Raw genomic sequence first — 60,948 nt, forward strand, 5'->3', positions numbered from 1 at the left:
TTGAAAAAGAGATGCTTTGAAAACAGTATCATTTACAATTAATCTAAAATGAGACATGGCAATCTGCACAAAGGCCAACACGGCAATTTTTAAACAATGGATGAGCTTTTCTTAGTAATCTACTTGAGAACCATTTAGAGTTCAAGTCAAACTTTTGAATAGGTGAAGCTTTTAGAGGTTTAGTGCTTTTGTATTTAATAATCTCAACCCACCCAATTCCTATTCATCAGGAGTAGGCAGCTCCACAAGGAGGTGAGTAAACTGAGATTTGACTAAGGAGTTAATCAGGGCAATTTTTCCAATAATAGACAGGTATTTTTCCCTTTCATGGTTGCAGGATCTTTTCTATTTTAAGTTTTCTATTGAAATTCACTGTGGAAAGCTCTTTTATATCTTTAGTGATTTGAATACCAAGCATGTCAACTTCACCGTCAGCCCATTGTATAGGTAAACTGCAGGGTAATGTAAAAGTTGCTTTTTTAAAAGATCCTATACATAATATTGTACACATCATAATGAACTTTTCTGGATTCTGGACTAAAACCTATCTAGATTGTCAATGAGACATTGCAGAGATCTAGCTTGTGGACTTAATATAAAACTTGAGTCATCAATACATGGACACCTTTGTTTTTAAGCGTTGGATTTCTAATCCTCTGTTATTGGATCTGATTTTAATAGCTAGCATTTCGATAACGAATAGATATGGTGACAGTGGACAGACTTTACCTCCTGTTGATCATTTAAAACTCTCTGAGAAGTTGCCGCTATTTACTATTTTACACCTGGGGTTGCTGTACATTATTTTTACCCATTTTATAAGAGAATCACCGAAATTGAAAAAATCCAGGCATTTCTAAATAAAATCCAGTCTTTATCAAAGTCCTTTTCAAAATCCAATATAAATATCAGGCCTGGCTTTTTAGATGTTCTATTATTTCTAGTAGTTGTCGTATATTATCTCCAATGTATCGTCCATGTAAAAAACCTGTCTGATCAGGGTGAACAATACCTGGTAAAAATCTTTTTAATTCTTAGTGCTGAATGCATTTCGCTAGTATTTTTTGTATCACAACATTGAAGTGTAAGGGGCCTCTAGTGTTTTACATAGACGGGATCTTTATATTTGCCATCTGGGTCTTGATTTGTTAATATTGAAATCATACTTTACTGCTGAGTACCTGACAGACTACCATTTCTATAGGAGTAGTTAAAACAGTCTAACAATGGAGCTTTTAGTATATTAAAAAGGCTTGATATACCTCTACCGGTATGCCATCAAGCCCTGGGGTTTTTCCAGACGTAAAAGATTTAATAGCCTCAAAGTTCTTCCTCTGTAATTTCGCCCTCGCACTGATCTTTCTCTACATTTGTTAATTTTCCATTTTTGTATTATTTGGAAAGAATTCGTTCCCGTAATCTTCATTCTGCGGGAGAGGAAGAGATGGAAAAGAGAACATCTGCTTAAAATATTTAGTTTCCTCTTTTACAATTTAATTCAGAGAACCATAGATGGCTCCGTCTTCAGTAACGAGTTTCTGCAAATTATTTTTGTTAACATTCCTGGGTTGGAGATTCAGGAAGAATTTTGTGAATTTTTCTTCACATTCCATCCAGTTTGCTTTATATTTGTAATAGATTATATTAGATCGTTCTTGAATAAGTTCCTCAAGTTCTTTTTGTTTTTCCTCTGACTTATTTTGTATCTCTGTAGTATCATTTTTATTTGTACTACTGGTACATTGATTTCCCTTGTTAGTCTTCTCTTCAGCCTGAAACTGCTTTTTTATTATTGATGAATATTGAATTGAATGACCTCTGAAGGTAAAGTTGGAAGTTTACATACACCTTAGCCAAATACATTTAAACTCAGTTTTTCACAATTCCTGACATTTAATCCTAGTAAAACTCCCTGTTTTAGGTCAGTTAGGATCACCACTTTTTTTTAAGAAAGTGAAATGTCAGAATAATAGGAGAGAGAATTATTTATTTCAGCTTTTATTTCTTTCATCACATTCCCAGTGGGTCAGAAGTTTACATACACTCAATTAGTATTTGGTAGCATTGCCTTTAAATTGTTTAACTTGGGTCAAATGTTTCGGGTAGCCTTCCACAAGCTTCCCACAATAAATTAGGTGAATTTTGGCTCATTCCTCCTGACAGAGTTGGTGTAACTGAGTCAGGTTTGTAGACTTCCTTGCTCGCACACGCTTTTTCAGTTCTGCCCAAACATATTCCATAGGATTGAGGTCAGGGCTTTGTGATGGCCACTCCAATACCTTCACTTTGTTGTCCTCAAGCCATTTTGCCACAACTTTGGAAGTATGCTTGGGGTCATTGTCCATTTGGAAGACCCATTTGTGATCAAGCTTTAACTTCCTGACTGATGTTTTGAGATGTTTCTTCAATATATCCACATAATTTTCCCCCCTCATGATGCCATCTATTTTGTGAAGTGCACCAGTCCCTCCTGCAGCAAAGCACCCCCACAACATGATGCTGCCACCTCTGTGCTTCACGGTTGGGATGGTGTTCTTCAACTTGCAAGCTTCCCCTTTTTCCTCCAAACATAATGATGGTCATTATGGCCAAACAGTTCTATTTTTGTTTCATCAGATCAGAGGACATTTCTCCAAAAAGTATGATCTTTGTCCACATGTGCCATTGCAAACCGTAGTCTGGCTTTTTGGTAGCGGTGTTGGAGCAGTGGCTTCTTCCTTGCTGAGTGGACTTTCAGGTTATGTCGATATTGGACTCGTTTTTACTGTGGATATAGATGCTTTTGTTCCTGTTTCCTCCAGCATCTTCACAAGGTCCTTTGCTGTTGTTCTGGGATTGATTTGCACTTTTCGCACAAGTATGCTCATCTCTAGGAGACAGAATGCGTCTCCTTCCTGAGTGGTATGACGGCTGCGTGGTTCCATGGTGTTTATACTTGCGTACTATTGTTTGTACAGATGAACGTGGTACCTTCAGGCGTTTCGAAATTGCTCCCAAGGATGAACCAGACTTGTGGAGGTCTACAATTTTTGGGGACTGATTTTCCCATAATGTCAAGCAAAGACGTACTGAATTTGAAGGTAGGCCTTGAAATAGATCCAGGCACACCTCCAATTGGCACAGTCAACTTCGTGTATGTACGCTTCTGGCCCACTGGAATTGTAAACAATTATTGGAAAAATGACTTGTGTCATGCACAAAGTAGATGTCCTAACCGACTTGCCAAAACAATAGTTTGTTAACAAGAAATTTGTGGAGTGGTTGAAAAAAAAGAGTTTTAAAGACTCCAACCTAAGTGTATGTAACTTCCGACTTCAACTGTCGGTGGGATGGGCTGAGGGAAGCTGAGGGTTGGGATGTGGAATTGGAGACATATGGGAGTGGAGTTTCTGGGCGGGGATAGAATGATGGTCAAAGATAAAATTATAAAAAATAAAGTAAAAATAAAACATAATAAAAAGTGTTAGTGTTTCATACTGGAGAGGGAATGCAAATCAACGGCGCTGGACAGAGTGGAATCAGGTGTATCAAAAAGGCTGTTTATTGGTCAAAGATATCTTTTTCTACATCGTGCACGGATCTAGTTCATATAACCCGATGAGGGGTCAGGTGAAAAAGAGGACTTATACAAAGGTTACATTCATTTTTATACCTAGAATAAAGTAGGTATAGCCTTGTCGTGACGTCTTCTGAATGGTCCCGTAGGTTTGGAGGCGGACCCGCTCTAGCCAGAGTAGAAGCCCCCATTGGTGCACAGCAGTCTTCTGTTCTGGGCACCCGAACAGTAAAAGAGGAGAAGACTGTTTATGTTTGTGTCAGGGGTTCGTGAGGTAGAGGGGCAGTTTACTATGGCTGGGTGTATGTGTTCATGCGATGGAATGTCTTTGTTTCCTGGAGTCGTAAGACAGCAAAGCTGAGGAGATAGTATTAGGGGGGGGTTGTTTTATTGCTGGCTGTGTGAGCTAGTTCCTGTTTTAGCAGGGGTACATAGTCAGGCGGTTTGGCTTGAGGAAGTTTGAATGACACTGAGGGCCAGTGTTTTTACAGCTAATGCCTGTTTGCCTGAGGCTGATGCCGTGCAGGTGTTTGTACACATGCATATACACACACTCTCATTCAAATGCACACATACACGGACACACATACATATAAATAGTGCCAGACATGCACTCAAACATACAGTTGGCCTTGCCGTTATGCTTTTAGTTGTCTTTGATGTCCTTTGTTTTTTGCATTGTTGTTTTCTGTTTTTCTTTGCCTTTCTCTTTTTTCTCTTTAGTTCATCTTCTTGGTTGTTGGTGATTGGGGGGGGTTATTGGGGGTGGGGAATGGAATTATTTTAAAATGTCATTATTTCTTCTTGGGGGGGGAGGGGGACTGTGGGAGGGGTCTCAGATGGTTGACGGGCAGCTCTTGGGGAACTGTGGGGGGGGATCATGGAGGGTTCGGGTCCCTGTTTTTGGCCTTGTGGGAGATCAGTTGATGTGCCCTTGAGCAGGGCATTGACCCTGGATGCTTCTGTGTGTCGCTCTGAGTGGCAATCTGTTGCATGACTGGTGTGATGTAGTTGTTGAGCGGCTTCACTGCAAGTATATTGTATGTTTTGGATATTCAATCAAATAAAATCAAATAAGTTTCTCTGGTCTGATGAAACCAAGATTGAACTCTTTGGTCTAAATGCCAAGCGTCACATCTGGAGGAAATCTGGCACCATCCCTACGGTGAAGCATGGTGGTGGCAGCAGCATGTTGTGGGGATGTTTTTCAGTGGCAGAGACTGGGATACTAGTCAGGATGGAGGGAAAGACGAACGGAGCAAAGTATAGAGATCCTTCGTGAAAACCTGCTCCAGAGTGCTCAGCACCTCAGACTGAGGTGAAAGTTTACCTTGCAACAGGACAACGACCCTAAGCACACAGCCAAGACAACGCAGGAGTGGCTTCAGGACAAGTATCTGAATATCCTTGATTGGCCCAGCCAAAACCCGATCAAAAATATTTGGAGAGACCTGAAAATAGCTTTGCAGCGACACTCCCCATCCAACCTGACAGAGCTTGAAAGGGTCTGCAGAGAACAGGAGAAACTCTCCAAATACAGGTGTGTGAAGCTTGAAGCGTCATACCCAAGAAGACTGGAGGCTGTAATCGCTGCCAAAGGTGCTTCAACAAAGTACTGAGGGTCTGAACACTTATGTAAATGTGATATTTCTATGGTTTGTTTTCAAATAAATGTCCATAGGTAGTAGAAAGAGCAGGAAGGGAAGCGCTACTAAGGTACACAATAGTCATTTTTGGTAGATCGGTGCTCTTTGGTAAAAGGGGTAAATTGGTCATCAAAAAGAAAGGGGGACCAAGTGTTAGTGGAATTTTAAATTCCTATATGTTTTGTAGCCAAAACCAAATTCTCATTCTAATTCATTAATGAGTTGTAAGTTCATTAATTATGCATGAAGTAGATTGAGACCAGTCTTAAAAGCCAGGTAACAGCGTTTAATTCAAGAGAGTACTAACACATACACATTTTTCTACAGGTTATAAACTGAAAATGACGTCAGCGTTTTCTTAGAGGCCCTATAGTTTTTCGAGTTTTCGCTCCACGCCTGAAGTCAAGGTCAGACAATATAAATCAGCATTCTAGACAGTCTGGAGATAGTCTGTTCCTACCACCTGGAGATTGTACAAATGAATGAACTAAGGAACAGACCTTCATTGTTACTAAACTCCTGACTACACTATATACAATTGGGAAAGGGAGCAAGAGAGAAAATTCATATGCACAGTACATTATAGCATTTGGACTAGTCAGTTCTGATTAGAATGTATACATAGTCATTTCAACCATAATTTCCTCCAACACCAAGGCACTCTTCATATCATTAATATCCCTTTATTAGTATGGCATGTTCAATAGAAACAAGTTTTTTTCAAACCGACGAGTTTCGGCTGCATGGCCTTCGTCAGGGTGTACAAAATAAAAGGAATACAATGTCCTCTTTTGAACAGCTTTTCCAATTAGCCCTAATTGGAAGAGGGAATGGTAACAAAATTGATTGGACACACCTAGTAAGCAATACTATACACATTGAAAGGTGAAATACTATAGCTATGTTATCATAGAAATACAACTCCAAGCTAGAAGTATCAGAACACTAAAAGGTAGTTCTAACCTTAAATATGACAGGGAGAAGTGTCAAGAATAAGAAAGCAATATATTCCATAGTACACTAGAACACAGCAAAACATGAACAGTCGAACCATAGCTGAGGGCAATTGAGCAAAATGTCCACTAGATGACAGCAAATGGACCCATCACGACCCTACAGGAAGGGTGAGAAATCCATATCTTCATTTAAACCAGGGTATTTAGTGGCCTGTAGTTTGTAAATCCATATCTTCATTTAAACCAGGGTATTTAGTGGCCTGTAGTTTGTAAATCCATATCTTCATTTAAACCGGGGTATTTAGTGGCCTGTAGTTTGTAAATCCATATCTTCATTTAAACCAGGGTATTTAGTGGCCTGTAGTTTGTAAATCCATATCTTCATTTAAACCAGGGTTTTTAGTGGCCTGTAGTTTGTAAATCCATATCTTCATTTAAACCAGGGTTTTTAGTGGCCTGTAGTTTGTAAATCCATATCTTCATTTAAACCAGGGTATTTAGTGGCCTGTAGTTTGTAAATCCATATCTTCATTTAAACCAGGGTATTTAGTGGCCTGTAGTTTGTAAATCCATATCTTCATTTAAACCAGGGTATTTAGTGGCCTGTAGTTTGTAAATCCATATCTTCATTTAAACCAGGGTATTTAGTGGCCTGTAGTTTGTAAATCCATATCTTCATTTAAACCAGGGTTTTTAGTGGCCTGTAGTTTGTAAATCCATATCTTCATTTAAACCAGGGTATTTAGTGGCCTGTAGTTTGTAAATCCATATCTTCATTTAAACCAGGGTATTTAGTGGCCTGTAGTTTGTAAATCCATATCTTCATTTAAACCAGGGTATTTAGTGGCCTGTAGTTTGTAAATCCATATCTTCATTTAAACCAGGGTATTTAGTGGCCTGTAGTTTGTAAATCCATATCTTCATTTAAACCAGGGTATTTAGTGGCCTGTAGTTTGTAAATCCATATCTTCATTTAAACCAGGGTTTTTAGTGGCCTGTAGTTTGTAAATCAATATCTTCATTTAAACCAGGGTATTTAGTGGCCTGTAGTTTGTAAATCCATATCTTCATTTAAACCAGGGTATTTAGTGGCCTGTAGTTTGTAAATCCAAAAACGTTCCCTTTGGTTGAACTGTTTAAGACGGTCCCCTTTTCTAATAGAAGCCGGAATATGATCAATACCCATAGCTTGTAGGGAGGCAGGGTTGCCATGGTGTAAGGACTTGTAGTGCCTTGCCATGGGGTAGTCTTCATTACCTACCCGTATGGCATACTTGTGTTCCGCTAAGCGGTCTTGAAGGCGTGTCTTTGTCCGTCCAATGTAGAACACCTTGCACTGTGGACATTCCAATCTATAGATGACATGAGTGGTTTTACAGTTAATGAAATGCTTGACGTAATACTCCATTTTGGAAGCTGTGTCAACAAAATACTTCTTCTGTGCAATATTACTGCAATGGTTGCAATGGTTACATTTAAAAGAGACCTTGGGTTGGTGGTCAGGACATGTTTTTTGAGTCACCCAGAAGATAACTGTCCATAGGTGTCTTAAAACCGTTTTTTTGCTTTGTCATTATTGGGTATTGTGTGTAGAATGATGAGGGGGGAAAACGAGTTAATCCATTTTAGAATAAGACTGTAACGTAACAAAATGTGAAGGGGTCTGAATACTTTCCGAATGCACCGTATATAGGGTTGTCTGTGAATGGGTGTACAGCACCGCTCTCCATTCAGGCTACTTACTGTACTAGCTTGCTGGTTCCTATAATTCTTATTGGATGTCCTACTTCTGTGATTTAATAAAAAGGAGAATGAAATGAGGACCCAGGGACAGTTCCAGAGTGTAGTCTCTACTAGATGTGGTTTTTATTCAACTAACAGTACATTCTACAGATGCACACGTGTTACATCACCAAGATACAACATGGTCTTGTAATACCTCTTAAAAATTATATTGGTCCTAAAAATATAGAAAGGAACAAATGTAGTCACAAAAACTGTACATTATGAAAAATTCACTTAACACCAGATTTGGTTTTATTCATGTCTTTTAGTTTTTTTTATATAGAAAAAGGAATGTGCCTTTTGTGTAGAAAGAACACAAAAATGAATTTCCTATTGACCAGTTTGAGTTCAGTGTAAGAAACCACGCTTTAAATAAAGCCCGGATTGTGAAGTATCGTCATGCCGCCTTCATACCTTTCCCATAACACACCAACCATGCCACGCTAGAGTACCACAGTAGGAGTCATAATACCCAGAAAACCTAGCGGTCAAACAGGGAAATGGTTCCAATCATTTTCCCACCATTAATATTTTTCCCATAGGGGATTTTAGAAACTGTGTTTCTAAAACTGTGTTTCATTTAGGCTTACCCTGGGGTGACATTTCAATTACCTTCTAAAATCTCTCAGACAAGGTGACTTATCAATGTATTCGCTTGTATTTACCCACCCAAAATGAATTGCTAATTAGGCTATCAAAAATATCTACAAATGCCATGATGATCTGGACGAGACCGCCGAATTGAGGCAAAGGTAAGAAAACCTGGATTAACTCATGTTTTCTAAATGTGGTATTGTGTAAATTGGCTACATTAGATTAAAAATGGACAATTCTGTGAAGTCTCGTGCAAGTTTTAAATTAACAATACCTGTTACTAAAGGTGTCAGCTAGCGATGACATGCAGGAGCTTGCAGGGCTTTGTCGTTTTGTATGTCTACTCTGATGCGAATTAGCATTTTCAAATCAGAGTAAAAAGAGAAAAATATATTAATAAAAAAAAGTCACCTTGTCCAAGAGAGACTTACATGGTTATGAAAATGTCACACCTAGGTAAGCCTACACGAAACACAACGCTTACTTTAAGTGTTTTTCCCCATATTAGAACAATTTACGGTGGAAAAACAATTGGAACTATTTCCCTGTTTGACCGCTAGTATTTTATGGGTATTATGACTCCTCCACTTTGGGGCACAGTGGCCACTTAAAAAACAACAAAAATATTTATAAATGGAACATGAGCTTAGCAAAATGTGGACATACTTGTTTTGAAGGCTTTTAATCAGGTGTCTAGAACAAAATGTTTCTCTTAACACACAAGTGATATCTGTTCCTGCGCTTAACTGTCAAGATTCAGAAACCCACAAGCAGAAGAAACCTCTCAATGCATATTTACTGTTATTCTTCAGTATTCATAAGAGTTATAGCTTCTCCCCAATTTTAAACGGTTACATCAAGTTAACAAGCTTTTATTTTGGGGGGTGTTTCTACGTTCATTTGAAATTGATGAGACTGAACATTTCCAGTGTTGACCTTCATAGGAATTTGTTTCTTTAAATTTAGTGAGAAAACAAATGCATTGTAAGAAATATTGAGTGACAATTTCCTGTAAAATCAAAACAATTCTTCCCATGAACGGGTGTCGCTAAAAAAACGTGACATTTTGTTTGCGAACAGTCAACCAATAAGATTTCAGCAGCCTGCTAGCTTTCTGCACAATTTGACCAATATGGTAAAGAGCTGCAACACAAAGCAAACCTCATTTAATAATGGCGGTAGCGTCATTTCAGTTCTATTGACACCATCTATGAACACACCACACCTGACAATTCCCGTTGCTGTGACTACCGGTCTTAGTTGTCATTATGGAGCAGAAAAAAACAAAAACAGGACAGAAAAGAAAAGACACTAAAGCCTCCAGTTTCTGAAACCAGTGACCTTCACAAAGCAGCAGGAGTGTGGTTGTGTATGAGTTAGGTCAGGGGTTGTTACACAATGTAAGTCTTCAGGGGAAAAAACAAAAACAAACAAAAAAAACACTCCTTTCCATTTTGTTTTACTGGCCTTTTCATAAATCGTCTAGACATCTCAACTATATAGTCTGTACACATTCACTACAAGCTATTGCTATTAAATAATCCCAGCTATTGTACTCTATATATATATACACATATATAGAATATATAATAAAAATATAGTGAGAAAAATTGCTTCAGGCATAAGACCATACTACATTTCCATTGAACAGTTAAAAGAGGGTCCAATCCCAAAGTGTTTTGAGTTCAGAGAGGACCTTAGGGTTATGATCTATATGGTGGAAACGAGGTCAGAGCATGTCCGGTCTGCAGTGACACATTGGTCTGGCAGACCTCCTGTTGCGGTCAGAGGGCAGAGTTTGAGAACCCAATCCACTCAGGGCCTCAGACCCTCCTCCCGCCCCCAGAGGAAGGGATGGACGAATACCGTGGCCTTATGAGACAAGGGGTGTGGCTTAGGAGATAACATGACAACAGGAAAATTCCACACAGGTGTCTAGGTACAGAAGGGCAGGGTGCAGAGGGAAGAAGAGAGCTCAAACATCCCCCTCTGTCGTCGACAGAATTTCAAGCCAACGGTCGAGGTTTTAAAAAAGGTGAAGCAGAGAAAGGGAAAAACAAGAAGAGACAAATATCCAAATCTATACATAGATCTATACATATATACATATATGGGAGAGTAAGCATTAGCCAATGGGTGACCCTGCCCCCAGCACAAGAGTCCTATTGGTCTTTGCTCGCGTAGAACTCAGCCCAGCGGTTCTCGAAGAAGCGCTTCATGGAGTGTCCAGCCATGCCCACCTCGGACGTGTCCTCGTTGAACAGCTCGCAGTTGTTGAACACCAGATGGGCATCTGCTGCAAACTCCTCACAGCTGCAGTACCTGGAGAGCAGAGAAGAGATCAACCGGTCAAATATAAGCGTACACATTTTCCGTAACATTGTTGAAAATGAAAGGAACCGGCCTCATTATGGAAGTTTGGGTCATGTTGTAGATACAGTTTTACTATCCTTGTGGGGACCCAGTGTTGTAGTAGTCAAGACCACATAGAGTGTCTCGGTCTGGTCTCAGTGTTATTTGCATCTCTGTCTTGACTTGGTCTCGGGATAGTGAGGACTCGAGACCAGCCAAAACCAGTGGAGTAAAAAAACTCATTAACAGCTTCCATTCATTCAGCGCATAAAACTGCTTCCTGGGGCCAAATATATACACTCCTTTCTTGAAACAATATCTGAACAGCCTTGATATCTATTATAGTAAGTTTTAAGTTCCTCGGCGTACACATCACAGACAAACTGAATTGGTCCACCCACACAGATAGCATCGTGAAGAAGGCGCAGCAGCACCTCTTCAACCTCAGGAGGCTGAAGAAATTCGGCTTGTCACCAAAAGCACTCACAAACTTCTACAGATGCACAATCGAGAGCATCCTGTCGGGCTGTATCAGCGCCTGGTACGGCAACTGCTCTGCCCACAACCGTAAGGCTCTCCAGAGGGTAGTGAGGTCTGCACAACGCATCACTGGGGGCAAACTACCTGCCCTCCAGGACACCTACATCACCCAATGTCACAGGAAGGCCATAAAGATCATCAAGGACAACAACCACCTGAGCCACTGCCTGTTCACCCCGCTATCATCTAGAAGGCGAGGTCAGTACAGGTGCATCAAAGCTGGGACCGAGAGACTGAAAAACAGCTTCTATCTCAAGGCCATCAGACTGTTAAGCAGCCACCATTAACATTGAGTGGCTGCTGCCAACACACTGACTCAACTCCAGCCACTTTAATAATGGGAATTGATGGGAAATGATGTAAACTATATCACTAGCCACTTTAAACAATGCTACCTAATATAATGTTTACATACCCTACATCATTAATCTCATATGTATACGTATATACTGTACTCTATATCATCTACTGCATCTTTATGTAATACATGTATCACTAGCTACTTTAACTATGCCACTTTGTTTACATACTCATCTCATATGTATATACTGTACTCGATACCATCTACTATATCTTGCCTATGCCGTTCTGTACCATCACTCATTCATATATCTTTATGTACATATTCTTTATCCCCTTACACTTGTGTCTATAAGGTAGTAGTTTTGGAATCGTTAGCTAGATTACTTGTTGGTTATTACTGCATTGTCGGAACTAGAAGCACAAGCATTTTGCTATGCTCGCATTAACATCTGCTAACCATGTGTATGTGACAAATAAATTAGATTTGAGACAGGTTTGCGAAGTGGTGAAACTATAGGCCTCCAGTGTGTGACAGGTTAGTAGGGTGGTGAACCTATAGGTCCTCCGTGTGTGACAGGTTAGTAGAGTGGTGAACCTATAGGCCTCCAGTGTGTGACAGGTTAGTAGGGTGGTGAACCTATAGGTCCTCCGTGTGTGACAGGTTAGTAGAGTGGTGAACCTATAGGCCTCCAGTGTGTGACAGGTTAGTAGAGTGGTGAACCTATAGGTCCTCCGTGTGTGACAGGTTAGTAGAGTGGTGAACCTCTGCACAGACCATACAAACGCTCCTCACCGCGTGGCCGCGGCCACCCTACTCTGGTGGTCCCAGCGCGCACGACCCACGTGGAGTTCCAGGTCTCCGGTAGCCTCTGGAACTGCCAATCTGCGGTCAACAAGGCAGAGTTCATCTCAGCCTATGCCTCCCTCCAGTCCCTCGACTTCTTGGCACTGACGGAAACATGGATCACCACAGACAACACTGCTACTCCTACTGCTCTCTCTTCGTCCGCCCACGTGTTCTCGCACACCCCGAGAGCGTCTGGTCAGCGGGGTGGTGGCACCGGGATCCTCATCTCTCCCAAGTGGTCATTCTCTCTTTCTCCCCTTACCCATCTGTCTATCGCCTCCTTTGAATTCCATGCTGTCACAGTTACTAGCCCTTTCAAGCTTAACATCCTTATCATTTATCGCCCTCCAGGTTCCCTCGGAGAGTTCATCAATGAGCTTGATGCCTTGATAAGCTCCTTTCCTGAGGACGGCTCACCTCTCACAGTTCTGGGCGACTTTAACCTCCCCACGTCTACCTTTGACTCTTTCCTCTCTGCCTCCTTCTTTCCACTCCTCTCCTCTTTTGACCTCACCCTCTCACCTTCCCCCTACTCACAAGGCAGGCAATACGCTCGACCTCATCTTTACTAGATGCTGTTCTTCCACTAACCTCATTGCAACTCCCCTCCAAGTCTCCGACCACTGCCTTGTATCCTTTTCCCTCTCGCTCTCATCCAACACCTCCCACACTGCCCCTACTCGGATGGTATCGCGCCGTCCCAACCTTCGCTCTCTCTCCCCCCGCTACTCTCTCCTCTTCCATCCTATCATCTCTTCCCTCCGCTCAAACCTTCTCCCACCTATCTCCTGATTCTGCCTCCTCAACCCTCCTCTCCTCCCTCTCTGCATCCCTTGACTCTCTATGTCCCCTATCCTCCAGGCCGGCTCGGTCCTCCCCTCCCGCTCCGTGGCTCGATGACTCATTGCGAGCTCACAGAACAGGGCTCCGGGCAGCCGAGCGGAAATGGAGGAAAACTCGCCTCCCTGCGGACCTGGCATCCTTTCACTCCCTCCTCTCTACATTTTCCTCCTCTGTCTCTGCTGCTAAAGCCACTTTCTACCACGCTAAATTCCAAGCATCTGCCTCTAACCCTAGGAAGCTCTTTGCCACCTTCTCCTCCCTCCTGAATCCTCCGCCCCTCCCCCCTCCTCCCCTCTCTGCAGATGACTTCGTCAACCATTTTGAAAAGAAGGTCGACGACATCCGATCCTCGTTTGCTAAGTCAAACGACACCGCTGGTTCTGCTCACACTGCCCTACCCTGTGCTCTGACCTCTTTCTCCCCTCTCTCTCCAGATGAAATCTCGCGTCTTGTGACGGCCGGCCGCCCAACAACCTGCCCGCTTGACCCTATCCCCTCCTCTCTTCTCCAGACCATTTCCGGAGACCTTCTCCCTTACCTCACCTCGCTCATCAACTCATCCCTGACCGTTGGCTACGTCCCTTCCGTCTTCAAGAGAGCGAGAGTTGCACCCCTTCTGAAAAAACCTACACTCGATCCCTCCGATGTCAACAATTACAGACCAGTATCCCTTCTTTCTTTTCTCTCCAAAACTCTTGAACGTGCCGTCCTTGGCCAGCTCTCCCGCTATCTCTCTCTGAATGACCTTCTTGATCCAAATCAGTCAGGTTTCAAGACTAGTCATTCAACTGAGACTGCTCTCCTCTGTATCACGGAGGCGCTCCGCACTGCTAAAGCTAACTCTCTCTCCTCTGCTCTCATCCTTCTAGATCTATCGGCTGCCTTCGATACTGTGAACCATCAGATCCTCCTCTCCACCCTCTCCGAGTTGGGCATCTCCGGTGCGGCCCACGCTTGGATTGCGTCCTACCTGACAGGTCGCTCCTACCAGGTGGCGTGGCGAGAATCTGTCTCCTCACCACGCGCTCTCACCACTGGTGTCCCCCAGGGCTCTGTTCTTGGCCCTCTCCTATTCTCGCTATACACCAAGTCACTTGGCTCTGTCATAACCTCACATGGTCTCTCTTATCATTGCTATGCAGACGACACACAATTAATCTTCTCCTTTCCCCTTCTGATGACCAGGTGGCGAATCGCATCTCTGCATGTCTGGCAGACATATCAGTGTGGATGACGGATCACCACCTCAAGCTGAACCTCGGCAAGACGGAGCTGCTCTTCCTCCCGGGAAGGACTGCCCGTTCCATGATCTCGCCATCACGGTTGACAACTCCATTGTGTCCTCCTCCCAGAGCGCCAAGAACCTTGGCGTGATCCTGGACAACACCCTGTCGTTCTCAACTAACATCAAGGCGGTGGCCCGTTCCTGTAGGTTCATGCTCTACAACATCCGCAGAGTACGACCCTGCCTCACACAGGAAGCGGCGCAGGTCCTAATCCAGGCACTTGTCATCTCCCGTCTGGATTACTGCAACTCGCTGTTGGCTGGGCTCCCTGCCTGTGCCATTAAACCCCTTCAACTCATCCAGAACGCCGCAGCCTGTCTGGTGTTCAACCTTCCCAAGTTCTCTCACGTCACCCCGCTCCTCCGTTCTCTCCACTGGCTTCCAGTTGAAGCTCGCATCCGCTACAAGACCATGGTGCTTGCCTACAGAGCTGTGAGGGGAACGGCACCTCAGTACCTCCAGGCTCTGATCAGGCCCTACACCCAAACAAGGGCACTGCGTTCATCCACCTCTGGCCTGCTCGCCTCCCTACCACTGAGGAAGTACAGCTCCCGCTCAGCCCAGTCAAAACTGTTCGCTGCCCTGGCCCCCCAATGGTGGAACAAACTCCCTCACGACGCCAGGACAGCGGAGTCAATCACCACCTTCCGGAGACACCTGAAACCCCACCTCTTTAAGGAATACCTAGGATAGGTTAAGTAATCCCTCTCACCCCACCCCCCCTAAGTTTTAGATGCACTATTGTTAAGTGACTGTCCCACTGGATGTCATAAGGTGAATGCACCAATTTGTAAGTCGCTCTGGATAAGAGCGTCTGCTAAATGACTTAAATGTAATGTAAATGTACCTATAGGTCCTCCGTGTGTGACAGGTTAGTAGAGTGGTGAACCTATAGGCCTCCAGTGTGTGACAGGTTAGTAGGGTGGTGAACCTATAGGTCCTCCGTGTGTGACAGGTTAGTAGAGTGGTGAACCTATAGGTCCTCCGTGTGTGACAGGTTAGTAGAGTGGTGAACCTATAGGTCCTCCGTGTGTGACAGGTTAGTAGAGTGGTGAACCTATAGGCCTCCAGTGTGTGACAGGTTAGTAGAGTGGTGAACCTATAGGTCCTCCGTGTGTGACAGGTTAGTAGAGTGGTGAACCTATAGGTCCTCCGTGTGTGACAGGTTAGTAGAGTGGTGAACCTATAGGTCCTCCGTGTGTGACAGGTTAGTAGGGTGGTGAACCTATAGGTCCTCCGTGTGTGACAGGTTAGTAGAGTGGTGAACCTATAGGTCCTCCGTGTGTGACAGGTTAGTAGAGTGGTGAACCTATAGGTCCTCCGTGTGTGACAGGTTAGTATGGTGGTGAACCTATAGGTCCTCCGTGTGTGACAGGTTAGTAGAGTGGTGAACCTATAGGCCTCCAGTGTGTGACAGGTTAGTAGAGTGGTGAACCTATAGGTCCTCCGTGTGTGACAGGTTAGTAGGGTGGTGAACCTATAGGTCCTCCGTGTGTGTCAGGTTAGTAGAGTGGTGAACCTATAGGTCCTCCGTGTGTGACAGGTTAGTAGAGTGGTGAACCTATAGGTCCTCCGTGTGTGACAGGTTAGTAGGGTGGTGAACCTATAGGCCTCCAGTAAGACAGCAGTCACACACAGAAGGATGTTAAAGCACCACTACACCACTGCATAGGGCCGATGGAAAGACAGCAGTCACACACAGCATGATGTCAAAGGATAATCAGTCCATAAACTGACATAACCAGTAGGTCCCAATCAGAAGAATACAAAAACACAACCATTAAGAATTTCCCAATTGAAATGCAGTGCCATGGGAAACTATTCAGACCCCTTGACTTTTTCCACATTTTGTTACAGCCTCTAAAATGGATGATATATATTTTTTAAATCCTACACACAATACCCCATAATGACAAAGTGAAAACAGTTTAGAAATTTTAACAAATGTATTAAAAATACAAAACAGAAATAAGTTATTTACGTAAGTATTCAGACCCTTTGCTATGAGACTAAATTGAGCTCAGGTGCATCCTGTTTCCATTTATCATCCTTGAGATGTTTATTTAACTTGGAGTCCAACTGTGGTAAATTCAATTGATTGGACATGATTTGGAAAGGCACACAACTATCTATATAAGGTCACACGGTTGTTAGTACATGTCAGAAGAAAAAAAACAAGCCATGAGGTCGAAGGAATTGGCCGTAGATGCTCCGAGACAGGATTGTGTTGAAGCACAGATTTGGGGAGGGGTACCAAAACATTTCTGCAGCATTGAAGGTCCCCAAGAACACAGTGGCCTCAATCATTCTTAAAAGAAAGAAGTTTGGAACCACCAACTCTTCATAGAGCTGGCTGTCCGGCCAAACTGAGCAATCGGGGGAGATGGGCCTTGTTCAGGGAGGTGACCAAGAACCCGATGGTCACTGACAGAGCTCCTCTTTGGAGACGGAAGAATCATCCAGAAGGACAACCACCTCTGCAGCACTCCACTAACGTTTAAAGTGCAGATATGAAACGGACCCTGATTAAAAAAAATCACATTTTTAATTCCCAGTTTATGCTACAAACCCAACTTTATAAGAAGTTTTAAAAATAGATTCCATTTAACTCAACGTTCCATGACATACACCAAGGCATTGTTGTCAGAATAGATGGATCGGAGTGTGCCAGAGCGCAGAACAAACTATGAATTTACAAACGTGCAATACCAGCTGAATATGACTGGTGTCAGTAAACGTAGGCAAGAAATATAATATTTAGTCAACAGGCTACAAGAGTTTGCTACACTGAAAGTAAAGGGGCTGAATAATTTTGCACGCCCAATTTCAGTTTTTGATTTGTTAAAAAAGTTTGAAATATCCAATAAATGTTGTTCCACCTCATGATTGTGTCCCACTTTGTTGTTGATTCTACACAAAAAAATACAGTTTTATATCTTTATGTTTGAAGCCTGAAATGTGGCAAAAGGTCGCAAAGTTCAAGGGGGCCGAATACTTTCGCAAGGCACTGTACCTGACATGATGACTCCTTGCTGTCCCCAGTCCACCTGGCCGTGCTGCTGCACCAGTTTCAACTGTTCTGCCTTATCATTATTCGACCATGCTGGTCATTTATGAATATTTGAATATCTTGGCCATGTTCTGTTATAATCTCCACCCGGCACAGCCAGAAGAGGACTGGCCACCCCACATAGCCTGGTTCCTCTCTAGGTTTCTTCCTAGGTTTTGGCCTTTCTAGGGAGTTTTTCCTAGCCACCGTGCTTCTACACCTGCATTGCTTGCTGTTTGGGGTTTTAGGCTGGGTTTCTGTACAGCACTTTGAGATATCAGCTGATGTACGAAGGGCTATACAAATACATTTGACTTGAACACTGTGGGGACCTAAAATCATATTTTCTCTAACCCCTAAAGATAACCCCTAAGCTTAAAATAGCCTTTTTCTTTGTGGGGATGAAGGAAATGTCCCCACAAAGGAGAATTTTCGTTGTTTCACTATCCTTGAGGGCACTTCCGGTACCCACAAGCATAGTAATACAAACCCACACACAGACAGAATGAGTGGCCCCCATACCCTCCCTGCAGCAGCCTCTCCCTCATGGTGAGGAAGTCCATGGGGTTCTTGATGATGCGTCGGTAGCCGGGCACCATGCGGGGGTTGACGGGCTCCAGGAAGGGCCAGGCGTCAGAATGAGACTCCATTTCCATCAGAATGATTCTACACACCAAACAAACGTCAGTTAGAACTGGACTATCATCACAATAGTGAGAACATGAATCTAATGGTCTTCTAGAAACCACTGGAGCAACAGGACACGATAACTCATTTGAGGTCAGACTCACTCGCAGTAGGTGAGGTCGGGCTGGTTGCGGGTGGTCATGCGGCGGCGCTTGGCGGGTGAGAAGCCCGCTGTGCGACCTCCATCTCCAGAGTAACGGGAGGATAAGGCAGGGCCACCGTCCTTATGCCGTGTTGCTATATTAGCACCACCACCGCTGCGTTTGCTGGGCACCGCCTCTTCATCAGAACTGTCATCTTCGTACCTCCTCTTCTTCACCCGGGTCCTCTGCTTGGAGGAGCGATGGTTGCTACGTGGTGACTCACCGTCACTAGCCTTATAAACAACAAGACACAGTGAGACAGTGATGAAATGACAGCCCTGGGAGAAAGGTTAAGGAGACCACGGGGAGCAGAAATCAGAGGGTACTGCTGTGGCAGGTTTCTGAAGTAGGTTCAGACAATATTATGGTTTAATACACTGGGGACAAAAATATGTGTATGTGTTCATGTTGTTTCACCATATATTACTATTGTAACTATGTTGCACCATCGTGGCTTTTTGGTTGGATTTACAAAAAGAAAATCAGCGTATAGTTTCTTAATCTAAGCCAAGTTGAATGGTCTGAACAGTTCACCCTTCTGAACTCCCCCCTGGTTAGATGAGCAGTGACCCCTGTTGTGGTCCATAAGGGTAGCCAAGCAGAGTGCAGCCCCAGTCAGTCCTCACCTTGGAGACGCAGGTGGGGCAGAACCAGTCCCCCTCTGGCACCTGGGTGACCTTTGGCCTCAGGCAGTACATGTGGCAGCCACGGTCACAGCCGTCACACAACAGCAGGTACTCATCATTATCCCCCTTCCTGCACACCTGACACGTCTACAACACCACACAGACACAGTTGTCTTTAAGGGAAATGCTCGGTTGCCGTCTTTCAGACTACGGTGCAATACTACCTGTGTTTACTGTAAGTTGCTTTGGATCAAAGGGTCTTCTCAATGATCTCATCAGCATGTCACTACTATGATATTTGCCATAGGAATGTTCTATATTGCTTGTTTCACTTACATCCATAACATTATTCCCTTCATAATAATGGTTTCTATTCTCAGTGTACATATTGAGTATTGCTACTGGGCTTGTCCCCACCACTTTGACCACAGATCTCTCCCAGGCGATGGCCTTCTCCAGCTGCAGCAGACACAGACATAGCTGGGGGGCGCTCCGACAGCGGTCCAGGGCCTGGCGCCATGTCCGCAATCTGGGGGTGATCTCACTCTCCAGACTGTGGGAAAGAGATTATAAAAATAAGTCTCAACAAAATTAAAGGGTTGAAGTGAGACGAAGGTTTAAATCACTCTGAAGAGCTTTGAGCAATTTGACCAAATACCACACAAATCTAATCCATGATATTATTAAATCACACTCCACTCCACCCTTTCCAACCTCTGACCCCAACCCTGTCCCTCCCACCTCATGACGTCCATCTGGCCCATCTGGCTCTCCTCGGGGGTGAGGGGGGCGAGACGCACCACCTCGGCCAGGTTCCAGAGGGGCTCCTTCAGGTAGCGCCGGTCGATGTTTCTCTCCAGGTTGGCCAGGCGCAGGACGGCCAAGTCCAGCGGGTGGCTGGCCACACGGGGCAGGTCTGACCACTCCTTTTTGGTCCGCACGATCCAGTCGTCCCGGGGGTCCACGTCATGCTCGTAGTACTGCAGGTCGTCACGCGTGGAGTCCACCTCTGGAACTGTGTAGGGCTGAGGTGGGGAGGAGGGAGAATGACAGAAAATAGAATATTATAGTTCTCGACAATCAAAAAGCAGTGAAGCAAAGGACTTTGAAGCTAGAGCAAGACTTAAAAGGGTTGCGAGGTACGGCGGGCGAGGTAAGCAGTACGTGGGTAAAATCACTGGGGGAAAAAATTAATATTACAACCTGTGTTGTGATAATTGCATTGTTTGCTCTATAACCTGTTTGTTTAAATGCCTTTGTGACGGTGATATTGTCTCTGCCTTTAGGCCTATATAAGAATAAATCCAACCACACCTCTGTTTCATCACAAAACGGGAGAGCAAGTTAACTGTTAACTCTGTCCGGAGAAGTCTACAAAGCATATTGTATGTAACAAACAGTTAAGTGACCTACAGCACGGTTAAGCAAGTTAACGTTTCCAACATTTTCAGACCACTAAACAACTATTACATTTTGAACCAGAGAGTTACCGCAAGTCGCAAAGAAAACAGGAGCTGCTTCCACTATTCCAGAACCAATTCAACTTCAACATCAAATCACCTATGCTTAGTCTAATACAGGTGACAACTAAAAGATACCAAAAACTATTTAGTCAAACGTAAGCTAAATATGATGTGGCTGTCCATGGTACTGATTTATGTGAGTGCAAGTATACAAACATGTTGACTCACCCTACTTGTAGAGATACGCCAATGCCGCCATCCTCTCATGTCAACAAAATGGTCTATCATGGTCAGGCTACCTGGCTAAAATCCTTACGCGCAAGGCTAACTTCCTTTCATGGGCCTTCTACATCTAACTACATATTGAACTTCCATCATTTCAGGCCAGGGGCAGAATGTATGAATTAATAGTTGGATCAGAATCACAGTAATAATCATTGGCCAGTACAGAGAATTAAGTAAAACCACAAGTCCAAATCCCCAACTGCAGCCATGGCTAATTTAGGAAAGGGACAATTTAGGCAAGCTAGCCAGCCACTGGAGGACAACACAATGGGATGCAACAATTCAAGTTGTTTCGGTCAATGATATATGCTCTCAATGTGATGTGATACGAGTGACGCCAAATCCAAACTGGCTTCCCTTGACACTGTTTTTTGGTGTGCGCCAGGACCATTCACAGCTGAGCTCACTCAGTTTAGCTCAATGCTGATTGGCTATTATTTTAATCAAGGGAGGCTAAATGCTCGCTGGCTTCCCTTGCATTCAATGCTACGGGTGGCAAACATGTCATACTCTTTTGGACCAGACAGCATCAGATTGATGGCCTACACAGAGACAGATGGGGGCTGTTTCACTTGCTCGGATACTTTCTCTGATGAGATACATTCAGCCTCTTGCAAATTTAAAGAACATTATCGAACGGAGAGACAAAATAAATGTATGTTTGCTTTTTTTTTTTACTTTTTACATTTTTTTGAGAACCCTGGCTTCCTCTGGCATCCATGAATACACGCCACTGGAGGTAGGTAAGGTGGGTGAGGTAAGGTGGGCGAGGTGAGGTAAGGTGGGCGAGGTGAGGTAAGGTGGGCGAGGTGAGATAAGGTGGGCGAGGTGAGATAAGGTGGGCGAGGTGAGATAAGGTGGGCGAGGTGAGATAAGGTGGGCGAGGTGAGATAAGGTGGGCGAGGTGGGCAAGGTAAGGTGGGCGAGGTGAGATAAGGTGGGCGAGGTGAGGTAGGCGAGGTGAGATAAGGTGGGCGAGGTGAGGTAGGCGAGGTGAGATAAGGTGGGCGAGGTGAGGTAGGCGAGGTGAGATAAGGTGGGCGAGGTGAGATAAGGTGGGCGAGGTGAGATAAGGTGGGCGAGGTGAGATAAGGTGGGCGAGGTGAGATAAGGTGGGCGAGGTGAGGTAGGCGAGGTGAGATAAGGTGGGCGAGGTGAGGTAGGCGAGGTGAGATAAGGTGGGCGAGGTGAGGTAAGGTGGGCGAGGTGAGGTAAGGTGGGCGAGGTGAGGTAAGGTGGGCGAGGTGGGCAAGGTAAGGTGGGCGAGGTGGGCAAGGTAAGGTGGGCGAGGTGGGTAAGGTAAGGTGGGCGAGGTGGGTAAGGTAAGTTGGGCGAGGTGAGGTAAGGTGGGCGAGGTGAGGTGGGCGAGGTAAGGTGGGCGAGGTAAGGTGGGCGAGGTAAGGTGGGCGAGGTAAGGTGGGCGAGGTAAGGTGGGCGAGGTAAGGTGGGCGAGGTAAGGTGGGCGAGGTAAGGTAAGGCGGGTAAGGTAAGGCGGGTAAGGTAAGGCGGGTAAGGTAAGGCGGGTAAGGTAAGGCGGGTAAGGTAAGGCGGGTAAGGTAAGGCGGGTAAGGTAAGTTGGGTAAGGTAAGGTGAGGTAAGGTGGGCGAGGTGAGGTAAGGTGGGCGAGGTGAGGTAAGGTGGGCGAGGTAAGGTGGGCAAGGTAAGGTGGGTAAGGTAAGGTGGGTAAGGTAAGGTGGGTAAGGTAAGGTGGGTAAGGTAAGGTGGGTAAGGTGGGTAAGGCGGGTAAGGTGGGTAAGGCGGGTAAGGTAAGGCGGGTAAGGTAAGGCGGGTAAGGTAAGGCGGGTAAGGTAAGTTGAGGTAAGGTAAGGTGAGGTAAGGTAAGGTAAGGTGAGGTAAGGTAAGGTGGGCGAGGTGAGGTAAGGTGGGCGAGGTGAGGTAAGGTGGGCGAGGTGAGGTGGGCGAGGCGAGGTGAGGTGGGCGAGGCGAGGTAAGGTGGGCGAGGCGAGGTAAGGTGGGCGAGGCGAGGTAAGGTGGGCGAGGCGAGGTAAGGTGGGCGAGGCGAGGTAAGGTGGGCGAGGCAAGGTGGGCGAGGCGAGGTAAGGTGGGCGAGGCGAGGTAAGGTGGGCGAGGCGAGGTAAGGTGGGCGAGGCGAGGTAAGGTGGGCGAGGCGAGGTAAGGTGGGCGAGGCGAGGTAAGGTGGGCGAGGCGAGGTAAGGTGGGCGAGGCGAGGTAAGGTGGGCGAGGTGAGGTAAGGTGGGCGAGGTGAGGTGGGCGAGGTGAGGTAAGGTGGGCGAGGTGAGGTGGGCGAGGTGAGGTAAGGTGGGCGAGGTGAGGTGGGCGAGGTGAGGTAAGGTAAGTGAGTGCAGACATCAAATGATACATTTTTTAAGCCACAACTATTTTCAAAATATAAAAGCAGGCCCCTAAAAACCAGAGGTTGGGTGAATATAAGGAACACAGAGAGCGCTTATTTCAAACAGTGTTAGGAGCAGGAGTGTTGACTTAACAACTCTAGACACACTGGCTGTGTCCGAATACCTGTACTTGCAATCTAAATAGTAGGCATACAAATATTTTTTTTTAATAGTATGTGACATTTCAAAAAAATTGTATGCATTAAATGACAGGATGTCATACTCATTTTGGCTTTTCATTTAGTAGAATTCGCTGAAGAGTATCGTCTTTCCAGACACGTGTGTGACAACAGCTGATAATCGCGCTGTACCAAAATTAACAAATGGCAGAAATCAATATAATTGCACATTGATAACGTATTCTCAGTAGGATGAGCCTAGTCGTTGACTACTGTATCCACTTTTACTTAAAAGTATGTTCCAAATAGTATGTAGTACACAGTATGCAGTTTAAGTAGTAGACAAGACAGATTTCAGACACAGCGTCTCCTTTTAAATTTTAGGAGGTGACAAAAAATAATTCTTAAAAGGGAAACATGAAGACTTGTGAAAGAGTGTAGATCCAAAAGAAGGGTGAGGATGTGTGAATTGTAGATCGAAAACCTGGTTTGTACCTGGAATCCTGCGGCTGGCGTTTCCGTGTTATTGTCAGTGTCGCTCCTTCCATTCTGAGGAGCCATCTTGAAATATAAGTAATGGACATATGATGTGATGAGTGTGAAAAGTTTCCCTGTTTTTGTATGACAATGCCAGGAGGGGGACACGGTCACTGTACAAACTGCAGCAGCACATGCCACCTACGCCACCCTCTGGACATTCAATGCAACTGCAGCCATAGTAAAAAATAAACAGGAAAAAAAAAACGACAAAATATAAACTGACAAGTTCTAGACATTTCAAACCCAACTTACTTTACAAACTACCAGGCACCCACCCTACCCATGCATCCCAACAGTCTAAAGTGTCCTCCTTGCCTTGGTCTGCACAGATCTGAAAAGGCGGTAAATTTGGGGATGATATGACGGAAATGTATTTCAGGATCAACTCTCCACTATCTGTGTTTCCAGAGAGTGCAGATGAGGGATGTCAGTAGGGATAGAAATAAACTTTAGAGTATTGAGACAGGGCCCCTCTGTCCCCCTGGCATCTCACCTTGAGGTGCAGGTCGGCGGCAATGACCCTCTGCTCCAGGTCCTCCACCCAGCGGAGGGCTCCGACATCTGTCTCCAGGGCCCGCTCCTGGACCTGCCATGGCTGCTGCAGGGACTCGAGCAGGGCCTCCCCCTCCTTCACCTTCACCTGGAATATAGGGTCTGACGGGGGGACGGAGAGAAGGGAGATGCAAGGGGATAGAGAGAAATAGACAGAAGAGAAAAAAGGACAAGGAAAGTGTCATCATCCCGTTTCCATTCATTACAACAACATACTTTCTTTAAAGTCCCATTGATGTGCAAAGAAGCTTCACTATGAAACAACCAAATCTGACACACTATGACTTTTCATATCCCCATCTTTTCCTCACCAGTGTTCACTGACTCACCGTTGATTGGCCGTGTGCAGACCTCAGCCAGGTACTCCATGTGTTTGGCCAAGTGTTTGTGGAGCACCTTCTCCCGGATGCCTCGTGGGTGCAGGGCCTGCAGGGTGGCCGTCAGGTCCTCAGGCTCCTTTATCCACCACCAGCCACGCACCATTGCTAAAAAAACAACAGCAACACACGCACTTGACACCAGCATCACACCTATAGCATTGCACGTTAGCAAACCATGCTAGCCATAATCGGCTAACCACACATAAGCATATGATTAGATCTTGTATAAGAGTTTTGCTACTTCGGATAACCATACATAATCATGTAAGCCAAATCCCAAGCTCAAATTGCATTATGTTTACATTGCTGACAAGTGTCATCGTCAGACACTACAGATGATATTGGATAATCCGTAGGTAGTTTTCAATAGCATGTGTAAAAAAATAAATGTTTTAAAGGATTGAACTGAATGGCTTACATGCTGGAATGGGCTTGACCACGAGCTGAGTGAAGTACTGTTGCTCTATCTCCTGGAAGAGTGTGGAAGAAGGGCGGCCACGACGCTTAGCTGCAGCCGCTCTAGCGCCAGCCCTGCGGGCAGGACTGCCGCCCCTCCTCCGCCTGCGCCCTGGTTTGGCTGGGCTGGGGGTCACCTGAGGTGTGGGGTCTGATACAGACTGGAGAGAGGGAGAAAGATAGTTTAATAAGAGATAAAAATCATCTTTGATGAAGAAAACATGTTCAACAGTAGTAACTTATGTTGAGTGTTCTCTCCCATGAGGGTCCTGAAGTGTGTGCAGGGGGCTGAGGGGGGAATCACCTGCAGCAGTGGAGCAGCAAGGGCGGGCAGGGTGCTGGGGGTCAGAGGGAGGCGTTTGGGCGGCTTGCTGGGGGGGGTCTGAGGTTCTGTCAGAGAGGTTTTGTCACAAGGCTGTTTTGGCAGCAGGTTGAACCACTGCCCCTGTTTCTCCGCCATCTCTTTCACGCTATCCTCTTGTAGTCTGCCTTTAGGTGCCGTCCCTGTTATTGGCTCCGTCCCGTTGGTTAAGGCGCCCTGAAATTGGCTGAGACAGTTACTGAAAGTGGACTGAGTGAAGTCTTCTGTTCCATTGGTGGTGGTGGTGTCCGGGGGAAACGCCTGGCCCCGACTCCTCCCCGCCGGACTTGCTGCTACGGCGACGGCGGCGACACTTGGCGGTGCGGAGGTGTAGCTCCACCTCTGGTTTGATCTTGCGGGGGCGACCCCGGGCCCTGGGACTGCTCATAAGAGAGGCGGTGCCGGGGAGAGGGTCCTCTTTAGGGGGCAAGGAGGTCTTGGACTGGGGAGAGGAGGCGGGAGGGGCGGTGGTAGTGGGCTTCTCCTCCACTTTGGGTTCCCTCTTCAGAAGAGTGACGGGCACCTCCTTCACCAGGATATCTTCTGTCGCTAACAGACAGAAAGGATGGATATGTTTAGAGTCAATAAAAAGATGGCTAGCAGAGGGTTGAGGGCAGTTGCTCTGCAACTCACCTAGGATCTCCTCAGGCCCCTCCACCAGCACCCCTCCCAGGTGGGGCAGGAGCCAGTATCTCCGGCGGAACCGGTCCTGGCCCAGAGACACCGCCCGCAGGGAGTGGGAGGACTGGAGCAGCTTCTTACGGAAAAACACCTGTCGCTGTGGAGGAGAAAAAAATAATAATAAATAAATCACACACATACACCAAAACGTATGTGGACACCATTTCAAATTAGTGGATTTGTTTATTTCAGCCACACCGGTTACTGACAGGTGTATAAAAATCAAGCACATAGCCATGCAATCTCCATAGACAAACATTGGCAGTAGAATGGCCTTACTCAAGAGCGCAGTTCATTGTGGCACCAAATTTCTGCCCTGCTAGCTCTGCCCCGGTCAATTGTAAGTGCTGTTATTGTGAAGTGGAACCACCTAGGAGCAACAACGGCTCAACCGCAAAATGGTAGGTCACACAAGATCACAGAACGGGACCGCCGAGTGATGAAGCGCGTTTTCAATTTTCACCTAAAATGACATACCCAAATCTAACTGCCTGTAGAAAGGCTATGCATATTCTTGGTACCATTTGAAAGGAAACACTGAGGTTTGTGGAAATGTGAATTGAATGGAGGAGAATATAACACAATCGATCTGGTCGAATAAAATACAAAAGACAAAAACCAACACAATAGATCTGGTAGACTACAAAAAACAAAAACATTTTTTCTACCACCATCTTCGAAATGCAACAGGAAGGTCCCAAATTTGGCCATCACTCTGGATGTAATTTCCGATGGTGTCCACTAGATTGCAACAGTGCATGTGCAAAGTTTCAGACTCATAACTTGAAGTATGAGCAAACTACATGACATTTAGTGTGAAGTCACCCAGGTACATTTGGGCAAATCATGAAGGAGACATTTACATTTTTCTGCAAGAATATCGTCAAATCTGTATACTTGGACTTTGATTTAGCAGCCATATCGTAAATTCAACATTTGCAAACTCTCCATATTCTTGTAATTTCTGTCCAAAAGGAAAAGGCTTGCTGTCGCACAAGGTTAGCAGCAGAACTTGGCGACAGAGACGGAGTTTCCGCATACTCCCGCAAAGCCCAGCTCGTTGGCTATCTAGCTAGCGTTGTTGGACCCCGATTGCTGCTTATTTGACAAAGTTACAGTCAATCAAGTGAAGACCAACCACGTAACCGGCGCGCCATGAAGGCGTCGCTATCTGACCAAATTTGGTGTCCTATAGGATATAGTACACTCCTAATTATATAGTGAAGTCTGGTTACGTTCTAGGATATCGGAGGAATAAATACAAATGTGATTTGACTGGTTGAAACAACATTTCGGGTTAGATTTTCACAGATTCCTTTCTTTGCAAATTGAACGAGTGGAAATACAAAATCAAACGTGCAGGATATGAAAAAGTATTTTATCTAACCAAATGACACTTCATGTTATGTCTGGGAGCCTTCGGATGATACAATTCTGAAATCTAGTTCTGATTTAAGTATACATTTCACCTTCAGCGGTGAATTTATCAAACCTATCGCGGTGAAAAAAGGTGTTTTGTTGTTAGGAACTCTCAAACAAAAGCATGGCATTTATTCGCAGTAATAGCTACTGTAAATTGGACAGTGCAGTTATATTAACAAGAATTTAAGCTTTCAGCCGATATAAGACACATATGTACCGACATTTTTTGTTTCTCTAAAATCTGATTTATAACTGTCCTGTTGACGGGACGCCTATCCCTACGTTAAGTGTCTGCTGGAGTGGCGTAAAGCTCGCCGCCATTGGACTCTGGAGCAATGGAAAGGCGTTCTCTGGAGTGATGAATCAAGCTTCACCATATGGCAGTCTGACGGACAAATCTGGGTTTGGTGGATGCCAGGAGAAAGCTACCTACCCTAATGCACAATGCCAACTGTAAAGTTTGGTGGAGGAGAAATAATGGTCTGGGGCTGTTTTTTCATGATTCGCGCTAGGACCCTTAGTTAGAGTGAAGGGAAATATTAATGCTACAGCATACAATGACATTCCAGACGATTGTTGCAACATTTCGGGGAAGGCCCTTCCCAGTTACGGCATGACAATGTCCCCGTGCACAAAGCGAGGTCCAGATCTCGGTTTGTCGAGATCGTTGTGGAAGAACTTGACTGGCCTGCCATTCGACTTGCTTCCATTGCGGCTGAACATCCCCGCAGCAATGTTACACCGTGTAGTGGAAAGCCTTTCCAGAAGAGTGGAGACTGTTATAGGGTGGACCAACGATGTGCAGGTGTCCACATACTTTTGGTCATGTAGGGTGACATTTTCCTCAAACAAAACAACTCAGAACTGTGAACACAATGTAGTTACAATGATAGAAAAGACACTACAGAAGAACAAAATTAATGCCTTACCTTGGTTAGCTTATCGATCTGCCTCTCCAACTCTGGAATGCTGGCGTTGGTGGGGCTGTCAGTCTGTGGAAAGGACATTTGGTGAGTATAATACAGACACCCTCACCAACACATTGAGATTGACACAAACACACACACGCACTTCATTCAGTTTGGGCTCCTCCTTGGGTGTGCGGCGGCGGCTGCCCCTCTCCATGGGGCCGCCACTTTCTTCCAGACTGAGGTTCTCCTCCTCTGCCACCCTGACACTGCGCCTCCTCTCCTCTAGATAGAGCTCCTCCTCAGACCGCCCCGTACGCCGTGCTAGAGCTGCCTTCAGTCTGGGAGATCACACACATAAAGCCCCAGTGAAATAACACTCTCCTTCCGCAAACTAAAACAAATCTAAATTCAAGGAGCTGGGACTGGTCTTACTTGCGCAATTTCCCCTCGATGATCCACTTGTTCTTCCTGTAAGTAGCCCTGTTTTCCAGTGTGTTGTCAATCTCACTGCAATGCAAAACAATCCAAACAGGGTTTACTTTAAATGTGGGATATCCTTTCCAGAAGGGGTTTCTTTTGACACATTTTTGCTGTAAAATATATCTGCATCATACTTAGGATATGGTTGTTATTAACTGCTTAGTTTCTCTCTGTGTATTGTCATCCTGACCTTATGACAATGTTGCTGCCGTTGAGCTCCTCCACCAGGAAGCCCAGGATGGCAGCCTTGGTGTCGGGGTTGAGGGTGAGGAAGGTCTTGGTCCGCAGCACGTTGCACACCTCCATGTCAAAGCCATGGGACTCCAGGAAGATCCTCAGGCCCTCAGACACTGTGCTGCGAGTCAGCTCCAGGTCCACCAGCTTCTCCCCTAGGATCTTCACCGACTGGAGGGAGAGAAAGAGGGAGATTTAAGACATTGAACTAGGTAAATCTGATGAACTAGAGTTTACATGTAACATACAGCTAAATACATTTTTTAATTGGTAAACTATAGCTAACAGTAAAATGTCTACATGGAGACAGCGCTTTGTCAAACAAATATTCAGGAACAACCATTTCAAAACTCCATACAGTCAACAACACACACCTGGTAGTAGGGTGGCAGGCCTGGGTCGTGTAGTGCGGCCTCCACCAGCTTTATGAGCAGATCCTGGACCTCGCTTTGACTGTCTCCCAGGCCCAGGAGGCCCTCCTGCAGGGTGCTGAGGCTAGGCACATCAGTGGGGATGTGGAGGCCCAGCACCTTGCCATAGCAGTACAGGAACTCCACCACAGTCAGGCAGTGGGAGAAGGCCACACCAGAAAGAACCAAGCCAGGGATCCGAGACAGCTCCGGAAGGGGCTGGTGGTCTGTGAGACACATGTCCTCAATGGGCTTCTTCAGCTCCTCCAGGATCATCTGCTGTCTCCTCCTCTCCTCCAGCCGTCTCTGGGCCTGGGCCCTCCTCTCCACCTGCTTCTTAGCTGCCAGGGCTGCCTGGGCCGCAGCCTCCGCCTCTGCCTGGGCCGCAGCCAGGGCTTTGGCCTTACTCCTGGCCCCCAGCACCCTTTTCCCCTTGGCCAACCTCTCCTGGTCAGTCTCCACAACCGGTGGCGGCACCTCAACCTTCTTCCTAGGGCCGCGCTTCTTGGGCTCAGGGGCGGGTGGCTGTGGTGGGGCCGGCTGTGAGGCCTCCTGGTCGGCTGGTTCAGCCTTCACCTCCTTTGTCTCCTTGTCCAGCTGAACAGAGGGTAAGAGGGGTTTGTTAAATAGAGAGTGTGTCCGATTATTGCTTTGGTCAACAACAACAAAAATATATTTATAAATATGCCTTACCTTCGCTTGCTTTTTCTCCTGTCGGATCTTTTTATTCTTGTTATCCTCCTTTCTTTTCATCCTTGCCTAGAAGAGAGGAATGGAACCATTTGCCTTAAGTGTGTTGGATACACCACCAACATGTAATGTTACAACACGTCTTCAGATTGTGATGCTTTGTATACCGTACCTTTCTCTTCATTTTCTTCTTGATTTTGACAAGTTTCTCCTTGTCCTCCTCAGTCAGACCATCTAAAATTAGATAAACACGTTTACATTGGAGACTTCAAAATCCCCAACCTAATTGAAGCTTTTTGATGCAGACAGATTCTACAATAAAACATGGCTGATTATTTTGTGCCATTGAATAAGTCTGTACAGGAGCTTACTTTCCAACCAGTGAACACAGACTCATATCGCCAGGCTATGACCTCCACTCACCCTTGGCCTCTAGCCTCTTCAGCATTCTGGCGTCCACCTTGCTCAGCAGGTCCACCATCTTGGGTTTGGGCGGCCTCCCGGGCTTTCGGACTGGCCCACCCTTGGTACGACGAGCTCGGGGCCGGGGCATCTCTTTGTCAGGGTTTGGAGGTCGGCCACGTCGGCCTGTGATGGCCATGATCATGGAGGGCACCTCCTCATTGGCCAGTTGGCACCATTTCACTCCCTGGAAGAGATCATATGAAAAGGTTTATGGGAAATGTGTTTTATGATATTACACTGACAGTGTGCATCGAGTTATTACTGTAGGTATTTATGATGAAAGATGTCAGCAAATACAATAAATTCACACACACCTCAGTGGAGTCCCTCTCCTCGTAGAAGTCTCCTACAGGCATGCGGGGGCTGAAACTGAAGTGTTCCCTGGTCACAGCAGTGTCCTGGTGCCTGTTCAGATACTGAGGGAGAACAGGATCATCAGTCAGTGGCATCAGAGCAGAGGAACATGGAAAATTACAGGTCATAGGTCACCGAGTCATCCACCCACAGTATGAGCAAATGATGAGTTGATTAAATGGGATCAAATGCAGCTACAGTTATGCCTGTATGCTAAAAACATGGCCTCTCCATGGTCTCTTAATTTAGATGGTCACAGTCAATCTCTCACCCAAAATAAGTGTCTGTCTGATGTGGTAAATGCCCTGAGGTAAAGAAAACCCATTGTATCAAGGGCTATTTATAGCTGCTGAAGTTCTCTCGTGTCTCATACAATAAATTGACAGTAAGATTATGTTGTGCCAAAATGGCTCCTGTGGTGAGGTTTTACTGTAACTCAGGGCCATTTACCTTGATGACTTCAGGAAACTGCTTCATCCTCCTCCCACAGGGGCTGTAGTACCAGGTCTCGCCCTTGAGTCGGTCCTCATTCTTCTTGACCCGGATCTCCCTCCTCCAGCTAAAGCACAAATCAATAAAAAGTCAGTTAAGAACCACATTCAACAGAGTAAAAGCAGCACATAGTATCCATGCAGTGGGCCTAGAATAGAAGGATGAAACTGAGGGGTTTTGTATTTATGGGTGAACATAAACCTTCTGCACTTTCAACACACTAGAAGTATTTGGCACAGAGAAAGCCTAATTAAGGGGGACTTCTCGCTCCATAAACTGTATAAATCAGAGTGTATGTATCATTACCCGTGGAGCAGAGGGAAGTAGACCTGCTCCTCTGTTGCTATCCTCCTTCTAGGAGTGTCACCTGTACAAAGAACAAAGATAGTTGAATCAGATCAGTACCAAATGACTCATCCATCAACAATGCCATTGGTTTAGAGTTTATAATCATTGGGTTATAACTATATCTAGTTGAAAAATATGTAACCATTTTTCAATAATTTCCAGTATTAAAGTAGTTTGCTCATTCATTACCCGCAGTGGAACTGTCGTCGCCGTCGTTGACGTTATTGTCATCATCATTGGGTTTAGTGTCAATGTCGGTTTTTGCTATTTTGTGTGGCTTCGGCTCCAGAACACTTACTTTCTTGACTCTAACTTTCTTGGGTTTGATTACTGGTGGGGTCTCGCCACTGGTCAGACATGGTTTACCAATGGTAGTGACTGGTCCACTTTGACCAGGAAGTAGGCCTTCAGCAGAATGTTCAGGCTCTCCTGTGGCTGCTACTGGTTCAAACTTCTTCTTTCTCTTTCTAGGTCGTCCCTTTTCCTTGTTCTCTCCTACCTCAAGCTTCTTCCTCCTCTCTACCTTTATCTTCTCTACCTTTGGAGTTTTAATATCAGACTTCCGCTGGGCTTTCCCAGGGGCCTGCGGAACTGGAGAGTGACAGAAATTTCAGAAATCCTTGTTTGTACACTACCTTTTTCAAAATTAATTAGTTACACAGATAGAAAAAGGGATAAAGAGAAGTTGGTTTACCGGGAATGGAGGCTGCTTGAGTGCGTGGCTTCCTGGGTTTCCTTGGTGTTTTGGTCTTTTGGCCAGTCGTGGGCACGGCTGGGGCACCTAGGGGCAGGAGCGGGGCTCCAACCAGGCTTTCCACCAGGGCACTGAGTGCCGCTGTGTGCTTGCCTTTATCCACGATAACAGGTGGTGCCATGATGGTAGCAGCACTGGCCTTGGTGCTGGTGGTGCCAGTGGAGTCTGGTATATCGCAGACCTCTGCCTCACGGTCACCTTCAGACCGTGTCAAGAGGGCATAAGGTTAATGGTCAATGTGTAGCAACATCGAATTAACAGAGTTACTGTTTGTTGACAAAATATGCATTTCCATAGTTGGCTGTGAAAATTTCCAAGACCTAACCCACAACTCTTTCTTGCAAAGTTCTAGATTGCCACACATCTTACTTAACAAGAGATTCTGACTCATAAAAATCTATTTAATTACAAAAATATAGGTTGTCATACATCAACTATGGCAAGGATCTTACCTTCGTAGGCTGGGGTTGGTTTGGCAGGGCAATTTGAGCTTGACCGAGAGATGTCATTCTGGGACAAGTCAACACTGGAGTCCTGCATCTGAGAGGTGTTGTTCAGAGAGGACTCCAGCATGGACTCCTTGGTGCGCAGGCAGCTGTCCATGGTCTCCTCTGCCCGAGAAACGTTCTCTGTCTGGGTATCATCCAGAGTCAATTCCCTAGAGTCCTCCACAAAGGAGAAGCTGCTATCCATTGTAGTGTCTCCAACATGTGATGTTTCCTCCACGTGAGTGCTGTCATCCATGTGAGCGCTGTCATCCATGCGAGCGCTGTCATCCATGCGAGCGCTGTCATCCATGCGAGCGCTGTCATCCATGCGAGCGCTGTAGTCAAATAGAGATTTGTTGCCATCTACGCGAGAGCTGTCGTCAAAGCGGGAAGTGTCATCATCCGTGTGAGAGGTATCGTCAAACAGAGAGTTATCACCATCTACGCGGGAGATGTCATCCAATCGAGATGTGTCATTCATGCGAGAGGTATCGTCAAGTCTAGAAGTTTCGTCAAACCGAGAGGCATCGTCAAATGACGAGTTGTTACTGATGTCATCTTCCTCAGTGAGGCTGAGGTCTTCTATATGGGTGCTGTCGAGGCGTATGGACTCCGCCTGCAAGGACTCGTCAAAAGACTCATCAACTGTTGACTCATCCGTCACACAGATGTCATCCAGACTTCTCTTCTCCAGGGGAATGTCTGCACCGCTCATCGGGTTGGTGTCATTTTTCTCAGCACAAACTTGGTCCCCAGGGGAGTCCTCTTGGTTCTTGGGGTGCAGTGTCGTCCCAGGAATAACTGTGAGGGGTTTGATTGAGTGTTTTTCACATTGACGAGTCGGAGACCCTACGGAATCAATCTTTGATGATGTTTTGACTCTGTCTGCTTCTACAGAGGGATCCTTCATGTTCCCCATGTACTTCATGTTCCCCATGCATCGCTCCTCTGGCTCTGGGGGAACCATCCGTTTAGGAGCTTGTGGAGGAGCAGGGGCGGATAGTGGAGGTGCAGAAGGTACCTCAAGAGGAGCAGTCATCACTGCAAGAGGTACAGACATCAAGGCAGGTGACTCAGACAATGGAGGAGCTCTGGAGGTTTGGGATGTGAGAGGAGGAGGTCCAGACAAAGGTAGAGCTCTAGGGCCTTGGACTGTTAGAAGAGGCATAGACACCTCCTTTGGAAAGGAGGACATTACAGACACAGACACTGCGGGAGGGGCAGAAACTGCTAGGGGACAAGTAGACACTGATTGAGAAAGTGAGGACACTGATATAGAACGTGAACTGACTGCCGAATGCGGCCTGGACACTGCTGAGGGAGGTGCCATGACTGCCACCGAGGGAGTAGACACCGCTGGGGAAGGAGCAGGTGCAGACATTGATGACGAAGTCCAAAACGTTTCTCGAGGTGCTCCAAATAAAGCAGGGGGAGAAGAAGTCAGAGGAGGTAGTCTGGATCCTTGGACCATCTGTTGAAGAGCGGGGATAGGCACAGACATGGAGTGCGGGAGAGCAGACACCATGGTAGAAGTCGAGACCACTGCAGGAGGTGTAGATGTAGTGTGAGCAGTCTGATGTGCTACAGACACTGGGGGACGAGCACTGACTGGATTGGGAGCAGACACAGATGGAGGTCTAGAGGATTTGTCCAGTAAAGGAGAAAGAGCAGATGGCTTAGGAGGAGGTGCAGACAATGAGGAGGGAGGTGATACGACTGATGGAAGTGTTGACACAGTCACTGGAAAAGGTCTTAGGCCTTGTAACATCAGAGGAGGCGACGACAGCCTGGGAGGAGGCCCGAGCACAGGGGGAGAAGGAGCAGAGGACACGGGAGGAGCTGAGTTTCGGGGAGGCGTAGAAGTAACGGAGGAAGATGAAACAACAGGAGGCCCTGAGGCACTCATATGAGCCATAGACACTGCAGGAGGTGCAGAGACCCTAGGAGGGGTTGCTGCCTTAGCTGAAGGAGGTGTGGAAACCACAGGGGGAGGTGCCGACATCGAGTGTGGAGGCTCAGGCAGCGCAGACTCCCTCGCTAAGGTTGTCATTTCATGGTGCTGGGCCATTGGCTGCTTGGAGCGCTGGCAGTAGTCACTGGTGGGCCCCATGGGAGGTCCAGGGGGCTTGGGAGGGTAGCTGTCGCTTTTAGGCAGCCGCTGGGCGACAGACGCCCTCTCCATCCCATTGTAGCCTTTATCCACATCCTTAAACGCTTCACTCATCCGCCCTAGGGAAAACAAAACAGTCAGACCATTAGAAATGACAAGAACAAAACACAGCAGCGGCAAGGCAATTCAAAGGAGGGAATCTGAAGAGCAGATGGAGCTTTTATAAAACACCTTGTCGACAATCTTATCCATGCCAGCGTTCCACTCTCGTCAGAAAATGTCTCTTATCAAGCTGAGATGACAGAATATGCAAACATGGTTTCAGTTCTGTCATGGAAACAGTTGAGTGTTGACATTTTAAAAAATCTGCATATTGAATTCAATTACTGACAGCTGAGACACTGATTAGTAAATTAGCAGATAAGGCCTAATTGAAAGAGTTGAGTCATTGAAAAGAAAAATTGCTTTGAAACAGGAATTTCAAACACTTGTGATACATGGCGCTGTTTCTACAGATACTGTATTTAGCGACCACAGAAATATGAAAATGAAACACTTCTTCCGTGCTATAAAATAGAAGGGGTTAGGTTACTCAGAAGACTTGAAACTTGTGTAAATATGTGCATCTCACCTTGCATGACAGCTGGCATCGCTACAGAACCACCATGGGGACTCCTCTCCCTGGTCTGGCTCTGGGGCGATCCACTATCCGCCATTGTCGAGGGTGACATCATGGGGACAGAAGACACCGCCATGGGGAGGGGGCTGCCTGTGCCCCCCCGGCCCATCTGGTGGTGCTGGGGGCTTCCCCGTGGAGGGGTGAAATTCTGGGGGGTAGGGGGCATCATCTGAGCCTGAGGTTGTGGAGCAGGAAGAGGTGGGTGCTGGGGCTGGTGCTGGTAGTAGGGAATCCCGTTGGACACCATGCTGTAGTGCTGAGGTTGCTGCTGCTGCTGCTGCTGGTGGTGGTGTTGCTGTGTCTGTTGGTGAGGGGGTGGCTGTGGAGGCTGCTGCTGGTGATGGTGTGAGGGCGCAATCCCAGGGTGCACCTGGCTCTGGTAGGCCCCGTACACACTGTGCGAGTTATACCCCATTGCCATGGCTGTGCTGCTCTGCTGTTGCCCCGGGTTAACCCTGTTCCAATACTGGCCCCCTGTAAGAGTCATGTTTGGGGGTGGCACCACGGGGGGCTGACGGGACCCAGGCATGCCCCCGTTCAGTTGGTACTGTCCGTGACCCTGGAAATGCTGCTGGCTCTGTTGCTGCATCACCCCAGTGGGAGGCTGCTTCTGGTGCATGCCATGCCCAGGAGACAAGCTCATGGCTGGGCTGTACTGTGGCTGTCCTCCCCACAGATAGTCGTAGCCCATGCTACTCTGGTGGTGGTGGTTGCTCATATGAGGGTATGGGGCTGTTGGAGGTTGGGAGCCAGACACACTGGACCCAATTACAGTAGTGCTGCCATTCACATTCATTTCGCCGTTCATATCTGCAAAGGTGGTCAGGGACAAGAGTAAGAGAAGACGGGTCAGATAATTCATTTTTCAGTGTGTTCAATTTACACATCCTGCACAATCATAAATTCTCTAGAAAATGTGAGGTGTGAGGTTACATTAATTAATTGCTTATACACCAAAGACCTGCTCTAGAGTTAGATACAATCTCTTGCTCATTGTAAGGTGTGAAAAGACTGGGGCAGAGCGATATTAATTTAAATCAGTTATTGATATACACTTAAATATATAAAAACGCAACATGCAATAATTTAAACATTTTTACTGGGGTTACAGTTTATAGGAAATCACTCAATTGACAAATTCATTAGGCCCTAATCTGTGGATTTCACATGACTGGGCAGGGGCGCAGTCATGGGTGAGCGTGGTCCCACCCACTCGGGAGCCAGGCCCAGCCAATCAGAGTTAGTTTTTCCCTGCAAAATAGCTTTTTTTAACAGACAGAATTACGCCTCAGTTTCATCAGCTGTCTGTCCAGTGGGCCGGTCTCAGAAATCCTGCAGGTAAAGAAGCCAGATGTGGAGGCCCTAGGCTGGTGTGGTTACACATGGTCTGCGGTTGTGAAGCCAGTTGGACATACTGCCAAATTCTCTAAAATGACGTTGGAGGCGGCTTATGGTAGAGAAATTAACATGAAATTATCTTGCAACAGCTCTGGTGGACATTCCTGCAGTCAGCATGCCAATCGCTGGCTCCCTCAACTTCAGACATCTATCGCATTGTGTTTTGTTACAAAACTGCACATTTTCGAATGGCCTTTTATTGTCCCCAGCACAAGGTGCACCTGTGCAATGAACACACTGTTTAACCAGATTCTTGATATGCCACACCTGGCAGGTAGATTGATTATATTGGAAAAGGAGAAATGCTGCCTAACAGGCATGTAAACAAAAATAGTGCACAACATTTGAGAGAAATACAATTTTAGTGTGTATGGAACATATCTGGGATATTTTATTACAGCTCATGAAACATGGGACCAACACTTTACATACTGTTTATATTTTTGTTCACCATAGAAATAGAGGCAGAGTAACCACAGAAAATTGGGTCTGTACTCACTCTTCTCCTGCTGAGGGAAACTCATGGAGGACCCATTGGTATAGACAGAATCCCCTGAGGAGAGTTTCAGTCCTGAGTTAACAGACACAGAGGAGTGGGTGCCATAGTTGAAATGGTTGTTCGCCTCCATCTGAAAAACAGGTAGCAAAGACAACAAGTCATGAAGAAAAACAAATAAACTAGGAAAAAGTATTTGACCCTGCACATCAAATAAATAATATTTTTTTAAATAAATAATAAATCATCTATCTAGATCCATACACAAACATGCATTGTTACAACTGCAGGCGTTGGCAAGCCTGAAGATGGCTATGAATGATGACACGTTGAGGACGACACCACAAACGTTGCACTCCCACAACATGTCGCAGTTAGAGCAGCAGATGGGATGCTCTGGCCAGCACACTCATGGACAAAGCACAGCGAACCCGTTTTGACAGCGGGGGAACGACAGTATTTTAGTTTGCGAGACATGTTTTCAAGAAATCTAAGCTATACATTGAAAAGGGTATATCGTGGTTTTCAACAAGTAGCTACATATTGTACAGAACGTCTGCCTGTTCGTAAACCCAACGTTTAACTGCGTTTGTCAACATCCATCCCACCATAAACGCGTAATATTAGCATGAAGAGCTAACTAACACTAGCTAGCTGAAAACATTGGTTTCATTAAGCTATGCTAGCTCGATAGTTCACAAATCTTGGAAATGTCACAAATATATATTTAATTGCAATTTGAAAACAGACAACTTCCGTAGTTAATCATTTTTTAGCTAATTTCTAACGACAGAAAATTAGATTCGGTTGTCATTGCTTACTAGCAAGGCTTTCTGCTACACGTGACCATGCGCTGTTGCTGATATCGCCCCTCTGCATAGACCTGAATCTCTCCTCCAATACTCAACTTGTCAGCAAACTAGCTATAGCAGTCTCTCATGATAGCGTGTCATGGTTACACTAGCTCGCTATTCAACTTGTCCAGTTGAAGTTGATGAGCTAGCTAGAAAACAAACCATACCGCTATTCAGTTGTTTATTAAAACTCAACGAAAACAAAAGGGCTCCACGTTAGTGCTTGTAGTGGAATTGAAGAAGAAGCGGCACGAGCGGAATCATAAACATGTTTCGTTTTGTTATAGTTCATATATTGACTAGTTAGCTAAATTAGCTTTCATTCAAAACTCGCCACCAGATGGTTAACGTGATATCCAACTAACGGTAGGCCTACTGTAAGCTATCTAACGTTATCTAGTTAGCAATACGGCGCTAGGTTAGCATCTGATTTGATATATTTCTAACGTTACTGTACACTGCATCAAAAACAATCATCCAATGAGTTCGTTAGTGAGATGTAACTACATTTAACACAATCGGGCGATTGTAGAATTTGCTGATCGTTTCAACATATCATTTGACACCTCTAGGCCCTTATTAGATCATGCTAAATTCAAGGTTATTGACAATAGCGTCACTAGTAATCAACAACAGACATTAGCTACAACGCTGAGTAAAACTAGTTAATAATAGTCACAGCGGGTCTGTGCTCATAACCATTTGTGATGATAACTAAAACATATAGAGTAATAACATCAGTCGTCTTGGAGTATCGTTTTTGTTTACGTTCTTAAAACAGTGGCTGCTTCTCTTTTGTTAGCCACCAAGCTAATAAACGCACATTGTTTTCGCTGTATTCGCCTGAGATAGTGAGGCAGCATCATCCTCCCTCACACACTCAAAAGTTTGACATAGAATGTAATTAAAACTGACTAACCTTGTAATCCTTGGATTTCAAAGACACTGATGTCTTTGATCATCCGAGTGAACAAATATGGTTGAAGTAGGTACAGGCTATGTAAATAAAACAGGTACAGTATTCGCTAACCTTTGGGTTTCAAATGAGCAAACATGGCTGGTGTTTGAGCGCAGCCATGATCACAGAAGAGAAAGAAATCGAGCCGAAAGAGGAAGTGAATGGTTACGAGATGGCGGATAAATAAAGATAGTTCACTCAAGCCGTTTACCATTGAAAAATATGGTCAGTTGTCTACATAAAGGGGTGGGTCTCCCTTAGACACCAATGCAAAAGCAGCTGGGTCTGGTCTACTTAGTTCATTGACATGAATTTAACCAGAAAATAACAGAGAGTGGGGTGTCTCGCTTCCTCTTTCGTCTCTGGAGTTTACACACTGGGGAAGCCTGGGAAGCTCTGGGTCCTAGCACCGGAATAGCACCATATTAGGAGAATTGTCATCTGATGTAGGCAATGACCTATGCAAACCCTGGATTGCAGATGCTATGTATTGGCCATTAAAATACTTTATAGCCACCGGTCGGACATATTGGCAATCCCCAGAACAAAATTAAGTATTTATGTATTTTTGTTATTGTAGTGGGACAGTAACATTAATCATCTAATAAAATATATACTTAAAGGAAAATGTTTTTATGTTTTGATCATTATTTTATGTTTAGCTCACATTATTTAAAATTATGCATTAAGGTGTCTGTAATATAATAAACGTGGCAAAAACGAATGTAGACAATAAATGCCTTTCTATAGCTTCCAAAATATATTTTTTACGACAGTGGGGGAGTGCCAAGATGGAGGACGGTGTCTTCAAGACAGCGCCCCCAAAAAGCTCTCTAGTGTATATATAAATAATTGGATGTAGGGCCTACATGTACTTGTAGACTACACACAAAAATACAGGTATATATACTATGTAATAAAGAATATGCACGAATTTGAGTGCAATCACAGATCAATAGGGGAAATTACTGCAAATACTTGTATTGTCTCAAATGTCAAGCAACTGAAGAACACACCACGCAAACAACTGGTAGAGTAAGTTTAAATATAATTGTATTGAACATTCTGGCTTGTAAGGAACATTTACACGATTTTGCAGGAATTAGTTTCAAAGCTATATACCAATGAATTTTATATTACAGCCTGATTAATCAGACTAACCCTCATTCAGCTTCATCTGGATTATGTTTTTTAACATCTCATGTGCAGCTCACCTGCTGCAAAACCAATTGCCCTTTGGGACAAATAAAATGTAAACTTGAAGAATGTCTCAATTATAGATACATCATGATATCAGTTTGTGCCATTAGGGATATGGTCTCTCACATCACATGGTTCTTGTGTTGAGGGTGTGCAAATTCAGCAGCTCTGCTACTTTGAAAAAACTCTTACACCGCCACAAATGTTAACCTATTCATTCCCCGTTTCATTGGTATAAAGTCTAACGTTTCAAGGTAAAATGTTTACTTAATTACATTTATGTTTTGATGTTGTAATATTGTGGTATACTCTCTCCTACAATACATTTGTCAAATTCACATATTAAAAACAGATTATATGAAAGGAATAGAACTACAGTGGGGCAAAAAAGCATTTAGTCAGCCACCAATTGTGCAAGTTCTCCCACTTAAAAGTCTTGCTTGTTTGTAGATGACCAAATACTTATTTTCCACCATAATTTGCAAATAAATTCATTAAAAATCCTTTCTAATTTTGTCTGTCATAGTTGAAGTGTACCTATGATGAAAATTTACAGGCCTCTCTCATCTTTTTAAGTGGGAGAACTTGCACAATTGGTGGCTGACTAAATACTTTTTTTGCCCCACTGTACTTGCCTTCGAGGATTATATAAATTTGAGTGCAATACAATTCATGGGAAGATAACCGTTTGCAGGTGTTTCTATTTATTCATTTCACTTAACATATTTGTTAGCTGGTCTACTTTTGAACTCAACAGGCATTCTACACACCTCAAATCAAATCAGATTTTATTTGTCACATACACATGGTTAGCAGATGTTAATGCGAGTGTAGCGAAATGCTTGTGCTTCTAGTTCCGACAATGCAGTAATAACCAACAAGTAATCTAACTAACAATTCCTAAACTACTGTCTTATACACAGTGTAAGGAGATAAAGAATATGTACATAAGGATATATGAATGAGTGATGGTACAGAGCAGCATAGGCAAGATACAGTAGATGGTATCTGCCTGTGCCATTAAACCCCTTCAACTCATCCAGAACGCCGCAGCCCGTCTGGTGTTCAACCTTCCCAAGTTCTCTCACGTCACCCCGCTCCTCCGTTCTCTCCACTGGCTTCCAGTTGAAGCTCGCATCCGCTACAAGACCATGGTGCTTGCCTACGGAGCTGTGAGGGGAACGGCACCTCAGTACCTCCAGGCTCTGATCAGGCCCTACACCCAAACAAGGGCACTGCGTTCATCCACCTCTGGCCTGCTCGCCTCCCTACCACTGAGGAAGTACAGCTCCCGCTCAGCCCAGTCAAAACTGTTCGCTGCCCTGGCCCCCCAATGGTGGAACAAACTCCCTCACGACGCCAGGACAGCGGAGTCAATCACCACCTTCCGGAGACACCTGAAACCCCACCTCTTTAAGGAATACCTAGGATAGGTTAAGTAATCCCTCTCACCCCACCCCCCTAAGTTTTAGATGCACTATTGTTAAGTGACTGTCCCACTGGATGTCATAAGGTGAATGCACCAATTTGTAAGTCGCTCTGGATAAGAGCGTCTGCTAAATGACTTAAATGTAATGTAAATGTAGATGAGTATGTAAACAAAGTGGCATAGTTAAAGTGGCTTCCAGTTGAAGCTCGCATCCGCTACAAGACCATGGTGCTTGCCTACGGAGCTGTGAGGGGAACGGCATCTCAGTACCTCCAGGCTCTGATCAGGCCCTACACCCAAACAAGGGCACTGCGTTCATCCACCTCTGGCCTGCTCACCTCCCTACCACTGAGGAAGTACAGTTCCCGCTCAGCCAAAACTGTTCGCTGCTCTGGCCCCCCAATGGTGGAACAAACTCCCTCACGACGCCAGGACAGCGGAGTCAATCACCACCTTCCGGAGACACCTGAAACCCCACCTCTTTAAGGAATACCTAGGATAGGATAAGTAATCCTTCTCACCCCCCCCTTTAAGATTTAGATGCACTATTGTAAAGTGACTGTTCTACTGGATGTCATAAGGTGAATGCACCAATTTGTAAGTCGCTCTGGACAAGAGCGTCTGCTAAATGACTTAAATGTAATGTAATTGTAAAGTGGCTAGTGATACATGTATTACATAAGGATGCAGTCGATGATATAGAGTACAGTATATACGTATGCATATGAGATGAATAATGTAGGGTAAGTAACATTATATAAGGTAGCATTGTTTAAAGTGGCTAGTGATATATTTACATCATTTCCCATCAATTCCCATTATTAAAGTGGCTGGAGTTGAGTCAGTGTCAGTGTGTTGGCAGCAGCCACTCAATGTTAGTGGTGGCTGTTTAACAGTCTGGTGGCCTTGAGATAGAAGCTGTTTTTCAGTCCCTCGGTCCCAGCTTTGATGCACCTGTACTGACCCCGCCTTCTGGATGATAGCGGGGTGAACAGGCAGTGGCTAGGGTGGTTGATGTCCTTGATGATCAATGATCTTATCATTGTGCAAAACATCATTGACCTTTTATAAGGACTATCCCAATCCAGCAGCAAAAAAACTGCCCTTTAGGAGAAAATAAGTTACACAAGACTAAACATATTCTGTAGTCTTCAGATTGCCAGCTTCCTTTCATGATAAAATGGGCACATTCAGGAAAAGCATAATAATAATATAAAACACTGTGTTGCTTTCTAAAGAGACATGCCATGTACTACAATAACAATATTACATTATAGTGACGGGGACCTGTTCTCATTTTATTGTAATCAATTTGGCATATAATGATTGTACACAAACTCTATTGACATTGAATGGTTTTTGTACAAACATAATTCTCGGTGGCCATCTTTCAGCCTTTCCTCTTGTAGCAGGTGGTCATCCGCATCTCGGAAGTGATGTCAATCTCCTCTATTATTTCATAAAAAAGAAAATGTCCCAACTTTCATACTGAAATAACAGATTATTTTGATAACCAACGATGCAATATATCCACATAAACACTAATTAGACCAGTTTATGTAGCCTAGAAATAAGTGGCACTAAAGGGGCACTAGCACACACGCAAGCACTAGTGTATTTATGGCTCCCTCTGGAGCTGGGACACAGCGCTAATAGCTTTATAGGGAAGGGTGGGTGATATTAAGTTAAAGTAAACATGGAACAGAATGATTATTTTGTACTTTTAACCCCCAATTTTATGATATCTAAATGGGTAGTTCCAGTCTTTTCCCATCGCTGCAACTCCCGTATGGACTCAGGAGAGGTGAAGGTCGAGAGACATGAATCCTCCGAAATACGACCCTGCCAAGACGCACTGTTTCTTGACACACTGCTCGCTTAGCCCGGAAGCCAGCCGCATCAATATGTCGGAGGAAACTGGCAACCAAGTCAGCTTGCAGGTGCCCTGCCCATCACAAGGAGTCGCTAGAGCGTGATGGGACAAGGACATTCCGGCCGACCAAACCCTCACCTAACACAATGTTGGGCCAATTGTGCGCCGTCTCATGTGTCTCCCGGTCACGGATAGATCAAAACTGGGTCTGTAGTGACGCAGTGCCTTAGACTGCTGCACCACTCGGGACACCACTCAGATATTTATTTACCTACATCAGTGAGCAGCTGATCAGATGTCTGAAGATTGAGAAACACCGCTTGATGCAGTATTCTTGGTAATTTATTTTGGTAAACAGTGATTAATGAAGTACAGTTTCCATGTCCTCCCATTTCCATTTGAAATGTATGAGAAGTCACACAACACTGAAAGCAGCGTCTTCTCAAAAACTTATTTGACATGAAACATGCATAGCCAGTCTTCAAACACTTGCACCATGGGAAACACGAGTCTTAGTTACTTAGAACGATGTAGACAAAAATATACATGTTCCAGTGTAACTCAACATCATTTGAAGTGCTTAAGCCTGTGATACCTTTACAGGTTTGACATACACACCAATAACTACACATTTACCTCATATTTTCTTGACAGTGCAAGTTTAATTTGGTCAATACACAGGTTTACCATGTCATATCCCCCATCAACCCCCTCACCACACAAGACCCATGAGTATTGTAATGTACTCTGCCACAACTCTAAACAGATGGAAAGATTCTTGAAGGTAAAAAACAAAAACAACCAGATGTTTGCCAAACCGAGCTTCAAGCCTCCTTTCAATTTGCCTTTATGTGATGTGTTGTTAGATAACAAATATCAATATGGAATTATTAAAACAATGTATATTTGGGAGAAACAATAAGACAGATGCCTGAAAGAATTTCACAACATTCAAATCTTATGAACATTGATAGACTGTTTTAGCGATTTAACAGATGAGGAGGAAAGGGGAAACATGTAAGTTTAAAGGCTAAGGTACTGAAACGTTGAACTGTTTCTCTGATCACTGTCCACAGGAGGCGGCTCACAAGAGGGAACCAAACATAAACTGTAAATGGTTGGGGGGGGGCAGATTACTTGTTTAATTTCTGACTGAGGATCCGTACATAACCTGCTCGTCGAACATCTCATTACAAAATCATGGGCATTAATATGGAGTTGGTCCTCCCTTTGCAGCTATAACAGCCTCCACTCTTCTGGGAAGGCTTTCTACTAGATGCTGGAACATTGCTGTGGGGACTTGTTTCCATTCAGCCACAAGAGCATTAGTGAGGTCAGGCACTGATGCTGGGCGATTAGGCCTGGCTCGCAGTCGGCGTTCCAATTCATCCCAAAGGTGTTCGATTGGGTTGAGGTCAGGGCTCTGTGCAGGCCAGTCAAGTTCTTCTACACCGAGCTCGACAAACCATTTCTGTATGGACCTCACTTTGTGCACGGGGGCATTGTCATGCTGAAACAGGAAAGGGCCTTCCCCAAACTGTTGCCACAAAGTCGGAAGCACAGAATCGTCTAGAATGTCATTGTATGCTGTATCATTGAGATTTCCCTTCACTGGAAGTAAGGGGCCTAGCCCGAACCATGAAAAACAGCCCCAGACCATTATTCCTCCTCCACCAAACTTTACAGTTGGCACTATGCACTCAGGCAGGTAGCGTTCTCCTGGCATCCGCCAAACCCATATTCGTCCGTCGGACTGCCAGATGGTGAAGCGTGATTCATCACTCCAGAGAACACGTTTCCACTGCTCCAGAGTCCAATGGCGGCGAGCTTTACACCACTCCAGCCGACGCTTGGCATTGCGTATTGTGATCTTAGGCTTGTGTGCAGCTGCGGAGACCCTAGGAGGGGTTGCTGCCTTAGCTGAAGGAGGTGTGGAAACCACAGGGGGAGGTGCCGACATCGAGTGTGGAGGCTCAGGCAGCGCAGACTCCCTCGCTAAGGTTGTCATTTCATGGTGCTGGGCCATTGGCTGCTTGGAGCGCTGGCAGTAGTCACTGGTGGGCCCCATGGGAGGTCCAGGGGGCTTGGGAGGGTCGCTGTCGCTTTTAGGCAGCCGCTGGGCGACAGACGCCCTCTCCATCCCATTGTAGCCTTTATCCACATCCTTAAACGCTTCACTCATCCGCCCTAGGGAACACAAAACAGTCAGACCATTAGAAATGACAAGAACAAAACACAGCAGCGGCAAGGCAATTCAAAGGAGGGAATCTGAAGAGCAGATGGAGCTTTTATAAAACACCTTGTCGACAATCTTATGCATGCCAGCGTTCCACTTCAGTGAGATGACAAATAGATTGCCTGTATCAAGGGCCAGGAGTTTTTCGCTATCTATTGTGGTGCACACTAAATTGAGGTGAGCTACACCCGACTACAGTGGTTGAGAATCAGGAAATATGCGAGGTGAGATTTACAACATGATTTCTCTCATGAAATACAAGCAAGGGTACAAACCAGGAAACAAGTAAAGTTCTCTGACATGGAGAGCTAACTAGTCAAACAGGAACAATGAATGACCAATAGATAAGCCTACATCACAAACCACTGAAAGAGGTGACTTTCCTAAACATTTTGGGACTTGTCCGTACTGTAACCTGTGTTAGAAGGAATCCAGTTGATACATCATTATTCCTTTCCACAAAAAATGTCTCTTATCAAGCTGAGATGACAGAATATGCAAACACGGTTTCAGTTCTGTCATGGAAACAGTTTAATGTTGACATTAAAAACCTCTTAAGGATCGGCCCCTTTATTTTCAATTTTTGCCTAAAATGACATACCCAAATCTAACTGCCTGTAACTCAGGACCTGAAGAAAGGAAATGCATATTCTTAATACCATTTGAAAGGAGACACTTTGATGTTTGTGGAAATGTGAAATGAATGTAGGAGAATATAACATGTTAGAAAACCAACTGGTTTCTTTGTACCATCATATGTGTAATGCAAGACAAAAGCCATCATCTATTATTCCAGCCCAGGCACATTTAGATTTTGGCCACTAGATGGCAGTGTATGTGCAATGTTTTAGACTGAGCCAATGAACCATTGCATTTCTGTTACATTTTGTGGCAAGACTGCCCAAATGTGCCTAATTGGTTTATTAATAACATTAAGTTCATAACTTTCACTCAAAAAATAGAATGGTATTATTTCACTGTAATAGCTACTGCAAATTGGACAGTGCAGCTAGATTAACAAGAATGTAAGCTTTCTGCCAATATCAGATATGTCTATGTCCTGGGAAATGTTCTTGTTACTTACAACTTCATGCTAATCACATTAGCCTATGTCAGCTCAAAAGTCCCAAGGGGGACCCACCAATCCTGTAGAGGTTTTAAATCTGCTTAGCGAATTCAATTACTGACAGCTGAGACACTGATGAGTAAATTAGCAGATAAGGCCTAATTGAAAGAAAATTAAGTAATTGAAAAATGGCTTTGAAATAGGAAGTTCAAACTCTTGTGATACAGTATCTGTAGAAACAGCGCCATGTATCTAGCGACCACAGAAATATGAAAATGAAACACTTCTTCCGTGCTATAAAATGGAAGGGGTTAGGTTACTCAGAAGACTTGAAACCTGTGTAAATATGTGCATCTCACCTTGCATGACAGCCGGCATCACTACAGAACCACCATGGGGACTCCTCTCCCTGGTCTGGCTCTGGGGCGATCCACTATCCGCCATTGTCATGGGTGACATCATGGGGACAGAGGACACCGCCATGGGGAGGGGGCTGCCTGTGCCCCCCCGGCCCATCTGGTGGTGCTGGGGGCTTCCCCGTGGAGGGGTGAAATTCTGGGAGGTAGGGGGCATCATCTGAGCCTGAGGTTGTGGAGCGGGAAGAGGTGGGTGCTGGGGCTGGTGCTGGGAGTAGGGAATCCCATTGGACACCATGCTGTAGTGCTGAGGTTGCTGCTGTGTCTGTTGTTGAGGGGGTGGCTGTGGAGGCTGCTGCTGGTGATGGTGTGAGGGTGCAATCCCAGGGTGCACCTGGCTCTGGTAGGCCCCGTACACGCTGTGCGAGTTATACCCCATTGCCATGGCTGCACTGCTCTGCTGTTGCCCCGGGTTAACCTTGTTCCAGTACTGGCCCCCTGTAAGAATCATGTTTGGGGGTGGCACCACGGGGGGCTGACGGGACCCAGGCATGCCCCCGTTCAGTTGGTACTGTCCGTGACCCTGGAAATGCTGCTGGCTCTGTTGCTGCATCACCCCAGTGGGAGGCTGCTTCTGGTGCATGCCATGCCCAGGAGACAAGCTCATGACTGGGCTGTATTGTGGCTGTCCTCCCCACAGGTAGTCGTAGCCCATGCTACTCTGGTGGTGGTGGTTGCTCATATGAGGGTATGGGGCTGTTGGAGGTTGGGAGCCAGGCACACTGGACCCAATTACAGTAGTGCTGCCATTCACATTCATTTTGCCGTTCATATCTGCAAAGGTGGTCAGGGACAAGAGTAAGAGAAGACAGGTCAGATAATTCATTTTTCAGTGTGTTCAATTCACAAATCATGCATCCTGCACAATCATAAATTCTCTAGAAAATTTGAGGTGTGAGGTTACATGAATTAATTGCTTATACACCAAAGACCTGCTCTAGAGTTAGATACAATCTCTTGCTCATTATAAAAGGGGTGAAAAGACTGGGGCAGAGCGATATTCATTTAAATCAGTTATTGATATACACTGAACAACAATGTAAAACGCAACATGCAATAATTTAAACAATTTTACTGAGTTACAGTTCATAGGACATCAGTCAATTAACAAATTCATTAGGGCCTAATCTAGGGATTTCACATGACTGGGCAGAGGCGCAGTAATGGGTGGGCGTGGTCCCACCCACTTGGGAGCCAGGCCCAGCCAATCAGAGTTAGTTTTTCCCTACAAAAGGGCTTTATTACAGACAGAAATATGCCTCAATTTCATCAGCTGTCCGTCCGGTGGGCTGGTCTCAGAAATCCTGCAGGTAAAGAAGCCGGATGTCTAGGTCCTGGGCTGGCGTGGTTACACATGGTCTGCAGTTGTGAGGCCAGTTGGAAATACTGCCAAAATCTCTAAAACGACGTTGGAGGCAGCGTATGGTAGAGAAGCAGTCAGCATGCCAATTGCTGGCTCCCTCAAAACGTCAGACATCTGTCGCATTGTGTTTTGTTACAAAACTGCACATTTTCGAGTGGCCTTTTATTGTCCCCAGCACAAGGTGCACCTGTGCAATGAACACACTCTTTAACCAGCTTCTTAATATGCCACACCTGGCAGGTAGATTGATTATATTGGAAAAGGAGAAATGCTGCCTAACAGGCATGTAAACAAAAATAGTGCACAACATTTGAGAGAAATACGATTTTAGTGTGTATGGAACATTTCTGGGATATTTTATTACAGCTCATGAAACATGGAACCAACACTTTACATAGTGTTCATATTTTTGTTCACCATAGAAACAGAGGCAGAGTAAACGCAGAAAATTGGGTCTGTACTCACTCTTCTCCTGCTGAGGGAAACTCATGGAGGACCCATTAGTATAGACAGAATCCCCTGAGGAGAGTTTCAGTCCTGAGTTAACAGACACAGAGGAGTGGGTGCCATAGTTGAAATAGTTGTTCGCCTCCATCTGAAAAACAGGTAGCAAAGACAACAAGTCATGAAGAAAAACAGTAAATATTTGAGAGAAAAAATATTTGATTCTGAACATAAAATAAATTTCACAGAAATTCCCTGCAGCTGTCTCATGGTCTATTCTTACAAGCAGAATACACATGCAATGGATGGTTCCCATTAATAAAATAAGTGAGCAGTATAAACTAAACAACAAATACTATCTGATTTTTTAAAATAAATAAAATAACTAGCTAGAACCATACACTAAAATGTATTGGTTACAATGCAGGCGCTGGCAAGCCTGAAGATGGCTATGAATGATGACGACACCACAAACGTTGCACTCCCACAACATGTCGCAGTTAGAGCAGCAGATGGGATGCTCTGGCCAGCACACTCATGGACAAAGCACAGCGAACCCGTTTTGACAGCGGGGGAACGACAGTATTTTGGTCTGCGAGACATGTTTTCTAGAAATCTAGCTATACATTGAAAAAGGTATATCGTGGTTTTCAACAAGTAGCTACATATTGTAAACCCAACGTTTAACTGCGTTTATCAACATCCATCCCACGATAAACGCATAATATTAGCATTAAGAGCTAACTAACACTAGCTAGCTGAAAACATTGGTTTCATTAAGCTATGCTAGCTCGCTAGTTCACAAATCTTGGCCATATATAACAAAGCTATGGTAATTGCAATGAGAAAACAGACAACTTCCATTAGTTATGAATTTATTAGCTAGCTACTTTCAAACAATATCAAATTAGCTTTGCTTGTACATCATGAGCATGGCCTTATTTCTATCATCGCATATTGGATGACTGTGGATAGGCTAGGTTGTAGCAACCTCATGATGGGTAAAGGGGAAATAAGAGTATCATGTCCTATCGTTGTTACATTGAATTTAGGGAATTGAATATCTTAACAGCGATAGGATTATGCTACTACATGATACTCTTATTTGCCCAATACCCATCATGAGGTTGCTACAACCTAACCTATGAATGTAAGTTTACACAGGTCGAGAGAAACATTTTGGACAGACAGTGACACATTCAATACCACTTTGCACACTTTTGTCTGCATCTAGCTGATCTAGGGTGTAATCATTAGTCCAACAGTTGCAAACGACAATTTCTATTGGACAAATTCAGGTGTTTATCCCTGTGTCGTTCCATTTGCTTCCGTTTAAGAAACGTTTTTCAACAGAACCGGCGGAATGAATACACGCTTGATCATGTGTAATCACAGCCCATAGTAGCCACATTATATTCCTATGCGCTCTCCTCCTCTCATCTTTTCCCTTCGCTTGTGGACTTCATTGAACAACACTTCAGCTGTACGTGACCAGGCAAAAAAAACACAACATTCCAAGCAAAACCATATATCATAACTGCTACACACAGCCTACATCGTTGTCACTATATTAGCTAAAGTAACATCAGTCAACATAGCTAATATAACTAAGAGAATTAGTAAACTCGCTACAATCATGCAGTAACATTACAGTATACGGTCGGTGAGCAGTGTAGCACTTACACCGGCGAGCCCTGGAGGCAATACATTTGTGAAATCAAAAGCTTACCTTGACTTGGAAGAGTTCCAGTGTTGGATAGTCATAGCCAGCTAGCTAACATAGCAGCTCTCTGTTTGAGAAGCGTGTTAGAGTATGCTGAACTAGCTAGCTGCATTTCCTACCTAAGTAAGAGAAACTCAAGAAAAAAATACGTCTCTTTCTCTCTCCCTTGCTTCTCCTTCATTTTGGAAGAAATTAATTAGTTCAACTATTGTCTTTCTCCGAGTCAACTACTCGCCACATTTTATGCACTGCAGTGCTAGCTACCTGTGGCTTATGCATTCAATACTATAATCATTCACTGATCCTTTGCTTGGGTGGAGAAAAGAAAGTCATTTTTTGTTGCAAGACCTCTAATCACTCGGAGTACATTTTCCAGAAGTTGTCATAATTACTGTGCAAGTCTATGGAAGGGGGTGAGAACCATAAGCCTCCCCAGAGGAGGACGGAAACTAGCTATCCCCCCAGCTACACCATGACGCTACCCTACAGACCTTCATTGCAAAACAGTGGGTTTTAATGAATTATTTGGTGACGTGAATATATTTAGTATAGTTTTATCTAAACAAAATGTAAAACATTTGTAAAGTTATGAAATTCACTGAGGATGGTCCTCCTTCCTCCTAATGTTTAACTGCGTTTTTCAACATCCATCCCACGATAAACGCATATTAGCATGAAGCAGCGAACATTAGCTAGTTGAAAACATTGGTTTCATTAAGCTATGCTAGCTCGCCACAAATATTAACCATGTCATAAATATATTAAAATTGCAATTTGAAAACCGACAACTTCCGTAGTTAATCATTTAATAGCTAATTTCTAACGACAGAAAATTAGATTCGGTTGTCATTGCTTACTAGCAAGGCTTTCTGCTACACGTGACCATGCGCTGTTGCTGATATCGCCCCTCTGCATAGACCTGAATCTCTCCTCCAATACTCAACTTGTCAGCAAACTATCTATAGCAGTCTCTCATGATAGCGAGCTAATGTAACCATGACACGTTATTTAACTTGTCACATTGAAGGTTGTTTGCTAGCTAAAAGATCCCGCTATCCAGTTGCTTATCAAAACTGTCAATAACGAAAACAAAAAGGGCTAAACGTCAGGGCTTGTATAATTTAATTAAAAGGTGGCACGAGCAGTTGCATAACTAAACACGTTGTTTTGTTATTGTCCATTTCTCGACTAGCTAGCTAAATTAGCTTTCATTCAAAACTCGCCACCCAATGGTTAACTTCATTTCCAACTAACGTTAGGCCTATCTAGCGTTATCTAGTTAGCATCGGATTTGATATCTTTCTGACGTTACTGTACACTGCAACAAAAAACAATCCAACAAGGAGTTAGTTAGTGAGATGTAACTACATTTAACACAATCTGGTTGTAGTGTCTTAACACTTAGTACTTATTTATGTAATAAGAAAGACTCTGAATTACAAGCAATTGAACTGTAGCTTCACATTTACTCAAACAGGTTAGTACCAGAATAACATAGAACAATACTGCGCATGACCAAGGGCGCTTCATCCTTAAAGGGGACATCCGTAATTAACAGAACATAACATTCCTTCTCTTATACAATCAGAGTTACTTTTACCAAACCACAACTGAAACATTTCTCAGAACTTGTTGTAGTTATTTTGCATCTTTTAATTTGAACTTGAACAGTTAGTTTTTGTTTGTTTGTTTATAAGTCTAGTCTGTCTGGTGGACGGTGCCTTCGTTCTGGGTAGCGCCTCAGATTGTCTGGAGGCTCCTGAACATCCTCAGTGTGTGTTTGTTCCATTATAGCGTCTGCTATAGCAGCACCTTCAACACGTTCCCTTCTTTCAGCCTGGGGTCTCTCTACTGCCCCACCGTCCTCTACAGTTCCTTGTGTGTCACTCTCGGGAGCTCTCTGTGCCTGTTCTCTCTCGATTGTTGTGCTGTTTTCCGTGGAATGCATTTGGTTAATGTGACGCCGCCACATTATGTCTGGGCTCACTTGAACCTGGTAAGTTCTGGGTCCCGTTTGTGTGTGTACGGTCCCTCTTGTCCATTTTCCTCTTCTGTAGTCTCGCACCATCACTTCCTGTCCTGTTTGGAGATGGCGCTCCCGGCCACCGGAGAGCATCTTGGCTTGTTTGTTCAACACTTCATTACGCCTGTTTGGCTTCATGATGTCCAGCTGTGTGCGGAGAGGCCTCCCGAACATCAGTGTGGCTGGGCTTTCATTTGTTGTGGCATGTGGGGTGCTTCGGTAGGAGGCCAGGAACTTGGCCAGTTTTGTTTGCAAAGTCCCTTCGTCTCGTTTTGCTGCACGGAGTCCTTGCTTTAGAGTTTGCACAAAGCGTTCTGCCAGCCCATTGGTGGCAGGGTGGTACGGAGCTGAAGTTGAGTGTTTGATTCCATTTACTGACATGAATCTTGTAAACTCGTCACTTACAAAAGCTTGCGCGTTGTCACTTACCAGCTGCAGTGGCAAACCGAAGCGTGCAAACGTTGTTCTGAGACACTCTATCGTCTGAGCTGAGGTGGAGGAGTCAGTGCAAAACACCTCTGGCCATTTGGAATGGGCATCAACTATAACCAGAAACATGTGCTTTTCAAAAGGACCAGCGTAGTCCACATGAATTCTCTGCCATGGCTCTGCGTGCCATTCCCATGGGTGGACTGGGACAGGAGCAGGCATGTGAAGGGTTTCCAAACATCCACTACCGTTCTTTGCCATATTTTCTATTTGTTGGTCCAGACCTGGCCACCAGAAGTGGCTCCTTGCGAGCAGCTTCATTTTGACAATTCCAACATGACCTTCATGTAGTTGCTGCAAGACTCGATGTTGGCATTTCTGGGGTATCATGACTCTCGTTCCCCACATCAAACATCCCTGGTACATTGTAATTTCGTTTCTCCGCTGGAAATACGGAGTCAGCTCCTTTCTGCCAGTAGCTGGCCATCCTGACATGGTGTAGGTGTACAGTTTTGACAAGGTCACATCTTTCTTTGTCTCATGTTTGATAACTGTGCTTGTGACCGGTAGTGCCTCGAGCTGAGCGGTATGGAACATGTCCACTGCAAACACCCACCGTTGTCTTTCTCTTGTACATGGCAGTCTGGATAATTCATCTGCATTTGTGTGGAGGGATGACGGCTTAAACTCAATGTCATACACATGACTGGCAAGGAACAGGGCATATCGCTGTAACCTGGCTGCTGTCATTGCCGGAATGCCTTTCTTTGGACTGAAAATGGAAAGCAACGGCTGGTGATCTGTAACCAGTGTGAAACGCTTGCCATATAGGTATGCGTGGAATTTCTTGACGCCCCACACTAGTGCCAGTGCTTCTTTGTCGATTTGTGAGTAGTTTTTCTCTGCATCATTCAATGTTCGTGACGCAAATGCAACTGGCCTCTCTGACCCATCTTTCAGTGTGTGTGAAAGGACTGCCCCTAATCCATAAGGGGACGCATCACAAGCCGACTTCACTGGCATTTCAGGGTCGTAATGCATCAGGACCTGTTCAGATGTTATGAGCCGTTTTGCCTCCAGAAATGCATTTTCACATTGCTCTGTCCACCGCCATGTCCTATTCTTTTCCAAGAGCTGATTTAGAGGCTGGAGTACTGCTGAAAGGTTTGGGAGGAATCTTCTGTAGTAATTGATCAGTCCCGTGAAAGATCTCACTTCTGTGATATTTTGTGGTCGTGGTGCCTGTACCACTGCCTTGATTTTGTCCTGTGTTTTGTGCAATCCATTACAGTCAATCTCATGTCCACAGAAGACAACCTTGTCTTTGAAGAACTCACACTTCTTTAAGTTTGCCTGTAGACCATACTCTTTCAGTCTTTTCAGGACCTCTTCCAGGTTAGCCAAGTGCTCTTTGTCGGTGCGTCCTGTTATGATCATGTCATCCAGGATACACTGGGTTCCTGGGATTCCTTGCAAAATCTGGTCAATAGTTCGTTGCCAAATGGCTGGGGCTGATGCAATGCCAAACACCAGGCGGTTATACCTGTATAGACCTTTGTGTGTGTTTATTGTCAGGTACTGTTTGGAACTCTCTTCAACCGGTAGCTGCAGGTAAGCCTGTTTCAGATCGATTTTACTGAAGTGTTTCCCACCCGCTAGTGCAGCAAAGATGTCATCCAGGCGTGGTAGGGGGTATTGGTCCACATGCAACATTGGATTCACAGTTACCTTGAAGTCCCCACACATTCTAACAGACCCGTCTTTCTTCACAATAGGAACTATGGGTGTGGCCCATTCGCTTCTGTCCACTTTCGTCAGGATCCCTGTATCCTGCAAGCGATCAATTTCCGCTTCCACCTTTGGTCTCAGGGAGTATGGAACAGATCTGGCTTTGCAGAATTTGGGGGTTGCATCATCTCTTAGTACAAGTTTTGCTGTGAAGCATTTTACTGTTCCCATCTGATCACTGAAAACTGTATTGTATTTATTCCGCAAGTGTTCCAGTGTTTGGTCTGTGCCTTTCTCTTTGGACTGGAACGTGTGGAGCATTTAAGTCACACCAATTCAGCTTTATTTTTGAAAGCCATTCCCTGCCAAATAATGGGGGGCCAGTTCATAACTAAACACGTTTAGTTTTGTTATTGTCCATTTCTTGACTAGCTAGCTAAATTAGCTTTCATTCAAAACTCGCCACCCAATGGTTAACTTCATTTCCAACTAACGATAGGCCTATCTAGCGTTATCTAGTTAGCATCGGATTTGATATCTTTCTGACGTTACTGTACACTGCAACAAAAAACAATCCAACAAGGAGTTAGTTAGTGAGATGTAACTACATTTAACACAATCTGGTTAAAATGATTTAAGTTGCTCATAGTTTCAACATATCATTCGACACCTCTAGGCCCTTATAAGATCATGCTAAATTTAAGGTTATTGACAATAATCAACAGAAGTTCACTACAACGCAGTGTAAAACTAATTTATAATACAGTCACAGCAGGTCTGTACTATTTAAACTTTTGCGATGATAGCTAGTTGATGAAACACGTGGAGAGTAACACCATCAGTTGTCCTGGAGTATAGTTTAAGTTTCTGAACATTTTGAATGTCTTTTGTTAGTTAGCTAATAAACGCACATTGTTTTCGCATTATTCACCTGAGATAGTGAGACCGCATCATCCTCCCTCAGACACACACATGAAAAGTTTGCCAGAAAATGTAATTGAAACGGACTAACCTTGTCATCCTTGGATTTCAAAGGCACTGATGTATTTTATCATCCGAGTGAACAAATATGGTTGAAGTAGGTAGATGCTATGTAAATAAAACAGGTACAGTATTCGCTAACCTTTGGGTTTCAAATGAGAAAACATGGCTTGTGTTCGAGCGCAACCATGATCACAGAAGATAAATACATCGAGCCGAAAGAAGAAGTGAATGGGTGAACCAACGGATAAATGAAGATAGTTCACTCAGGCCGTTTACTATTGAAAATAATGATCAGTTCCGGTCGACTTAACGGGGTGGGTCTCCCATAAACACCAATGCAATAGCAGTTGTGTATGGTCCACTTCGTTCATTGACTGTCATTTGACAAAAAAAACAGTGAGTGGGTTGTCTCGCTTCGGTCTCTGGAGTTTACACACTGCGGGCAGCCAGGAGCGCTCTGGGTCCTAGCACCGGAACAGTCCATATTAGGAGAATTGTCATCTGAAGTAGGCAACGATACAAAACCTAGATTGCTGATACGATGTAAATCAAATCAAATTGTATTGCTCACATACAGGTTTAGCAGATGTTATTGTGGGTGTGGCGAAATGCTTGTGTTTCTAACTCCAACAGTGTAGCAATATCTTACAAGTAATATCTAACAATTTCACAGCAATTCACACAATACACACACATCTAAAGTAAAGGAACGGAATTAAGAATATATAAATATTTGGATGAGCAATGTCGGAGCGGCATAGACTAAAATACAGTAGAATAGAATACAGTAAAAACATATAAGATGGGTAATGCAAATTATGTAAACATTATTAAAGTGACTTGTGTTCCATTATTAAAGTGTCCAGTGATTTCAAGTCTATGTATATAGGGCAGCAGCCTCTGACTGTGCTAGGGATTGCTATTTAACAGTCTGCTGGCATTGAGATAGAAGCTGTTTTTCAGTCTCTCGGTCCCAGATTGATGCAGCTGTTCTGACCTCACCTTCTGGATGATAGCATGGTGAGCAGGCAGTGGCTGGTGTGGTTTAATTGGCCATCAAAAAACTTTGTAGCCACCGGTCAGCCATATTGGCACTCTCCAGTTGGAGCAGTCTTCCATAAGAATTAATAAAATTATACAGGACAAAATTCTACATTACCAGTCCAAAGTTTGGACACACCTACATTTTTTTTAAATACAATTTTCTACATTGTAGAACAATAGGGAAGATATCAAACTTTAAAATAGCACACGTGGAATCATGTAGTAACCAAAAAAGTGTTACATAAATATATTTTATACTTTTATACTTTAATCTTTTATACTTTATTCTTCCAAGTAGCCACAATTTGCCTTGATGACAGCTTTGCACACTCTTGGCATTCTCTCAACCAATTACACCTGGAATGCTTTTCCAACAGTTGAAGGAGTTCCTACATAAGCTGAGCACTTGTTGGTTGCTTTTTCTTCACTCTGTGGTCCAACTCATCCCAAACTATCTCAATTGGGTTGAGGTCAGGTGATGCAGCACTCCATCACTCTCCTTGGTCAAATAGCCCTTACACAGCCTGGAGGTGTGTTGGGTCATTGTCTTGTTGAAAAACAAATGATAGTCCCACTAAGCGCAAACCAGATGGGATGGCGTATCGCTGCAGAATGCTGTGATACACATGCTGATTATGTGTGCTTTGAATTCTAAATAAATCACAGTGTCACCAGCAAAGCACCCCCCACACCATCACACCTCCTCCTCCATGCTTCACAGTGGGAACCCCACATGCAGAGATCATCCGTTCATCTACTCTGTCTAACAAAGACACAGCGATTGGAACCATAAAAAATCTAATTTGGACTCATAAGACAAAAGGACAGATTTCCACCAGTCTAATGTCCATTGCTCGTGTTTCTTAGCCCAAGCAAGTCTCTTCTTCTTGTTGGTGTCCAAAAAGCAATTTGACCATGAAGGTCTGATTCACAGTCTCCTCTGAACAGTTGAGGTTGAGATGTGTCTGTTACTTGAACTGTGTGAAGCATTTATTTGGGCTGTAATCTGAGGTACAGTTAACTCTAATGAATTTATCCTCTGCAGCAGAGTTAACTCAGGGTGTTCTTTTCCTGTGGCAGTGCTCATGAGAGCCAGTTTCATCATAGCGCTTCATGGTTTTTGCGACTGCACTTGAAGAAACTTTCAAAGTTCTTGAAATATTCTGGATTGACTGACCTTCATGACTTAAAGTAATGATTGACTGTTGTTTCTCTTTGTTTATTTGAGCTGTTCTTGCCATAATAGGGACTTTGGTCTTTTACCAAATAGGGCTATCTTCTGTATACCACCCTTACCTTGTCACAACACAACAGGTTGGGTCAAACGCATAAAGATGGAAAGAAATTCCACAAATGTACTTTTAACAAGGCACACGTTAATTGAAATGCATTCCAGGTGACTACCTCATGAAGCTGGTTGAGGAAATGCCAAGAGTGTGCAAGGGTGGCTACTTTGAAGAATCTCAAATTTAAAACATTTAGACTGAGAAGGTTCACCTTCCAACAGGGCAACAACCCTAAGCACACAGCCAAGACAATGCATGAGTGGCTTCGGGACAAGTCCCTGAATGTCCTTGAGTAGCCCAGCCAGAGTCCAGACTTGAAAATAGCTATGCAGCGAAGCTCCCCATCCAACCTGACAGATCTTGAGAGGATCTGCAGAGAAGAATGGGAGAAACTCCCCAAATACAGGTGTGCCAAGCTTGTAACATCCTAACCAATTAAACTCGATGCTGTAATCACTACCAAAGGTTCTTCAACAAAGTACTGAGTAAAGGGTCTGAATACTTATGTAATTGTGATATTTCAGTTCTTTAACATTTAAAAAACCCTGTTTCTGCTTTGTCATTATGGGGTATTGTGTGTAGATTGATGAGGGGGAAAAAACTATTTAATCAATTTTAGAATAAGGCTATAATGTAAAATGTGGAAAAAGTGAAGGTGTCTGAATACTTTCCAAATGCACTGTAAATAATTGGATATAGGGCCTACCTGTACTTTTAGACTACACACAAAAATCCAGGTATACCATGTAATTTAAAAATAGGTATGCATGTTAGTGTAATTACAGATGAATAGGGGAAATGACTGCAAAATCAAGTAAATGTATCTTACAATACTTAACCGTATATATTGTCTCAAATTTCAAGCAGCTGAAGAGCAGACCACATAGACAACTGGTAGAGTAAGTTTAAATCAAATGTTATTGAACATTCTGGCTTGTAAGGAACATTTGCACGATTTTGCTGACAGGCTGTACATACCAATTACCAATTATTTGTGTATTACAGTCCGATTAATCATCATTCAGCTCCATCTGGATTTTATGTTTATGCTCTTTCAATGCAGTCTCGCAGTTCCTAATCGTTTTACACATCTTTCAAAGCACAACTATTTAATTATTCTCATTCAATACCGAAGACAAAGGCCGGCTCAAGGACCCAATGGGATGTCTCTTAATTTTTTTACTTTACCTTTATTTAACTAGGCAAGTCAGTTAAGAACAAATTCTTATTTTCAATGACTGCCTAGGAACTGTGGGTTAACTGCCTGTTCAGGGGCAGAACGACAGCTCGGGGATTTGAACTTGCAACCTTCCGGTTACTAGTCCAACGCTCTAACCACTAGGCTACCCTGCCGCATCTTGGAATCATTAGAGCACAAAAGGTGTCTGGTCAGAATGCTGCTACAGAAAGTGATGCTGAGAAAGCGCGGATTTGGGAGGGTGACGTTTAATTCATAAACATAAAAAAATTGCCAGACAAATGAAATTGTGTTGTGCCATGTACGACATTAACAATATTCCATTATAGTGACAGAAACCACTTCTCCCACAGTATACTATTATATGGCACTGTTCAAATGTTATTGTAATCAATTAGGCATATGATTGTACATTAACATTGAATGTTTTTGTTCAGTTTGTTGGCCATATTTTAACCTTCCCTATGTCCTATGGTAGCAGGTGGTGATCTGCATCTCGGTCAGTGATATCATTCTCTATTTCACAAGAACATTTCCA

At 44.5% G+C, this 60,948-nt stretch overlaps 2 protein-coding genes across 2 annotated transcripts; both read right to left on the reverse strand.

Annotated features, from left to right (window-relative positions):
- Positions 1-7,992: 7,992 nt before the first annotated feature.
- LOC124046849 (bromodomain adjacent to zinc finger domain protein 2A-like) lies at positions 7,993-40,116 on the reverse strand. Its single transcript, XM_046367640.1, has 30 exons — positions 39,930-40,116; positions 38,160-38,289; positions 36,215-37,072; positions 33,438-35,702; positions 32,926-33,183; positions 32,421-32,822; positions 32,190-32,250; positions 31,842-31,950; positions 31,352-31,453; positions 30,996-31,221; positions 30,745-30,806; positions 30,576-30,641; positions 29,847-30,479; positions 29,429-29,643; positions 29,191-29,265; positions 28,919-29,096; positions 28,777-28,839; positions 26,378-26,522; positions 25,962-26,293; positions 25,688-25,930; positions 25,346-25,544; positions 24,877-25,032; positions 24,489-24,649; positions 23,951-24,016; positions 19,955-20,238; positions 19,631-19,766; positions 19,214-19,360; positions 18,549-18,820; positions 18,280-18,423; positions 7,993-10,859 (listed from the first exon to the last, which is right to left on the reverse strand). The coding sequence occupies exons 2-30, from the start codon at positions 38,287-38,289 to the stop codon at positions 10,700-10,702; spliced, it is 8,148 nt and encodes a 2,715-aa protein (XP_046223596.1). The 5' UTR covers positions 39,930-40,116; the 3' UTR covers positions 7,993-10,699.
- A 6,122-nt stretch (positions 40,117-46,238) lies between these two features.
- LOC124045705 (ataxin-2 homolog) lies at positions 46,239-51,198 on the reverse strand (the record flags this gene model as incomplete). Its single annotated transcript, XM_046365245.1, has 4 exons — positions 50,279-51,198; positions 50,017-50,146; positions 48,132-48,962; positions 46,239-46,657 (listed from the first exon to the last, which is right to left on the reverse strand). Coding segments are annotated over exons 1-4 (1,413 nt in total), but the record flags the coding sequence as incomplete, so codon positions are not given.
- Positions 51,199-60,948: the final 9,750 nt, after the last annotated feature.

The sequence above is a fragment of the Oncorhynchus gorbuscha genome, linkage group LG10, assembly GCF_021184085.1.
Source record: "Oncorhynchus gorbuscha isolate QuinsamMale2020 ecotype Even-year linkage group LG10, OgorEven_v1.0, whole genome shotgun sequence".
Lineage (NCBI taxonomy): Eukaryota > Metazoa > Chordata > Actinopteri > Salmoniformes > Salmonidae > Oncorhynchus > Oncorhynchus gorbuscha.

Bases quoted from the DNA above. Each gene is read 5' to 3' on its own strand.
- LOC124046849 (XM_046367640.1), bottom strand. From the start codon at position 38,289: ATGGAGGCGAACAACCATTTCAACTATGGCACCCACTCCTCTGTGTCT. The intron at 30,480-30,575 runs GTAAGGCATATT...CCCTCTGTTCAG, and splicing joins AGGAGAAAAAGCAAGCGAAG to CTGGACAAGGAGACAAAGGA. The intron at 29,644-29,846 runs GTGTGTGTTGTT...CTCTCCCTCCAG, and splicing joins GCCTGCCACCCTACTACCAG to TCGGTGAAGATCCTAGGGGA.